The sequence below is a fragment of the Caretta caretta genome, chromosome 9 (assembly GCF_965140235.1).
Source record: "Caretta caretta isolate rCarCar2 chromosome 9, rCarCar1.hap1, whole genome shotgun sequence".
Taxonomy (NCBI): Eukaryota; Metazoa; Chordata; order Testudines; family Cheloniidae; genus Caretta; species Caretta caretta.
In genome coordinates, this window is record NC_134214.1 from 25,737,951 (window position 1) to 25,803,059 (window position 65,109).

The following is a 65,109-nucleotide window of genomic DNA, read 5'->3' on the forward strand; positions in this document are numbered from 1 at the left end:
ATCTGGGGATGATGCAAATGATGATGCAACATTACAACATATATATCACAATAGTGTAATGTGATAACTTTGTCTTAATGGACAATGCCCAAGAACAGTGGCAATACTTGATCTAGCCTCCAGTACATAGTCCCTACCTGTTTGTTGTGCTCCTGGATTTAGTGGCTCCTTAACTCAAGGCACTTGACAGTGCAGCACATGGCTTCTACTCTGTAGCAAGGTGCCTGGGTGCAGCAGGACTGTAGTGAAAATTCTTCGGCATCTATGTAACACCAACAGACCCTGATTGGTGGCGGGCGGGGTCAAACCTGGGACCCATGAAGCTTAATGCATGAGCCAAAAGCCACCTGGCCGTTAGCCAGGGCTGTAGCAGACTCATTCATCTCTAAGTAGTCTTGGTACCATTTAGAGGGGACAGAACACCATACCCAGGAGGTGTGTGGGTTACATCTACAGATGTTTTTACATCACACTTTTATTTGTGACATGACTAGTAAAAGGAGTGCAGTAGCCCCTGCATTTTACACTGTTCCCACATTTCTGGCTGGTAAGGTTGGACGCTGGTGTTGTCTGTAGGTTTCAGAGTTAACAGGGTGGGCAGAGGTGGATTCTAGGCTTTCCTTCTCAAAGGGAGAAAGGTTCTGAGTCACGGGCTGACTCCTCCCGCTTCACTGCATAGACAGGCACCAACCCAGCCTAGAAAAAGGCCCTGTGAGCTCATAGCGAAGCACAGCCAGGACGCTTCACGGACCGCGGAGAAGGGAAGGAAAGTGTGATTGAGCAAAGCCCCCACCCCCATGCGGGCGGCCGGGATTAGAACCCCGGTCTACGAGGGTACCAGGCGGCCACTCTAACCACTGCGACACGCTGGCACAGTTCGGGAGTCTGTTCCCCTCCCCCCGAATTTCCCAACACATCCCGCACAGCGCTCCCCGCTAGGTTTGGACCAGCAGCCCGCGCGCCGGGGAACGTGCTGATGCCTGCCACAGCGACACGCCAGCGCCCTCGGAGGCGTTGCGAGGTGGAACGGAAGTGAGGAAAGGGAGAGAGACGGTCGACTTCCGGTTCCGCCAGGCGCTGCCGCCGGCTTCTTGAGGGTGCTCCGCTCCCTGCGTCCTACCCCGTGCGGCGACCTGAGCGGAGCAGGATGAGCTTCGAGCACCGCAGGGACTGGAGCCGCGGAGGAGGAGGGGGCCCCCGGCCTTCCTCCTCCTCCGCGGGGGGACCCGAAGGCCGCGGGGGCCGGGGCCGGCATCCCAGCCACCTCAAGGGCCGCGACATCGGGCTGTGGTACGCGCGGAAGCAGGGCCAGAAAAGCAAAGAGCCTGACAGGCAGCAGGTAACGGCCGCGGCGCGTATCCGGCGCCTCTTGTCCGCCTCCTGGGCCCGGGGCTCAGCCCCCGCTGCCCCCCCCCCGGCTCCCCCTCTTCTCCCCCTGTCCCTCGCCCTTCCCCGCTGGACGGGCCGCCAGCCCCTGGCACGGTCCCCAGGCCCTGGGACGTTTCCCTGGCAGCGGGTGGGTGCAAAGCCCGGGTTCTGCTGCGCTGGACCCTGGGCCCATGGTCGGCTACTGTTGTGTGGTCTGTCGCTCTCTCCATGCACGTGCACACCCCCAACTTATTTGTCCCCCCCAGGGGGGGAGGGGCGCATGATGGTCTTAGCCACGGAGCCGGATAACTACTACCGTCAAATCCGCCCCGGTACCAGACTACGTGCATAAAGAAAGCTACCTAGGGTGCAGGACAGGAGACCGCTAGTAGGCTGTGCCGCTTGGGCTGTGGTCAGGCATGCAAATTTTAGCCAAGATTGTGAGAAACAAAACTTTGCTCTGAAGACAAGTGCTATGAAATGTTTGGGCATGCAGAGTAGACAGGATGTTAGTTTTTAAGGTTTTGCTCAAAAAACAACAACAAACAAAAGAACCCCACCCAACCTGCCCTACTACAGTAATCTGTAGAGAACACAACCCAGTTTAACGATGACATGCTGTATTGATAGGTTTCAGAGGGGTAGCTGTGTTAGGGCATGGCTACATTTGCAGATGTAGAGCGCTGTGAGTTAAACCCGCGTTCATAGAGCGCAGTAGGGAAAGCGCTGCAGTCTGTTGACACTGACAGCTGCAAGCACACTGGCATGGCCACATTTGCGGCACTTGCAGCGGCATTGGGAGCGGTGTATTATGGGCAGGTATCCCACAGAGCACCTCTTCCCATTCTGGTGCTGTGGCTTGTGGGAAGGGGGCGGGGAGTTCAGGGCATTCTGGGTCCTCTCCCAACGCCCCGTGATGCATCGGTTCACATCCCAGCAATCCTTGTGCTTCCATCCACATTTGGCACCATCTTTCAACGTTTTTTGTACTGCGCACTCTGTCTTCCCTTTCGGTCTGCGGGAATGGAGCCCGAACTGCTGAGGACTATGCTGATGAGTCTCGCCAGCACATCACTTTGGCAGTCGAGTTATTCCTTATGATCCAAAGTGACAGTGAGGGCTCAGACGATGATATCAACTCGAGTAGTGCATGTGATGCGAGTTTGCTTGTGGCATTCACGGACATGCTCACCACCTTGAAACGCCGTTTTTGGGCTCGGGGAAACAAGCACTGAGTGGTGGGATCACATCGTCATGCAAGTCTGGGATGACGAGCAGTGGCTGCAGAACTTTAGGATGAGAAAAGCTCACCCCCACCCTGCTGCACAAGGACACAAGACTGAGAGCTGCCCTGATGGTGGAGAAGCTGGCAACTCCAGACAGCTACCAATCGGTCCCTAACCAGTTTGGAGCGGGGAAGTCAACCGTTGGAATCGTGTTGATGCAAGTTTACAGGGCCATTAATTGCATCCTGCTCAGAAGACCCATGACTCTGGGTAATGTGCATGACATTGTGGCTGGCTTTGCACAAATGGGTTTCTGTAATTGTAGAGGGGCAATAGGTGGGACGCATATTCCAATTCTGGCACCAGCTCACGTAGCCTCCAAGTATGTTAATCGGAAGGGGTATTTCTCGATGGTTCTCCAGGTGCTTGTGGATCACCGTGGGCATTTCATTGACATTAACACAGGCTGGCCCGGAAAGGTGCATGATGCACACATCTTTCGGAACACTGGCCTGTTCAGGAAGCTGCAAGCCAGGACTTTTTTCCCAGACCAGAAGATCACCGTAGGGAATTCAAAAAGCCCATTGTGATCCTTGGAGACCCCGCTTACCCTTTAATCCCGTGGCTCATGAAACCCCACGCAGGGAGTCTTGACAGCAGCAAGGAGTGGTTCAACAACAGGCTGAGCCGATGCAGAATGACTGTGTGCTTTTGGCCATCTAAAGGGCCGCTGGTGCTCTCTGTAGGAGAAGCAGGACCTGGCCGATGACAGCATCCCTGCAGTTATATCCACATGGTGTACCCTCCGTAACGTTTGTGACAGAAAGGGTGGAAGATTCGCTCAGGTATGGAACTCGGAGGTTCAACACCTGGAGGCTGAATTTGAACAGCCAGAGAGCATTGCTATTAGAGGGGCCCAGTGTGGGGCTGCAAGGATTAGGGATTCCTTGAGGGAGCAATTTGAAGCTGAAAGCCACCAGTAATGTCTGATGCCCTGCACGGGAGTGAGGTGCAGTGGTTCCAATGTTAGTAGGAATCTGTGTTTGCTATACTGACTTGCAGTGTCTGTTTCTTTCCTGGGCTAAGGTATCTTTTACTTTATGCAGTAATAAAGAATGTTTTCAAAGCCAAAAAATCCATTTATTTAAAAGAAAATTATTTTATTGAAAAGAGACACAACTGCTTGGGAAACAAAAAGGGCAAGGGGGTGTGGAATGGTACAATCACCGATTTGCATATGTCCTGTCTGGAGTGCTGTGCAATGAGTGCTGCACTTCAGGATGGCTATACTGCATGGTGATGGGGGTTGAGCACAGTGGGTAAGGGTCATAGTTTTCAGGGCTGGGTGGTGAAGCTACAGGTGTTGGAGGCAGGTGTTGGTGGTGGTAAGAACCCGGATGTTGGGGAAAGTGGGTTGGAGGTGACATAGGGGCATAAAGGAAAGAATTTTGGGATAAGGGGGGTTTGGGGGGGTGGTAGTGCTCTGCCTGTATTGCTACGAGCGCCTGTGTCGAGTCCGCTTGGTGCTCCATGATGCTTAGCAGCCGCTCCGTGCTTTGGTGCCGGTGATCCACATTCTGCTGGCGGACCCTCCTTTCACTCTCCTGCACTTTTTGATTTTCATTACTTGAATGCTTAATTACTTCATGCAACATGTCTTCCTTGCTTCTACGTGGCCTCTTTCTGATTCAAGGTTGCATCTATAAAGGCAAAATGCAACACTTAACAAATGCAGCATTGTTCATACCAGACAGAGCAATGATTCCCCCGTACTTAAGGGCAAGCACAGTCTACACAATAGCATAATTTGCCCGTCCCAAAGCGAGCGCACATGACCCACAGGAGCCCCAAAATGGTGAGTAAGCACAGGGTCAAGCGTGACTGATTGTTTCACAGCTGTACTTTCCTCTGGGTTTCTGTGCCTTGAGGAGAGCCAACCGCAGCAGGGGCCCCCTTTACTGAACACCGTCCCCACATTTTCCACAGGAGTTCGTCCTGGAAGATAGCTCACTGCTGAAGGTGACCTGGGAAGCAAGGGAGGGTCTTCTACTGCAATGCGGCTTCCGCCCTGGCCCATACGCAGCTTGCCTGTATGCAGCAATGGTTCCCCCGCCCCTCATGGCACAGTGGCATGAACAAGTTAGCCTGACTGGGACAAGGACCACAGTGGCTCTCTCGAGAAACCTGCGCAAGCACATTGCTCAATTTCTGGATGAGGCCTTTGAAGAGATCACTGAGGCCGATTACTACGATGTGAGAGAGCACGTCATCGCCCTATTCCGCATCTAGACATGCATGCAGCCCAAACCCTCCTCGCCCCAAGAGCCGCACGAATAACTTCCTTCCCAAAATAAAAGCCGCTTACCGGGAACCTCCTCTAGTGTTTGTCCTTTACCAAGCACCGGCCGCTGCGACTGGCTACCTTCCTCCTGGCTTGAGAACAGCTCCTGGCTGCATGCATCTCGGGATTCCGGGGCATCTTCCTCCGTCTCAGCACCCTCGCTCCTGCTTTGCTGCTGCTCCTCCTGCCTTGTTGCACTGGGCTCTGAAGTGTCCATCGTGGTCCTCAGAGTGGAGGTGGGGTCGCCCCCAAGTATTGCGTCCAGCTCTTTGTAGAAACGGCAGGTCGCGGGGGCAGCACTGGAGCAGCGGTTTGCCTTGCGGGGTTTGTGGTATGCATTCCGCAGCTCCTTCGCTTTAATCCTGCACTGCAGTGCATCCCAGTCATTGCCCCTTTCCATCATGTCCCTTGATACCTGCCTGAAGGTATAGTAATTCCTACAGGTGGAGTGCAGCTGGGACTGGACAGCTTCCTCCCCTGAAACACTGATGAGATCTAGCAACTTGCCATTGCTCCATACTGGGGCTCGCCTGGCGCGTGGAGGCATGTTCACCTGGAAAGGTTCGCTGAGAGCACTCCATGCCCGGCTGAGCAAACAAGAAGAGATTTTTCAAAATTCCCAGAGAATTTAAAGGGCGGGTCTGACGGTTGGTCAGCTGAGGGCAGGGCAGTAGAGTTCAAAGTGATGACCAGAGTGGCTAGCACAGGCATTGTGGGACACTTCTGGAGGCTGATCAGAGCGCACTATAGGACCAGGACGTCCACACTGGCGCCGCGGCACTCCAGCGGGGACGCAGCAAACGTTATTCCACTCGCCAAGGTGGAGTACCAGCAGCGCTGTAGCCAGAGTCAGAGCGCTCTACATGCCTTGCCAGTGTAAATGGGTAGTGAGCTAGTGTGCCCGGGGCTCCTTTATTGCGCTATAACTCGCAAGTGCAGCCAAGGCCTTAGTCTGTATCAGCAAAAACAACAAGGAGTCCTTGTGGCACCTTAGAGATTAACAAATTTATTTGGGTATAAGCTTTCATGGGCTATAACCTTCATCAGATGCATAGAGTGGAAAATACAGTAGGCAGATATAAATATATACCACGTGAAAAGATGGGAGTTGCCTTACCAAGTGGGGGGTCAGTCCTAACAAGGCCAATTCAATTAGGGTATATGTGGCCCATTCCCAGCAGTTGACGAGCAGGTGTGAGTGTCAACAGAGGGAAAATTATTTTTTTTGTAGTGACCTAGCCACTCCCAGTCTTTATTCAAGCCTAATTTGATGGTGTCAAGTTTGCAAATTAATTCCAGTTCTGCAGTTTCTCATTGAAATCTGTTTTTGAAGTTTTTTTGGCTGAAGAATGGCCACTTTTAAGTCTGTTATTGAGTATCTGGGGAGATTGAAGTGCTCTCCTGCTGGTTTTGAATGTTACAATTCTTGATGTCTGATTTGTGTCCTTTTATTCTTTTGCGTAGAGACTGTCCGGTTTGTTCAATGTACGTGGCAGAGGGGCATTGCTAGTACATGATGGCATATATCACATTGGTAGATGTGCAGGTGAACGAGCCCCTGATGGTGTGGCTGATGTGGTTAGGTCCTATGATGGTGTCCCTTGGATAGATATGTGGACTGTGTTGGCAGTGGAGTTTGTTGCAGGGATTGGTTCCTGGGTTAGTGTTTCTGTTGTGTGATGTGTAGTTGCTGGTTAGTTTGCTTCAGGTTAAGGGGCTGTCTGATGTGTAGTTGCTGTCTGTCTGTTTGCTTCAGGTTGAGGGCCTGTCCTGTCTCCCAAGGTCTATGAAAGTGAGGGATCATCCTTCAGGATAGATTGTAGATCCTTGATGATGTGCTGGAGAGGTTTTAGTTGGGGGCTGAAGGTGATGGTTAATAGCGTTCTGTTACTTTCTTTGTTGGGCCTGTCCTGGAGTAGGTGACTTCTGGGTACCCTTCTGGCTCTGTCAATCTGTTTCTTCACTTCTCCAGGTGGGTATTGTAGTTTTAAGAACGCTTGATAGATATCCTGTTTGTGTGAGGGATTGGAGCAAATGCGGTTGTCTCTTAGGGCTTGGCTGTAGACAATGGATCATGTGATGTTGTCTGGATGAAAGCTGGAGGCATATAGGTAAGTATAGCGGTCAGTAGGTTTCTGGTATAGAATGGTGTTTATGTGACCATCACTTATTTGCACAGTAGTGTTCAGGAAGTGCATCTCTTGTGTGGACTGGTCCAGGCTGAGGTTGATGGTGGGATGGAAATTGTTGAGGTCCTGGTGGACTTCCTCAAGGGCCTCCCTCCCATGGGTCCAGATGATGAAGATGTCATCAATGTAGTGCAAATAGAATAGGGGCGCTAGGGGACAAGAGCTAAGGAAGCGTTGCTCTAAGTCAGCCATAAAAATGTTGATATACTGTGGGGCCATGAGGGTACCCATTGCAGTGCCGCTGACTTGAAGGTATAAATCGTCCCCAAATCTGAAATAGTTGTGGGTGAGGACAAAGTCACAAAGCTCACCCACCAGGTCTGCCGTGACGTTATCCGGGATACTGTTCCTGACGGCTTGTTGTCCATCTCTGTGTGGAATGTTGGTGTAGAGAGCTTCTATATCTATAGTGTAGACTGTGGATGTAAAAGTCTACATTTCACCTAATCAGGTGTTTCTGGAAGATCACCAATGGATTGTAATTTCCTCAGGAAGTCAGTGGTGTCTCGAAGATAGCTGGGAGTGCTGTAGCATAGGGCCTGAGGAGAGAGTCCACATAGCCAGACAATCGTGCAGTCAGGATGCAAGTGCCTGAGATGATGAGGAGTCCAGGATTCCCAGGTTTATGGATCTTGGGTGGCAGAACCCTGAACAGGGGTATTCTAGGGGTGTATCTGTGTAGATTTGTTCCTGTGCTGCCTCAGGGAGTTTCTTGAGCAGATGGTGCAGTTTCTTTTGGTACCCCTCAGTGGGATCAGAGGGTAATGCCCTGTAGAATGTGGTGTCAGAGAGTTGCCTAGGCTTCACGCTGTGTCTTATCCCTCTTTCAGCTATCCTTTCCAGAGCAAGCAAGCTCCAGAAAATGGTAAAGGAAGTACCCCTGTGTCTGAAAAGCTAAATGGTTAAAAGCAGGTAGCCTGGGAGAACGCTGTTCATGTTTGTGCTATTCCTCATCCCTGTTTTTAAAACTCCCCTGCAGAAAAGGGGGATCACTTTTTGCTTCTCTAGCAGTGACATAAGAGCTGTAGTGGGAAAAGTGAGGATTCTCAGGGGTTGTGTTTTTTCCGCTATGGGAAGTATTGCATGCAACAGTACAGGTATTTCTAATAGCATTTCTCTGTGGTATCTGTACACCTCCACAGGTGCAGAGAAGATAGGAGGCACAGAATGTAGAGGAAGAGAGAGAGAGATTCTTTTTAAAAAGCAACGAAAAATTTATTATTTTGGTTCTGTAATTAATAGCTAAACATCGAAAAGTCCTAAATACGTCAAAGCTTGTCTTAACCTGTTAAAATGGTCAGAAAAAAGTCTCCTTGGTGGCTATTAACAGGATTCACTGTAAGTAGGGGGTTTTGGTATGTCGAGGTGACTAAAAAGATTAGCATTCTAGGAGTGAGAATGTGATGTCTCAGTTTCTTAAACTTGGTTCTCCTTACATCTGTAATGCAAAGAATACCACTTAAAAAATCCTCCTTACAAATAATAATTTGTGCATGACTGACTGCAAGTATATAGATAAGTCAAAATCTGTGTGGTTGCTAAAATGTCTTGTAGGGCATGATGGAAAAGACCCACTCACCACCTACATTGTGGATAAACAAGTTTAATTTTGTAGTCCCATAAATTATACTACTGTTACAATTGCAGGAAAATGGAAAAACATTTTTGTGGTTAAACCAAGCCTGCAAATAAATTTTGAACATGACTATATGCTCTTAAACACTGGTGGAAAAGCTGTTTTTCTTTCCTCAAATTAGAGAGCTGTGGTGCGTATGGATGAACGCAGGGAAGAACAGATTGTTCAGTTGCTGAATACTGTCCAGACTAGAAATGAAAAAGAACAAGAATCTGTGTCATGGTGGTCCGGTGAGGAAGAAGGGTAAAAAATCAATCGCTTATGCTATGGGTTTCTTTTTTAGAAAATGGTGGCAAAAGATTTCGGTAGTAACTGCTAAAGTTAAAGGTGGTGTCATCATGTGGGTTAGATTAAATAAATAAAATTTTATAAATGCTGATTTTTTTTTAAGTAGTAACACATGAAGGAAATAATTAGTTTGAATTAAAATTGTTTTCAAACAATTTTCTAGGTTATGCTTGAGTTTTGGGTTTGAAATTTTTACCCACAACAGAAGACTAAATGTACTAACCATAAATAAGCCAATAGGCGAGAACCTTAATTTTTCGTTTTTATTTTGTTTACCTGGGCATTTATAAGTGTTTGTTACAAAAATTAAATGGTTGAAAATTGGTGCAAAAAATTAACTTCGGTTTTCTGGATAAATATCTGGTTTAGTGTTTGGGGGGACAGGAAGAAGCAACAAATAGTGGAAAAGATAAGAATATTGAAAGTAAAAGCAGTGTAATGCTGTGGTTTATTTAATGAACTGAATATCAACAGGATGTACACATATGCACACCTATGTGTCTGTGTGTATCTTCCGCAACATGGCCTTACTTAGTCTTGCATTTACACGTGGACTAATTTTAATATAACATAAACACATCTACCTAATGTAATGGATTGGATTTTCTTAAAGTAACTGGTATTTTCATGTACTTGTGAATTTGGGTGAAAATCAGTAAAAAATGAATAATAGTTCTTGTAAAATGTGGGAAAATTTGGACAAAAAATATCAAAGGGCCATACTAATAGGAAATATTGGGGGTAGAAGGTGGAGGAAGAGGGGGTATCTTCACCCAGCGAGTTCCACAGATTTTTACCTCTTTTTCATACCCAGCTGCTGGGAGGGAGGGGGCAGGATGCTGGACTTCCAAGGATGCTTGTGAACTCCATTTTTTGATACAGTTTCTCTCTGGTCTTATGCTAGCAAACTTTATAGCTGTAATTCACCATTAGTGGCAACAACTGTAGAAGCTGTAGTGTAGAGAAGACTCTTCTTTGCCACTGTAGTATTTATTCCTACTCAGTTTAGATGTAATAAGAATTCCTGACTCTCTTTACACTGCAGCTTGGATATTTTAAGAGTGTATTAAGTCCCTAAAGCCAGATTTTTAAGTGTGTTTTGGTGCCAAAACTACCTTTGAAATCAATGAGAGTTAGGTGTCTAAATACCTTTGGCCTGGCATACTCTTAAAACATCAAAGTTAATCTTGAGCATCAGACTGTGGCTAGTAAGTATGTGATAAATGTTGAGGCTCCCCTTGCTGTTGGAAGGGAAGAGTGCTCTCTTTCCCACCCCAAAGATTGTTGGGGAATGGGTGTGGTTCTGAAATTGTCTCTGCACCCCAAATGCCAGAGTACTATCTTACTCTGTTCTTCCCAGGCCTCCATTTTTTGAGTTCTCCTCCTGAATAGGTTCAGCCTCAGTTAATGTTTTCTAAGCTGAAGTGAAATAGGCACACTTCTTGACAATTTCATTTCTACAGACAGGATTCTCAATAGCAGTAATGAAACAAACCACCAGAATCTTGTTAATTTCACTCTGCCACAAGAAAAAAGTTATGGTCCTGTTCTTCCAGTCATATCCAATTATGAGAGGGGGCAATGAGAATAGTTAAGGCAGTAGTTCTGTCTGCAGACTCAGACACCATTACATTGGTTTACAGTCGGTATTCTCTGCTACATAAGTAGGAGAAACCTATTTTAGATACAGACTTAAAGGGACACAAGGTAACAATCCTATGTTGTAAACAAAAAGTCTATTACTTGTATTGTAATAAAACAGACACCATCTACTTAGCAGTCACTCTTCTATCTGAATTTTTTTACTTGCTACTGTGATAAATTTTATGCATTTGACAGCAATTTGTATCTAGTTTTCCACAGCTCGTATGGATCTTTTGCATTGTAATGGGGATAAAAAAAATTTTGAAGGAGGAAAAAGTGAATTGTAGAGCCACAAAAATTGTCAGAGTGCTGGCAAGCATAGTACCTGAAATAAATTTTAACTAACTTCAAAAAATTGACTATATCTCAAATTGGCAGTATTTTTAATACCAAAGATTAGTAAAATTGAGAGCTTTAAAAATCCTATTTACTTGTCACTATACTCTTATACCTCTTTTGCATTTCTCTCAGCTTGAATAAGGAAACTCAAAGCCTTTATTTGTGTTTAGTCAGTTTCACTTGCAGATGGCTTGTATGGCAGTGATTGGTTTCAAACACTGCAGTGGAATAGTTTGTTAAACTGTTTGAAAAAATATATAATTTTAATTATGGTAATACTGTATGTCTATTGGTATATGTAAAAACAACTTTACCAAATTATATTCTAGGACAATTTAAATTTGTACGTATCTTAAATTTTGCAGACATTTATAACGTCCCCATGCTCACCAGGGAAACTTTTGTACTTACCTCTGCTGAGTGGACTTTTTCAAGCTATGCCTGAGTTGATATGTGGAAATTGCATTATAATCAAATCTTTGTTTCTGATATAGTCCAGAGGTACCTGTAGAGAAACCAACCTTGGCGAAGACTTCTGTAAAGCAGAGACCAATTTTGGAGAAAACATTCGTAGATCGAGATTCAGAATATCTCTTTCAAGAAAATGAGCCAGATATTGATTTGAATGAGAAATTTAGAGAAGAGTTAAGAAAGAAGAAATTTGATCCTAGATACATTGAAATGCAGGTACTAGATAACGGTTAACTAGAAGCCACAACTTATGCTAATGTTTTTATTTATAATAGTTTTTTATTTTTATAAGCAAAAACTAGTTACCTTTTATACCCTTGTTAATGGAAAAGTGTCATCATGAAAATCTGTTTAGTGTCACTTACGTGAAAATACTTTTTTTGATACTGTCATAATGTTCCTTTATCCAATTTATCAGCTGTCCACCACTTCAATAAACACTTGTACATGGAAATTACCAATAGTATAACATTTGGAAAATATTAACACTCCTGTGACTACTTCTGAACATAAAAATTTATTTTGTATAATATTTTTCATATGAATTTCATCCTCAAATGCTAACATCTGAATGCAAGGCAGTGGACAGCATGATATGATTTATTTTTAAGTGAATGAATTAGATAATTCATCCATAATACCAGTAATCCACCTTTAGACCAGTTTTTGGCCTAGAAATCATTCTGGTTGCTCTGGTGGTGGTGAAAGAACCAACAATGTTGATGTGGACATACCAGTTGCTTTTGACACAGTTTATCATAAGGTGATGCTGATCTGCCTTCAAGATCTTATGTAGGAGGATGGACTCATATCAGCTAATTTCAATTATTCCTTTCTGGCCGAATCCAGAAGGTCATAATATGACTCTCAGGCAGGTGGGCAAACTTTTTGGCCTGAGGGCCACATCGGGGAATATAGATTCATAGATACTAAGGTCAGAAGGGACCATTATGATCATCTAGTCTGACCTTCTGCACAACACAGGCCACAGAATCTCACCCACCCACTCCTGAAAAACTCACCTATGTCTGAGCTATTGAAGTCCTCAAATCGTGGTTTAAAGACTTCAAATACAGAGAATCCTCCAGCAAGTGCTACAGAGGAAGGCAAAAAACCTCCAGGGCCTCTTCCAATCTGCCCTGGAGGAAAATTCCTTCCCGACCCCAAATATGGCGATCAGCTAAACCCTGAGCATATGGGCAAGGTTCACCAGCCAGATACTACAGAAAATTCTTCCCTGGGTAACTCAGATCCCATCCCATCACAGGCCATTAGGCCTATTTACCATGAATATTTAAAGATCAGTTAATTACCAAAATCATGTTATCCTATCATACCATCTCCTCCATAAACTTATCAAGTTTAATCTTAAAGCCAGATAGATCTTTTGCCCCCACTGCTTCCCTTGGAAGGCTATTCCAAAACTTCACTCCTCTGATGGTTAGAAACCTTTGTCTAATTTCAAGTCTAAACTTCCTGGTGACCAGTTTATATCCATTTGTTCTTGTGTCCACACTGGTACTGAGCTTAAATAATTCCTCTCCCTCTCTGGAATTTGTCGCTCTGATATGTTTATAGAGAGCAATCATATCTCCCCTCAGCCTTCTTTTAGTTAGGCTAAATAAGCCAAGCTCCTTGAGTCTCCTTTCATGAGACAGGTTTTCCATTCCTCGGATCATCCTAGTAGCCCTTCTGTGTACCTGTTCCAGTTTGAATTCATCCTTCTTAAACATGGGAGACCAAAACTGCACACAGTATTCCAGGTGAGGTCTCACCAGTGCCTTGTATAACGGTACTAAAACCTCCTTATCCCTACTGGAAATACCTCTTCTGATGCATCCCAAGACCGCATTAGCTTTTTTCACAGCCATATTACATTGGCGGCTCATAGTCATCCTATGATCAACCAATACTCCAAGGTCCTTCTCCTCGTCTGTTACTTCTAATTGATGCGTCCCCAGCTTATAACTAAAATTCTTGTTATTAATCCCTAAATGCACGACCTTACACTTCTCACTATTAAATTTCATCCTATTACTATTACTCCAGTTTACAAGGTCATCCAGATCCTCCTGTATGATATCCTGGTCCTTCTCTAAATTGGCAATACCTCCCAGCTTTGTATCATCTGCAAACTTTATTAACACACTCCCACTTTTTGTGCCGAGGTCAGTAATAAAAAGATTAAATAAGATTGGTCCCAAAACTGATCCTTGAGGAACTCCACTGGTAACCTCCCTCCAGCCTGACAGTTCACCTTTCAGTAGGACCCGTTGTAGTCTCCCCTTTAACCAATTCCTTATCCACCTTTCAGTGTTCATATTGGTCCCCATCTTTTCCAATTTAACTAATAATTCCCCATATGGCACAGTATCAAACACCTTACTGAAACAGAAATTGTAAGGTAGGCCATGAATGCTCACAAAACTGGGGTTGGGGTGCGGGAGGGGTGAAGGCTCTGGTTAGGGGTCTGGGCTCTGGGGTGGGGCTGGGGATGAGAGGTTTGGAGAGCGGGAGGGGAATCAGGGCAGGGGGTTTGGGCATGAGGAGAGGTTCAGGGGTGCAGATTCCGAGCAGCGCTTATCGCAAGCGGCTCCCAGAAGCAGTGGCATGTTCCTTCTCCGGCTCCTACTCAGAGGCATGGCCAGGTGGCTCTGCACACTGCCCAGTCTGCAGGCGCTGCCCCTGAAGCTCCCATTGGAGAGCTGGAGGGGGCCATTGGAGCACGTAGAAGCTGGAGCAGGGCCATGCTGTGGCAGGAGCCGCTTGGTGCAGACCCTGACCCAGCGCCCCAGCCGGAGCACTGGAGTGGGCCTGAGCCACGTGCTGGAGCGCCGGAGTGGGGCTGAGCTGCGTGGTGCAGCCCCGGACCCAGCGCCCTGGCTGGAGCGGGGCAAAATCCAGACCCTTTCCTCAGCAGGAGCTCGTGGGCCAGCTTAAAACAGCTCGCAGGCCGTAGTTTGCCCACTCCTGCTCTAAGGCCACAATCTTGCAAATGCTTACACACATACCTAAGTATGTGAATAGTCTCGCTGACTTCAATGGGACTACATACAAACTTAGAGTTAAGCATACACATAAGTGTTTGCAGGACCTAGGACTAAGCATGTACAACTTGTTATACAAGTAAGTTATCTTTTTTCAGATTAAACGTTTGTTGATCATAAACAAAACTGATTGTATTTTTTACCTCCAAAGCATAAGTGTATTTTAAAAATGAATATAACTTTGTTTTTTCCCCCAGAGATTCCGAGAGAAACTTCCTTCCTATGGGATAAGAAGGGTAAATGTGTTTATTTTTACTTTGAAATCCAGTGCACCTCTGCTATTTTGTTATAAATATAGAAAAATAAGGGTTTGTAATTCAGACGAAAAATATGATTACTGGACCCAGATTTATAACAGAAGGCCTCTGGTTTGAAATATTTTTTAGAGGAAATGTAAAGAATCTTACCACCTTCTAAAGACATCAGAACATGTGAGGCTTCATAATTACAGCTAATTTCTTTCCAGAAAAGATTTTGAGCACATTGACGTGCAATGTAGGGAAGATCACTCTACTTATGTTGAACCATACAGTTTTACAGCTAGGCAGCAGTCTCCATGGAAACCAGGAATGAGCACCAAGTATATTTAAAATACTATATAGCTTTTTCATCCTTCACTTTGCAGATTTAACTTTTAAAATGTTACATGCTGTTTGAAACTAAGGTGACTAATTGCCGTGCTTACTTGTAATTTTAATAAACATTTTATTTACTGTATTATATCTAAAATTGCCAGGTGTGGCTATTTTTATTGCTGGTCATGGTATGTATGTGAGACTTATGATTGAACATTGATTAAAATTTGTCTTTATTCCATTTTAGTCTCTAGATCACACAATTGTGGCTGCATGCTGTTTTATGCTACCTACGTGCAATGAGTGAATTATGGACCATTTTAGCCAAAGGGGGTTATTTTCATCTTAGGTTAAATAACTTGTATGTTACATATCAAGGTGAAAGTACTCCATGTGCTTTCTTTTGTAGGTTTGTTAGACCTTTAATGGACAGTATAACTTGTACTGTAAATGGACACTTTCAGGTCCATTTTGGTCCCTGATTTTAGTTGTCTCTTTCAAAAAAGGACAAAATCTAAGAAACAAATAGTTCCATTGCTCTTCCGATTCCAGTAACCTTTTTGTGGGGTTTTAAACATTCCCTTGCTGTGATTGCAGCACAAACACTGAAACATTGTGCTGAAATATGTGAGATGGAAAGTGCTGCTGAATACTATCGAGAAACAGACCAGTCTCTTTTCAGTGACTGAGCTGAACGAAATACAAAAGCCAAACAAACAGGAAAAGTGAAAAGTTAAGCTTTCATTTTCAATTATCTAGGGCTAGCTATATTTTCAAAGGGGTCTCAAACCCTGTTTGTTCATAAACCAAAGTTCTGGACTGTTCATTGTGCAACCCTATTTTCATAAATGATAGTATTCATTCTGTATACACAAGTAATTTGTGCATGGCCTTAGTCATATATTTAAAGTGCATGGCACACTTTGAACCTCTGGCCCTAAACTGTTAATAAAATGTGTGTCTAAATGTGTCCCTTTAAAGTACTGTGGCTTGTTCTTTTAAATTGAATTCAAAAGAATAGGGAATTATACAGTTTAAAAAGACTATTTGTCAACATAACATTATATTTTCCTTTTAAAATAGGAACTGATAACTATGATCAATAATAATCAGGTGACTGTGATAAGTGGTGAGACTGGTTGTGGAAAGACGACACAAGTTACTCAGTTCATTCTGGATGACTGTATAGAGAGAGGGAAAGGATCTGCTTGCAGGATTGTATGTACCCAACCTAGGAGGATCAGTGCTATCTCAGTAAGTGCAGTGCTGAAGAATTAATTGTTTCTTTGAATATTAATTTCCTTTTGCAATAGAGAAATTGTGGACAAATTATTTACTACTTGTATTGCAGTACTGCCCAAAGTTCCTAATCAGAACCAGGCCTCATTTTGCAATGCACTGTACAAGCATATAGGATGTGTCATTCCCTCAAAGAGTTTACAATTTTAAATTCCCAATTCTGCTAATAGTTGCACCCATAATTAATGTATTTGAGTCATGTTGAAGCATCTATCAAGTATGTATGTGCAGGATTGGAGTTCAGTGTTGCTCTTCTGAAGGAAGCAGCATTGAAGCTGAACTCTTCGGCAGGTCTGTGCAACCTGCAAGGGTAGTGGAAGTTCACCCAGAACTTACCTATAGACCTTTGTGGATCTTATTAATTGGGTATCCTGCTCAGCACTCTTACCTAATATGGGCATAGTTAAGGGTAAAGGAAAATGTGAAAGGGTCTGTACTTAGACTCTTGCTTTTTGGATACCTTATGTCTTGCTGTTCTTGAGCTGCCCAGAAAGTGTTTTCCTATTACTTTCCTGGACGAAGCAGCACAGCTTCAAAAATTAGTGTCTTCTATGCTTACAGCCTCATTTCTCAATCCTGTGTGATGGTCACAGAATAGTACAGCTAACCGTTGCTAAACAATTCGATCTCAAACTATTGATAAAGAAAATTAGAGGTGAGCGTTTCTCAGCTTGGTTTATCTCGTGAAGTTTGACTACTAGAATGTACAAAATGCATAGTTTCCATTAAGTACAAATATGAGGTGCTGGGTTGTAAAGAGGAGTTCCGCTACTGTAAAGAGTTGCATGTCATGCTATTAAGTTATAAGGGGGAGGATTGAAATACCTTTAGTTCCATCCTTTATAAAACAGCTCTACTGTCTTTTGAAATATATTTTGGGTTATACACCAGTTCCTGGATTGTGGCGAAGGAGTGCTGTATCCATCAGAGGAGGGTATTAAAGGTAGTTTTAGCATTATTATAAACTGACATGTAACTTCTTTATGGTAGACAGTTCCTACTGAAGAATACCTGTAAGTTCAGATAAGCCTTATTTATTTTTATTTTTTTTTAACATGATGCTATTTGGTTTGATTTTAAGGTGGCAGAGAGAGTTGCAGCTGAAAGGGCAGAAGTGTGTGGTAATGGCAAGAGTACAGGATACCAAATTCGTCTCCAGAGGTAAATGATAGTTTTCTTGGTGTTTGTATGCTGACTTGAATGTAAACTGACAAATCCAGTATAAATCAAACAGGAAAATTTGAAATACTATTTTAAGCATAGACAGAACATACTTAACTGCTTTCACCCAGAGGGGATTCCTGAGCAATTTTCCTGTAAATGGTTGGGAGGAAAAATAAGTACTTACTTGAAAGCTTGACTACAATGGTTGAACTTTGATGCCACTTAAATTGGTGAGAAGTCAATTTTTGTAGTATAGTCTACTTTCCTGTGACGGGGGAGCAAGTTTAAATCTGTAATTCTGTTAATTTAAAGGGGATTTTAATCCTTTATAGATAAACAAAATGAACGCCACATGGTGGAAGGATTACAAATAGCACAGTGTAAACAGGCTATCAATATGCACATCTTAAACTGTTAAAAGGTGAGTGAGATAAGAGATCTGGTTGAGGCAGAGAAGGAACAAAACAATGTTATGGTTCAAAGACTTAAAAATATCTTGTGTACTAATTCTGGTTACACTGGAAACCATTTGACTGGTCAAGTTGAAAATCACAGCTTGTGCAATCTGGAAACAGCCTTATTACAACAGACATATAGAAGGGAGTGTTAAAGTTAAAAATGTCAACTGTTTTAGGCCCTGATCCTGGGAACATTTATGCATATGTTTAATTTGACTACCATGTATAGTCTGATTCAAATCATGTAAGGTTAAGCATGTTGCGTCAGTGTTTGCAGGCTTAGGGCCCTAGTGTAGGTGCTGATGTATCTGGAATAATCCTTAAATGAAAAACTAAGCTGAAAAGCTAAAAATAGAGAATATGCTGTAATTTGATCTTCCAGTGTTGTTTTTGTGCACAGATGGTTTTTATTCAGGATGTACAATTATTCATGGAGCTAAATTATATTCTCATGTATAAACGCTGTTTAACAGAGAACAATATTTTGCCTTGTCTTTAGTCTAACAACAATTTGGGATGAGTAGGGAAAAGCTAATCCTGACAAATAATGGCTGTAAAGCCTGGTACTGTTAGATTGCAAATGATCCATTCCTCATCATAGGCATACTGTGGTCTAGCCCTGACTTAATCCCGTTTTGCACTAATTTAGTTCTAAATGAGCAGGCCTAGAGAATAAGTTGAATGATGTAGACTGTCATTATAGACACTTTAAAGTGCATTCTGCTTTGGAGCTTTCAAAGTACTTTGTAAAATATTAGAAAAGAGAATTCAAGAATTCTTAATGCATCTCTTTTCAGTCGGTTACCAAGGAAACAAGGTTCCATTTTGTATTGTACAACAGGAATCGTCCTTCAGTGGCTCCAATCAGACAAGTAAGTATTTATATTTAAAAAGAAACTAGTGAATACAACTATCAGTGTTTTAGTGAGCTGGCTTTTTAATGCTTCTGTGTTTTGTTTCCATTCTTTAGCACTTGTGTCTCTCTCTCTTTTTTTTTTTTTTTTTTTAAATGCCTTGCTTCTGCTAAACATAAATGTTATCAACTTTGCGTTCTTTTATTTTAGGCAGTTGTCCAGTGTTAGTCATGTTATTCTTGATGAAATCCATGAAAGAAATCTTCAATCAGATGTCTTAATGACTGTTATTAAAGATCTTCTAAATGTTCGACCAGACCTGAAAGTAATACTGATGAGTGCTACTTTGAATGCTGAGAAATTTTCAGAATATTTTGGTGGGTGATATGCTTGAATTGTAATATTGATAAGATATGTAACATACTTAATATTTGCTATATATTTTGGACTTGTACTTTTTAATAATGCGGTTTTAAAAAAAGAAAAGTGTGGGTTTGACTTAAATCAAAAACAATGATTATATCAATGTTAAGAGGCCTCAAAGTAGGGTGCAATCTTAGAGATTCCTTGATTTATCCCATCATGGTTCTGTATTGCTGCTTTTGTTTTCCTCCATGAGATGCCTTGCATTAACTCTACAGTTCTGAACACTATAAGTTGCCAAACGGAGGTTGGCATTATCTTTAATTTTTAAAACTCTCATTTAGCACCCATAGAGGGCATGAGTGAGTGATAGGCAGTGCAAATCTTCCTGTGGTATTCCAGCCAGTCTACAAGTGGTTCATCTGCCTTGGGTTTCAGTCACATTGGTTAGAACGTAGAGAAGTATGCACTGCTATTGCCTGTGGTGGTCTATTTAGTGACTTTCTGGGGGTGTTAACTTGATACTTTTCACAAGCATTAAGTGTACATGAAAATCAAACTTAATAGATATGCAGTTAAGTAGAAAGGAACTGTTTGACATTTTTTCTAACTATTTTTGATATAGAATATTGTTACAGTATTAAGTATATTTTATTAGTTTTCTAAGAATTAAGAAGTTGCACTCTTCCTCAATAGACAATTGTCCCATGATCCATATACCTGGATTCACCTTCCCTGTTGTGGAATATCTTTTGGAAGACACAATTGAAAAGTTAAGGTCAGTCTATTTCTGAAAGTAAAGATCCACATAACTGTTGGATACTACTAGGCAAATACGTAGAATGATGTTCACTTTTACTCAGCCTAGCAGTTTGGATTTTCCACAGTTGCAAGTCGCATCGCATCATGAATAAATTGATGTGTATTTCAGTCTTGTTTCAAATGACAACTGACATTTCTGAACTGATGGCAAACATCTTGTTTTTAAAAAAGCATTTTTGACCATGGAAAATTCAGTAGTTTTTTCTGTGTTTTCACAAATGGCATCATATTTTTAGCAAGATGCTGTCAGTAGTCAAAATCAAATTAAAAAAAAAAATCTCAACTTGAAGTCCTTTTGGTTTTTTATTTTTTTCCCCCTCCCAAACTAGGTCAGTTATTCATGTTAAAATGCTTGATCATCTTTGCATTTTCAGGTAGCTAGAGAAACTTCAATAATTCTTTTTCTGCCTATTTTTATGCTTTGTAGAAATGGAGCCCACTTTGTAGATAAGGCTTCTTCAGCTGTTTTTCTTTAAAGCATAATATTACAAGGTACAACTAAAATCTTGCACGATATTATCAGTGGGCTGAATCACCAATGTATTTGTTAGCCTTTAAGAAGTGTTTTTTAAATTTTTAAATTAAAATAAAATATTAAATTACCATAATAAATATGTACTTTAGATATACTCCAAAAGATACAGATTGCAGACCACGGTTGAAGAAGGGCTTTATGCAAGGACACATAAGCAGACCAGAAAAGGAAGAGAGAGAAGAAATCTATAGAGAACGATGGCCAGATTATCTAAGGCAGCTGCGAGGAAGGTAGGTCTTATTTGTTCATTTCTATGCTGTCCGGTATTACCAATTATCTATGTACTTCTACAGCTGAGAAACATGCAACTAATTAGTTTTTATAACATGATTGCCAGTTACATAAAGATGGCTATAACATTGTGAGTAGTGCAGTTCAATGCTCAGTGTAAGTGTGTTCTACATGAGTCAACATACTAGCATAATATCACACACGCGTGGTTAAATTAAAAGTTGCAGACTCCAAGTCTGATGTAGGGGAAGAAGTCGCAATCCGCCATTTACTATTGGCATGCACATGTATAGTCCACAATTCTTTCTATTCATCAAACTGTCAGGCTGCTTATACTCTGATCCCTAACTATGTCCCTGATGGCTTCCCTACTTGCTCTATCTTTCCCTTTGTAGTAGATATTGCTAGTAGTCTGGCCTCATCAACAAACCAGAACAGTAAACACTCCACAATGTTTTAAAAATATTTTTGACATCCTTTTCTTCAGACTATTCCTTCATAACCCTCTAAACAAACGGATTAAAAATAACATAAACCAAACCTTTGTTATACTTACCATTTTAACTGATATTCTTTGATTTTTTTCAGTCCTTTCCCTTTGGTTGCTTACACTGCTTTGCTCTCATGGACATTACACTGGTTATTTCAAGAGGCATGATATAATCCATCCTAGAAATCCATTTTTTGTGAATGGACAACCCAGCCAATCCTTCTCCCAGGACTGCACGAATTACATCCTGCTCACTTCCCTACCATACTAACCATTTTGTCCATTCTGAGGCCATACTCCAAAACTGGATTATATATGTGTGGCTCAATTGTTTGCCTACACTTGAACACACAATTACAAAGATTCTACCCATAAATGACCAGTTGGAAGCCTAAATGTCAATTTACAAGTTTTGCAAGTGGACCTCTTTTCGAAAGCATGTTTCTCTATGGGAGATTTTGTTTGAGCAAAATGCATTGGTCAGTTACGGTAAGAAAAACAAATTGTAGCAGCATTAATATCCCAGGCAGTTAAGCCTTCCTTGCCCACAGGCTTTTGAGGAGTAGTTTCCTGCAGGAGGGGGAATGGAAATAGGGTGACTGGGGAGCAAAAGTTATCTTAACCCCATCATGTCTCACCTGTTTTTCCTTCAATAGGGTCATGACAGGGATAAGGAAGGAAGATCTCCTTTTCAGGAACCCAGTAAACACCTTTTTTGCCCCACTTTTCAGAGCTTTACACTACAACATTCAAGCAATGGATAAATGATTTAAAAAAAAAAGTTGTGCAACATGTTCCCCACCACAGGGACATGTTGCTTCACTTGTCATCCCTGTCTTTTTCAAAGTTCACCACTTTCTCCTCTCAGACTTCTCTTCCTTCCCCTTTTTGCTGGAACTTCAGTGATTTTTAATGACTCATTTATAATGCATTCCAAGGTCTTCACTGATTGGATAACTGCTGGCTTGAAGAGTTAAGTCCCTGAGGCACTTAATTAGTTTGAATGGTGAAGCATGAAATATTTGGCTGCAGCAACTTTGTTAAACCAAATAATTAATTTAGCTTAATTTGGACATGTTATATTCAGAAACTTGACACTTCACTTTACTTATCAATGGAACTCAAAACATTTTGTATATGTTAAGTACATGGGCTAAATATTATGCAGTCTCACTTTGTACTAATTTTATGTCTGTCATAGTGTGACCTAACTGTCTCAAATTATTTAGAGCAAAGTATCATTGTCTTAAAGCTCTCACATTATTCCAGACTCTAAATCGAGGGCAAATGTGGTATAGATCTATGCAAGTCTAGGGTATAAACAAAAGAGAACTATATCATACAAGAATACTGCATTTTCTTTGCTGTCAAATTGCAATTGCCTTGTAATAGAAACACTTGAAATGAGTGAATGTTTTTTTTTTTCTTAAAACCTGTCATTATGTACACACTATAGGTATTCAGCAAGTACTATAGATGCATTGGAAATGATGGATGATGACAAGATTGATCTTGACCTTATAGCTGCACTTATCAGACACATTGTCCTAGAGGAAGAGGTGAGTTTCTCTATGATTTGCGTAACTTATTTTAATAAGTTAATTTTCTTTCTAGCTAAAATCACTTGACTCATGGTGTCTAACAGTTTTCAGAAAGCTCGATTTTAATTATAGATTTGAATTATTATGCTGAAACCAAAAATCTGCTACTAACAATCAATCCTATAAATGTTCTCAAGTCATACTGCTTAGCAAACTGTTTTTCCTCCCACTAGGAGCTACATATCTAAAGGAACAAAAGCCTTATATGGGCTTGTGCATGTTCCCATTGGATTTATATTTTTTACAAAATCACTCACTCCAAATAAAATATTTTAAGTTAAGATTCTTCTCTGGTTTCAGTAGTGTTACAATAAAAATATTAGGTGTGATCTATTTTAACAGCCATGGGAAAAGGATACAACGTTAGAACATGACACCACACTTCAGGAAATTCTGCACTGTGATCAGCAGTCACTAAAAATGTCAAAACATAGATGGAAATTATTTTGGGTTACATCACTACATTGAGACTGAGATTTTCAAAATCACCTGTAGGCTTTAGTGCATAATTTTCATTTAAGGCCCTGATTCAGGAATGCACTTAAGCACATGCCTTGTTGAAGTCAACAAGATTTAAGCATGTGCTTAAAGTAAGGAAGTGCATAAGTGCCTTCCTGAATAGGGGCCTTTGACAAGAGTTTGCATCTAAATCTTCGTAGCAGCTTTGAGAATCTCACCCTAAAAAATTCATGCTTCTCTTAGTGATACTGAACCATATTACATAGCCCTTATTACCTAGACAGGGAGCATTGTTTAGTGAATAAAGCACAGAGCTAGATGTCTGAGAATCTCCTACTAGTTCTGACATTGACACACCTTGTTTTTTCCCATCTGTTAAGTGGGAGTAATAGTTTAATTGGATATTAAGGCTTAATAAATTATTTGTGAAGTGTTTTGCAGTCCTTTGATGGAAGGTAGCATAAAATTTAAATGCATTTATTGCTAGTTGATATCTTTAAATTCATTGTTGTACTCAATGTGTACGTCAAAAGCGATATCAGTAGTGTAGTAATCAAAGAATGTAGTGAAGAATTTAATTGTGCAAAATCACATTAAAAACACTGCCTGGAAACTTCATGAACATAAAAGTAAATCACCAGCCTTCCACCTTCTTGCTCTTTGTTGACAAATGGGTAGAAAAATTAACTGTACTGTTTTGAGTTGTAATTTATTCCTTTAAGGTATCATGTACTGGGCAAATAGTTTAAATGATTTCAGCTGAGTAAATGCAGTGAAGCCTGTGAATTATTATAATTTAATGATGTCATATTAGTTCAGATGTTTACTAAACAAACAACTAGGAGGCTCTTGTCCTGGCTTGTTTTAAGGCTGTTAACTTGTAAACTATAAACTTAGTATTAATAGTTAATACAGCTTTTGTATTTTTTTTTTTTTTAGTTAGCCCTGGAATTACATTACCCCATTACACCTCTGTATGTGCCTAATTACACATCTAACCCAATCAGTTATGTTTTGTTTGCTTAAAAATTAATGGACTTGAATTCTTACTATTGCTTACTTCTGCAGCATCGTGCTTTTGCTGGTGCTAGAAGCAGGATACCAGACTAGATTGCCATTGGGTCTGATCCAGTGTGGTAATTGTTTTCTCTTTAAGTTAAGCTTATTTAGAATTCAAGTTTCATTCTGCTGGTTTTTATTTGAGAAAGTATGTCACGGAATATGCAGGAATACATTAGTGATTAAAATCCCTAATGAAATTCTGAGAAAAAGATATTTCAGTTACTTATATACATTGTCAAAAAGGTTCTACACTTGAGACAGTATAATGGATATCAAGCACTGCAATATGAGTTAATTATAGGAAGAAATAAGTGGACCATGGAATAATTCTGCCTTCTTTGGACAAGCAACGCATCTGTTGACTGTTACCTTATTTTAAAGGGATAGTCGGGTATCAAAAAAACAATATTTATAAATATCAGATTTCCTATGTTACAAATAACTTGTTAGATAATTAAAACCTGAGAAAAATAACTTTTTGCTGTTTGTGCTGCTTACTTTGCATTCTTTTGTTTGGAAAATTAAAATAGACTTGTTCATAGTTCTCTTATTTAGTTGCACTGTCAGTTTCTCAAACTAGTGCAGAGCTACAATATTGTGGATTGCAAACACTATAGAACCTTTTAAAATCAAATTTCTATTGGAATTTTTTTAAAATCCAGATAAAATGTATGCAGTCATTCCTGTTTTAAAAAAAAAAAAAGCTCATAAAATTTTGTGGAATATTTGATTCAGTAGTGCCTCAAGTTAAATGTCATCTATCCAAGATATTTACACAAATGTACAAATGTTTGAGTATTTAGTATGTAATTTAATCTCTTTTTCCATTCATGTATAGGATGGTGCAATACTGGTGTTTCTCCCAGGCTGGGACAATATTAGCACTTTACATGACCTCTTGATGTCACAAGTCATGTTTAAGTCAGGTAAAAAATAATTATAAGAATAGCATTTTGTTCTTTCTTAGTGACCATTTCTTCAGCAACTTTTCTGGTTCATCCGCTTCTCCATCTTTGTTGGCATCCCTCTATTCTTTTCCTAGCTCCCTCCTCTCTGTGCTCATTATATATACGATATCTTTGCGCTTTATGTATTGTCTTTCATCCAAAGATCTTGCCGATGACATTTATTCCCATGGTTGAGTTTCCATCTCCACGTTGATGACTCTCAAAGCCACATCTCCCTCCTTCTGTCCATTCTCATATACAGAACTCTCCTGGATGGTCCATCTCTATCCAAATATGAACTTTCCTTTTTTCCTTCCTCTTTGCTGTTGACAACTCCTTTAAAACTTATTTCTTCTACAAAGCTTTGTTATAATTCTGTCCCCAGTGATGCTTTTATTCCCTCCTGCCACTGAACTGTTTGCCCTGTGCTTTAGATACCAGTGGTTTGGGGAAGTGTTGCTTCTTCAAATAGCAATTGTTGAAGGGAACTAACAGTATGTTTATATTGCACTTAAAAACCCGTGGCTGGCTTGTCAGCTGATTTGAACTAAGGGGCTGTTTAATTGTGGTACAGATGTTCAGACTGGAGCCTGGGCTGTGGGACCTTCCCATCTCACAGGGTCCAAGCTCTAAGACCCTGTGAGATGAGTGTTCCAGAGCCTAGACTCCAGCCCAAGCCGGAACGTCTATACTGCAATTAAACAGCCCCTTAGTCCAAGTCAGCCAGCATGGGCCAGCCATGGTTTTCTAATTGCAGTGTAGACATAGCCTAAGTATTGAAGTGGACAGGTATATTAATAGGCTTAGAAGGATTAGATTTTTATCTATAAACATTGATTTCATAGTACACCCACAAACCAACCAAAAATATTTTCATCGATGACCAATGAAATTTACACACAGGAAAAGTCAGAAAAATGCTGCTTGAGGACTTATTAGAGTTTGATTTAAGGATATTTAATTTGTATATTTTGATGTGATGTTGACAATTTGATTTTTAATAGTTATAAAGCTTTAACTTTTTTTAATCTCATTGTCTACTCTCATTAAATAATTGTTTGACACCCCCCCAATAATTCCTGCATCTATGAAAAATTTTAATTTCTAAAAATTGAAAATATACTTTAAAACAAACATTGATATTATCCATTGAATTTATTTAAAAAAAATTAAAAGTGAATTTAGCCAAGCCTATATATAAAGCATTCACTTCTGGACTTGTAAGTTAAAACTGGTTTTCATCACAAGAATACAGGTGTACAAAGTACCATTGTATAAAAACACAAACATGGAGTATATTCCTACCTCCAGTGATAATTCCAAAGATGGTAATTTCCACAGCAACAAATTGTTGCCACATTTGATACTAGGTATAGATAAAACAGTAAAGATAGGTGATCTCTTAAACACCACTCTTGGTATATTGCAAATGCTTTCAATCAAGTATCTGCAGAACTGATACTAAATGATTTTTTGGTTTTTGCATATTTAGAAGCTCTCAAGTTATGCTAACTAGTCCCAAATACAGTACAGCAAGTTCTGTTCCACAGATCTTACCAGTTTCCTTTTTTTTCAAAATCTTAAAATTACCCTAAAGATACAGATGTTACAGCACAGATATGCTTAGAGGGCCACAATAAATGGATGCTATGATTTTTAGAATTAAACCAAGGACAATGGTTTAAAATATTTTCCTGTGGCTGACTGCCGCCTTTCTCTTCTTTTTGCTGACGACTTTGCTGTTGACCAACTGGAAGGCCATTGGCTCATATTTTCAATGCTGACAGTCAGCTTGTTGCTAAGCACTTCATCTGTCATTAACCAGCCAGTACTGCATTGCCAGCAGAAGCCACCTTTGTTCTCTGTAGTATTGCTTATATGTTAGTGTGGAACCTGAACAAAGCATCTGATAGAATATGGATTGAAGATGCAACTGATCACAAATTAACTCATTAGAAATGTGTTAACCTTTAAAAACTCCATGGAAACTGGTAATTTTTCCATAATGTATCAGTTAAATTAAACTGCATTATTTCATATAACTTTTTTAATCCCAAAATCAAATGGCCGAACACAAAAGTACAATTTTGTCACAATTGCGAAAGCTTGCAGAACTTAAGAAAAAGACTTTAAAATGAAAGGGTTACATCTGTATCTCAACAGAATGCTCTGTATGTTTGTTTCTATTTAAGTTTCACCGTATTGGGTGAGAACACACTTTTTGCCCTTGATCCTTTGTTCAAGGTTAACACTTGAGCAGAATTTTTAAGGCTGCTGTCATTAATGTAGTGCATATAGAACAGGCTTAACCCTCCTGTTTTGGAGTGTTTTGAATTACTGACCTTCTTATTAGTGAAATGTCACTAATTTTAGAAATGGAACATATTTCAGAATCGCAGAGTCCATTCAAAATAACTGAGTGGTCATTTGAATCAACGTGTTGTTTCTTGAATTGATGGTATATGAATCTGACTTGTTGTGCTAGATCCAAAATGGAAGACTGTTTATAGAGAGAAATGAGTTCTTTATCCGGAGAAACTGGGTGATTGCCATGTAGCTATGCTTGTCAAAAACCTCAGCATAGTTATAGCTAAACATTATTTTAATATGTTTGTTTGGCACAGGAATGTGTGTAGGTTTTTTTTAACTTTAATTGTAGATGCTCATATCCTGAACAACCTAACAGAGATATGACCTGTTCAGACTGGGACATAATTCTGTATTTAGTAAGTTTTTCATCCCCTTTCTCCAATGAAAATTTAGAGTAATGCAGGTTAGCTGGATATGGTGTGGTCAAAAGAAGCGTTAACTTAGGTATAATGTATTACCAAAGTACTGGAAAGTACATTTATACCTGTTTGAAGAAAGGTGACTAGGAATGAGAAACAGTAGATTTACAGCTCCTCCTTTTTTATCCTTTGTGTCCAGATGATTTAGTTTTGCAGTACAGCATTGAATTTTCCATGACATACCATTATGTTTACTGTTTTAACTTTCAGATAGATTCATTATTATACCTCTGCATTCACTGATGCCTACTGTTAATCAGACACAGGTATGTTTCATTACTTACAATATTCTTAACTTTTATTGTGTTAAACTATAGTAAACATTGGTAAATTATAATAAATGTCTTTTTGTTTTAAGTGAAATCTTATGAACACATAGATTTTGAGGATAAAAATGTTTTGCTATAGGTTCCTCCCCCGCCCCCCCCCCCCCATATATAGCTTAGGCATAATTTGAAATAAAGCTAAGTGAATGTTAAATTTCTCTTTGGCTTGTAGGAAATAGTCCATTTGTATTTTTATAGTGCTTATCTATCCAGATAGCACTGCTGCAGGTACCTTTGAACATGGTGTTGATTATTGCATTGTTTAGCGCACACGTGTATGTGTATAAAATACTCTTATTAAAGAAGATATTCATCACCATAATATACTTATGTTTAACTATATTTAGGGAATACATGTGAATTATTGAAGTTCTGTGACGGGGATACTTTCACAAACAATTTCCAACTCCGTTAGCTGCATGAAAGCAGTTGCTGGAAAACAGATAGGAGGGCAAGTGTAACTGTTCAGACCTGCAAAACACTCAGAATGACTTTGTGCTTTGTTTGGTTTTGATAAATAGTCTGTTTTACTTCTGTTAATTATATATCTTTTCAGGTTTTTAAAAAGACCCCTCCTGGAGTACGGAAAATTGTAATTGCTACCAACATTGCAGAGACTAGGTAAAACATATTTTTGTTTCTACGTAGGTAGCCACGTTTTAATCAAATAACACAATTCTTGCGAAATAAATGCTAAATCATAACATTAAAGCAAAAATGTAAATCTGTTAAATATTTCTGATAACATGCATTTGGTTATTCATAAATAGGTGGTACAGTGAATTAGGGATTTTTTCTTTATAAATATGCTAGACTAGATTGATTAAATCTTCAAACCTTTTTATTGGAAGCTGATTGCTCTGTGGAATGGTCATAAAGTGACTCAGTGAACAGATCTGTAGTATTATTAATCTGAGCTACTTACTACTCCTGACAAGCTTTTTACCTCTTTATTTGAATCCTGTTACCACTGCAGGGCCTGGTTGTCTCTTTTTTGCATTGCTCATCAACATGACTGTTGACTACATTCCACTGTAGAATATTGACAGTTCATGCTTCAGAAAATATACAAATTGACTGTAAGATCCCATGTTGAGTTTGCAGAGCTGACAGTTAAACCACATTTTCACTTGTAAACTGAGAAAATATAGAAGTTAAGACAATAAACATGAGCTTCCATAATGCCATCTTTAGATGCTTGAAGCTTTTTAAGTATTGGTCAGACTTTTCATATAAATTAAGCTAATGTACATTAGCCCCTTTTTACCATGCTTATGTTTTCTTAAGTTCTGTCCATTACTTTCTATATTTATTTAAAACTAGAGCACCCTTCTGTAAATCTTCCATACTTTCTTATAACATGTAATGTAAACTATGCCAGATAGCTTCAGCTATGAGTCCTGCTGAAGCATGGAGATCATCTGCAGGGGCTCATGTAAGTGTCGATTTCAGTTCATGGCAAAGCTTTAGAAATTCTTTTAGCATATGGCATGGCTTTGGAGAATTAATCTTACTGTTTTTGGTATATGAAATGCGTTTTTAAAAACACACACAAATCTTCCACTTATTTGCCCCTTTTAGAATGATTCTGTGTTCATGTGGCATCTACTAGTGAGTGATACCAAATATTATTATCACTACATTATACTTGCTGTTGTGCTTCAGCAGAGCAGGAGCTGCTTAGCCTTACTTCAGAGAAATGTGAAATGAATGTTTTTAAAATGTGTGCAGGATTGTCCCTCTATTCTCTTGACATGCAGCAAATAAGTTTCATTTGTTGTATTTGCAGAGCTCTTAAAATGACACCAATGAAATTTGTAAATATAATTAATCAATTAGTACAGCAAGTAGATAAAGTATATCCTGCACTCTGTAGAATAACTTTTCTATGCATACTGTAAAGATAAGAAAACCACTTATTTTTGACAGCATTACCATTGATGATGTGGTGTATGTCATAGATGGAGGAAAAATAAAAGAAACTCACTTTGATACACAGAACAACATTAGCACAATGGCAGCAGAGTGGGTTAGTAAAGCTAATGCCAAACAAAGGAAAGGTCGAGCAGGAAGGTAAGAGAAATGACTATCGATATCAGAAAATTTCTGTGGCAATAAACTCTAAAATGGAAACAAATGTGATCACATTAGACATTAAAGTTTTCAACTTTCAATCAATTACAGTAGTGTACCTTAAGACACTTTCAAGTGCTTTCTATTCTGTTTTTCACTTTCCATTATAAAGCATAAGCCAGTATGACTGTCTCATTCTTTTCCTGTGGAATGACTCTGGCATAGTTCTGGGTATGAGTTCTTATTTAACTTGACTGGCTTTTGAATATTTGAGTAGTAGTACTGAATTTTTTAAACTCCATGGTGCTAGTAGTCTTATGTTACCTCTTCATCTTCACACCTTGGGAGAATGAAGTATATTGAAGCAAACATTTGTCTGTAAACTTAAAAACTGCTTTACTAGTCAAACACTACATGGACCCCTTGTTGTCTAGCTCATAAGACCTTGTCTGTGCTGCTCCTTCATTACATGTTGCCACCATTGGTTTGTTGTTCTCTAGTGCTTCTGCTGTCTGAAACATTCCTCCTGTATCCTTCTGCCTTATTGGCTCTTCGTTGTATTTCAAAACTCTGACATTTCTTTTTTCACCCCATTTGAATACACCTTTTAACTTGTATACCTTTATTTTAATGCCTTGAAGTGTTTTGGGATATACTATGAATTTTGGAAATTTTTGATTTTGGGGGAATATACTATTAATTTTTGAGTGTTTGGGAGAAGCTGTCAATGTAGTTCTAAGTATTGTTGAAAGACAAAATATTTCTTACACATTTTGAATATTAGAGTCCAGCCGGGTCACTGTTATCATCTATACAATGGTCTACGTGCCAGCCTACTGGATGATTATCAATTACCGGAAATCCTAAGGACACCTTTGGAAGAACTTTGTTTACAAATCAAGGTAATTATCTGATATGGGTTAGTTGTTCTAATATATTAGAACCTTTGCATGCTGATAAGAGAGTGAAGGGTTTGGCATTAGGTACTGTGCTCAAAAACTTACTCTGAGCCTGAGGTTGTTCCTAAGCATAACTTGATATAACAGATTACAACTGTTTGACAGACTATTTGACAGCCCATACTTTTAAGTAATTTGTAATAGTCTCCTAAATACCTGATTTAATATTAAATAAAAGACGAACTCTATTAAAGTAAATCTGAATTATGCTGTTTCCATGAATTCATATTCCCACAAGCCAGAGAATTTTTTTCTTCCTGTTCATTAGCAGGTCATAAGACATGGCACCTCAGAGATGGGTGTCACATAGTTTACTAAAAACGATTAAAGCTGACTGAGTTCACATGCTTGCCGTTTTGTGTCATTACTTTTATTGAGTTTGTTTCTTTAGTAGTTTTGACATGGCAATTTTCAGGGAAATTGGCTGAACTATTTGCTGTCACTCACACATCCTCAAATATAAAGTCATGGAGATAATTTAAACAAAAACGATGACGTTCATGACTTGTAACAATTGTTGACACAAGTGCTGGACGTGTACCTCAGATGAGGAATGGAGTCCTAAACAAAACTTGTGACTGCACTAATACCTTTTCATTTTTTTCAGAATTTAAGTGATTGTAGGAAAATAAAGGAACACTTGATAAATCTGAGTTCACTAACCTAGTGAAATTCAAACTTAAAAGTTCTGATGTATTAGTAACTTTGCAAATTAGGGAGTAGCAGCTCAGAGGTCTGCAAATGTACAGTGAATTAGTGGTAACACATAATGTGCACTCGGAATCATATCTGTCAGCACTTGCATCTCTTTTATTTCAGATTCTAAGGCTTGGTGGAATTGCTTATTTTCTGAGTAGGCTAATGGATCCACCATCTCGTGAAGCTGTGATGTTGTCCATAAATCATCTAATGGAACTGGTAAACTAATACTTAAACATATGCTAGAGCACGTTATGGTTCATTGTGTTGACATATCGAACTACAGAAGTCACTCTAAGATCAGTACTGAGTAATATTGCTGAGTTACCTTATTATAAGATAATTCAGACCTTGCTGATTTTATGCATTTTGGTTATTGGAGCCAGTCAGCTTCTAGTGGCTCTATCTGCATCCAGGCTGTACTTTACTCACTGGAGGCACTACACTTTCTCTCATGCCATAAGAGGTATGCAGTGACTGGTACTAACCAGTGACCTGCCTTCCAGGGTCCTGTGTGACTGAGGTACAAAGGGGAAATAATTTTAATTTTATTTTAAATATTGAAAATGTTTACTGTACCAGATTAAAGTCACTCTCCAGGAACTTGACTTTCTAAATTATTCACATTTATGCAACCTTTCCTTGAGGTTTCCCAGCGGAGCTTTAATTCCCCTGACTCTGCTGCTTGAAAACTGTGCCATCTGCTTATGACTGTGTCTACCTAAGACATCCCAAAATAGCCAGATCGATGAAGTGTTTTGAGATTTTTCCATGGAAAATAAAAGTAATTGGGAGGAAGAATCTAATTGTGAACAGCCACTTGAATGGCAATAGGATCACAGGCATAAGTGGGGACTGAGGCCAATAAACTAAGATAGAAAAGTCACTTTGAAGTGTCAATCAGTTGTCAAGTGTAGCTTTGGTTTTCAGATGATAGGGTTTAGTGACACACTTGTGCTGATGATTTTTCAGTTGGTACTTTTTGTTACCTACGCATATCAATTGAAGCAGCCTGTTTAGTTGCAGTGCAGCATTTGGAAGGATCCACAACCTTATTCACAAGTTGAAGGGATTGTGAACAAGTTTAAGCAGAAGGAAAAACTCGGTGGCATAGTTGGTAGGGGCGTGGGAAGAGAACATTAGTAGCAAAAGGAGGGATAAACAGAGTCCAGAACAGAAAGGGGAAAAGATGTAGGAATGGTAACAAATGGAGTAAAAAAAACCAGAAGAGCACTGAGAAAAAAGAGCACTTTATAGTGTCTTCAAATCTATTGTTGTTGTCTCTTTTTTTCCATCTAGGGTAGTGCCTTCAACATACTCAAGAAGTACTTTGTCCAATAAACTTTTACTAACACCAATAAGCTTTTTAAAGCCTAAATAAAAGGATGATTGTTGTTAAAGTAGCCTTCTTGAAGACATTCCAGCGCTCCATGTTCTGTATTGCATAATACATAAATTAAACTCAAAAAAATTCAAGTTTGATTCTTGATTCTTCAGCTGTCATGTTTTCCCCTTCTTCACTAGGTACAATGCCTGTTTTCAAAAAATTCTTCTCCTACCCCCATATTCAAGAAGTGTGTTTCTTTTTCTAACAGAATGCTTTGGATAGACAAGAAGAACTGACTCCATTAGGTGTCCACTTGGCACGATTGCCAGTTGAGCCACATATTGGAAAAATGATCCTCTTTGGAGCTTTATTCTGTTGCTTAGATCCAGTACTCACAATTGCAGCCAGCCTCAGCTTCAAGGACCCCTTTGTGATTCCACTGGTAAAGTATCTAAAAAGAGAATTGCAAATATAATGAACAAATTCTTTACATTTTAAGACTTGGCAGGATATTAGTAAGAGGCAGTATAAATACTTCAGCTTAAAAATGTCAATCTAAAATTTAAGTTTTCCATAAGTGTGGCCCACCAATCTGTCACAATAGAGTGTTGTTGTTACCTATTGGAGGTAGCTTTAATTTGCATGCATAGAGTACTGCTATGTTTATCCTTACTATAAAAAAAAAAAAAATTGGGAGAAAAATAGCTTGCCAGAGTCATGGATGTGTGGTATATTCTAATTTTATGTTTTCTTTAAAGGGCAAAGAGAAAGTAGCAGATGCAAGAAGAAAAGAATTATCAAAGAATACTAAAAGTGACCATCTAACTGTTGTGAATGCTTTTGTGGTAAGTCCGTTTTAATTAAATGTTCAGTTGGCTTAGCCTTTGAAGTTGTGCTTTCAGTTTAACTGAAGAACTCTTGAAACGAAATACTTGATTCAAAATCAAATCTCATTCCCATACACTCACAAAGCATTTGTGTATGGCCTCTTCACACAACACAAAACCGTGTTTGCCCTGCTAGTGTTTCAGAACCTTGTTTCTGACATGATAGTAGTAGTAATAACCTAATTCCCTGTTGGTAGCATTAGGGAGAGGTGGGGAGAAAGGGTAACTTCATAGATATGTTGCAGATGTCTAAATAGCTATTAAATATAAAATGCTTTGTATTGAATACATGGATATCAAACCTTTTCTTTTTAGTTTTAGTCACTTCCACTCATCCTCCCTTAAAAATCAACAAAGTCCATAATTTTTCTCTCAGACTCTACAGGGGGCTGGGACTGACTGCACCAGTCTTGGGGAGATTCTTTCTTTAGCTTTTCCCATGTTTCAATGAGAACTAAGAAAATACTTGGCCTAAAAGTCCTGCTGCACTATTAGCTCCAGGCTACTGCTATTGTCATCAAGAACTGTTGTTTGCTGTTATAACTCCATTCACTGCTAAGATTAGAGCTCAAACTTAATTTTTAACAAATAAATATCCAATGCACAACTAGACTGATTAAACAAAAAATGAATCAAAATGTCATTTTACTTTTTCTATATACTATCTATTACCTTCACCTGGCAGATTATTTGCATTACATGAAAATCAAACATAAAAGGGTGCACTTCTGATCCCTTGGGGAAAAGTATAGCTATACTTTTTGCCCTTTTCTGTTTTTTACATATAGATGTTAGTAAATATGTGCCCTTTTGAACTGTAGTTGAAAGTATTTTGTATTTTCAGGGCTGGGAAGAGGTCCGGCGACGTGGTTTCAGAAGTGAAAAGGATTATTGCTGGGAATATTTTCTCTCTTCAAATACACTTCAGGTAGTCATCTTAGTAGTGTGGTGTGACAGGAAATGTTTACTTGTGGGGAAAAAAATGTTTGACAGAGCATCATTCTCCAAGAAGAGTTATGTTGTACCCTGTTATTGTACCCTAGATGCTGCTTAACATGAAAGGACAGTTTGCTGAACATCTCCTTGCGGCTGGGTTTGTGAGTAGTAAAAACCCCCGAGATCCCAAATCTAATACCAACTCAGGTAAACAGTGGAAAAAGACAGAGGATATTTGATCGTCTAATTCATGGTTTGTAGAATGCATTATTTACTTTGTTGTCTTCTACAGATAATGAGAAGTTACTCAAAGCAGTCATCTGTGCTGGTTTATATCCAAAAGTTGCAAAGATCCGTAAAAGCTTTAGCAAAAAGAGAAAAATGTAAGGCTTTAATCTCATGTTTGTATTCAAATTCTTTGCTGCACAGGTAGTTTTTAGGTGTTAACCAGTAACTTTGAAGTACTTAGATGCAATCTTCTGTGTAACTAATCATAAATGTGGGTTAATTTATGTGAGCTATGCAGTTAATTAAATCAGCAATTCTTACAGTTGGAGACCTGCAAATACATCCTTAAAAGGATGACCTGACAATGTTGCATAAACGTGTAATATCGCAAATATGGAAACAGCATGACTGTCAAAGAATCACACTATCAGTTTTTCTCTGCAATTACACTTGAGACATTACATCCTCTCCCATCCCCTTCGGTGGCTGGAAAGAAAGAGACCCCAGCAGCACTAGTCCACTTGCTTACCACTTCCTACAATCTACATGTTTCTCATATTAATAGCATGAGTAGTGCACCTTTGATCAACATTCCACTTTGATGAAGACCCAGTTCTTGTTGACACTCAGCCTGAACTGAACCTAGTCTGCTTGATTAGGTGCTGGAGATCATTAGTGACTGAGTCCCCAACCTTACCATTTTTCAAAGTCAAAACTAAAGTTAAACCAATCCTAAGAGCGTTTTCTGTAGCTTCCTCATTCAACTCAGTAGGATGGGGCAATACTGCATTTCTGCCACCAGGTTAAGCGAGGTGAATTTAAATGAGCAGCACTGGCCCAGTTGAAGGATTCTACTGCTGCCTAAAACAATTGTTTTGTTCTACAGACCACTTTGCAAGAAGTTCTCCTATTGACTGCCTCTCTTTCCAACACCCCAGTGCCCACTTTGTAAAACACTCCCTTCTGTGGGCCAGTAGCAAGCAAGGCTTTATGAACCACTTTTGGAAAATCACTGCCCTGAAGTAAGTGTACTCAATTCTGGAACTCTACGATAATGAGCTCCAGAAAGAAGAAAATAACTATGCAATGTGCATCTTGCAGTTGGTTTCTCCTCCTCTTGTTCCCTTGGGGACTCAAAAAGGGGATTTGATTTAGTGAGGATTCCTATAGGTTATCCATGCAATACCCTTTTACTTGATTACTGGGCTAATTATTGCTGTAAATAATATTTTGTTCTATTTTCCTACACTCTCTGAATCTCAAGTACCTGTTATAGAGAGAGCTCACATATGCAGGTGATTTGCAGGTGTTTTCCAAGAATTTTTTGGCAATTTGCATTGTATGCCAACCTTTCTAAGTAAACTCATAAGTGCTCCCTTTTGAGAGAGGCTGAAAATGTCATGAATGTTTTCCTGTTTGAAAGAAATAGAGGTTAGATATAAATGCCTAAAAACTGGGTGCTATATCTGGCTTCGCTAACAAGGGACAGTTTAACCTCTAATATGCATTCTTAACCAGGTACAGCTTTATGGGAAGAGGTAAAAACTGTTTTTGAATGTCACTTATTTTCAGAAATTTAGAACAATGCAGTGCAGAATTTGATGAAAAGGCTATCAATTTTTGGATAAAATACGGATGTACCTTTTCAGAATCTGTGAATATCTGTTTACCTCTAACTGGTGAAAAATCTTTTTTTATAAAGGGTGAAAGTTTGCACCAAGACAGATGGAACAGTTAACATTCATCCTAAATCTGTTAACGTGGAAGAGACAGAATTCCATTATAACTGGCTTGTGTATCACTTAAAGATGAGAACTAGCAGCGTAAGTGAACACTTTTACTACTTTCTGAACCTGTATGGTAATGTATTTTTGAAACTAAATAAGTAAACTTTTTAAAACATAAAGCCGCATTTTGCGTTTGGTACAACTTAATATTTGATATAATAAAGTGGTCAGGTAACTTCTGTTAAAATCAAGGCAATATTGCATTTTATAAATGTATATAACTAGCTTATTAATTGCACCTACTTAGTATCTTGACTACGAAAACATTGTCTTAAAAAATAGTATGTTTTCAAGAAGTGGGTTGCCATCTGGCGTGATGCCACCTGTTAAATCTTTTCATATTGAAACACTAAGTATCTTACATATTTTAATCTGCACTCCAGACAGCTATATTAGCTGCAATTACCACCTGTCATGAACTTGCACAAGGTAAACACCCTGAATCTTCAGGAAGCTTGGTAGCTAATATGAATCCATAGGTGGTGGTTGGCATGGCTGCTGCAAACTTCACACTGCTGACCATCTCTGCCATTAGTACTTCCCTCTGTGCCCATCTTTCTCTTCTCAATCCCTCCAGAACTCAGCTGCTGAGATGCCTTTTCCTGCTGGTGTGACAAATCAGCTGCTGCTCTCTTTAGCTTCTCTCCAATTTCTAACTTTCCAACCCCTACTTCACCTTTTCCCACATCTCCTTCTGCACTCCTTCTGACCATATTTCTGGTTTTGACAGCCCCCTTGGCTCTCTTTGCCCACATTAGAATTTCTTCCTCTGATGCCATCCCATTCTTCTGGAACAGTCTTCAACTTAATGTTTTGTCAATCTCCCTCTGTTTGCTTCTTGAGGATTGAGGGAAATTTCGAAGGGCCTGCCTTTGTCATGTAGAATTCTGCGTATAATATGCCCACTGTTGGGTTTTTTTTGTACTCTTTTGAACTTACATGCCTGCAGATTGTCAGTTCCCTGGGGTAGAGACCTGGGTTCAGTACACTGCATCTATAATGTAGTGCATTGTGTACTGATACCTTTGGATAAGTCTAATGGTAAAACAACTGCTTCTAATAAGATTGTTCCTTCACTTGATACCATTAAGTGCATCTGGAAAGGAAAGGGTTTTTTTTGCTCTAACTGGGACTCCCATGCAACTACCTTAACTAGGAGGATAAGTAATTGTTTGACTTCACCTAAGCTTTGTGCTAAGGGAAATTGTCAGCATTCATGAACACTTTCAGTCTTCACGTTAATAAAAAAAATATGATTATATAATCGTGTTAGAACTGAGTGATTCGCTGCAGGATTGAAATTAAGTTGATTTATTGATTCAGAAATGACTTTAAACCATCTTAGGTAATGTTTTTTATTTTTTATTAAGTAACATAGTAATGTCATTTTGGATGTATTAATATGCTTTCTAGTGTTACTGAATACTTTTGACTTGTTACAGATTTACCTGTATGATTGTACAGAGGTCTCTCCATACTGTCTTTTGTTCTTCGGCGGAGATATTTCCATCCAGAAGGATAAAGATCAGGATACTATTGCAGTGGATGAATGGATTGTCTTTGAGTCTCCAGCTAGGATAGGAAATCTAGTTAAGGTGATAGTCCATTTGCCTTTGTTTTATGCAGCTTTTCATAGTAATATCAAAAATAATAACTTGCTTAGACGGAAGGGCCCTTCATAAAACAGATCACAGTATACCTATTTACAAAAGAGTATATGGAGTTTCAGGGTTTTTAAACTTCCATCTAACTAGTCCTTTTTAATTTGACTTCCTGTTTTAAAAAAACAAGGCTTTGTATTAATTCTTTAAATGCATATTTACACAGGAGGTTCTTAGAACCATAAAGAACTGTCTTGTTCTAGTGGTTCTCAATAGGATCCTGTCCAACTGAAAGATATTACCTTATCCTCTCTCTCTCTCTCAAAATCATGTGTGACTCAGAGAGTAAGATGCATGTGGATGGCAATCAAAATGATATGATTGTTTTTTTGCACTGTTGTTGTAGCCGTGTTGGTCCCAGGATATGAGAGACAAGGTAGGTGAGAATATCTTTTATTGGACCAACTTCTGTTGATGGAAGAGGCAGAGATGAAAGCTTGTCTCTGCCTCTCCCACCAACGGAAGTTGGTCCAATAAAAGATACTCTCACCTACCTTGTGTTTCTCGTGATTTTAAATGTCATAACTATGACCTGCAGGGCTAATAAATAATGAAAAGCGAGAATCCTAGTTTCAACATAGAGCAGCTATGTTTCTGGTGGGATCTGACAGGGATCAGTTCTCTGCTCTACACTATTTAATTTTATCAGTGGTCAGGAGGGAGGTGGGGACATAAAATCAGTATTTATGTCATCTACAAGCTCTCTTGGTAAAGACTGGGGGAGTAGTAACTAATGAAGAGGATAGGTCATTGATACAGAGAGATTGGGATCACCTTGATAAGATGAACTCAAGTCATGTGTTTTAGTATAGTGAAATGTGATGTCATACATCTAGGAACAAAGAATGGTAGGCCATACTTACAAGATGGGGGACTCTATCCTGGGGATCAGTGACTCTGAAAAAGACTTGGGAGTCATGTTGGATAATGAGCTGAATGTGAGCTCCAACTGCAATGCTGTGGCTAGAAGGACTGACGAGATCCTGGGATATATAAATAGGGGGATCTCAAGTAAGAGTTAAAAATATTATATTGCCCTCTATATTTGACACTCCTGCAACTGCTAGTGGAATACTGTGTCCACTTCTTCTTGACTTGTGGACCCTACAATATTGAGAAATTGGAGAGGGTTCAGAGAAGAGCCACAAGAATGACTAAAGGAGTTTAAAAAGCCTTATTGTGAGACTTAAGGAGCTCAATCTATTTAGCTTATGAAAAAAAAGGTTAGTCTATAAATACCTACATGGGGAACAGAAATTTATAAGAGCACTCTTCAGTCTAGCAGGCAATGATATAACATGATCCAGTGGCCGGAAAGTGAAGGATAGACAAATCAGCCTAGAATTCAAGTGCAGTTTTTTAACAGTGAGAGTAATTAACCATTGTAACAATTTAACAAGGGTTGTGATGGATCCTCCATCACTGGAAACTTTAAAATCAAGATTAGATATCTTTCTAAAAGAAAAGCTATAATTCAAACAGGAATTATCTCAGGGAAGTCTTATGATCCGTGTTATGCAGGAGGTCAAACTATATGATCAAAATGATCACATCTGGCCTTAATCTATTAATCTGGTTTCCGATGGTAAAAGGTATTAATTTCTAACCCTAATGGTTAAAGATATGGACCTTTTAAAATTATTTATGGTCCCTTGGCTAACAGTGAATTTTGGCATTGATCCTCTGGTGGAAAGAGTAAGGTCTGGTCCTTGAACCATCTCTTAATCCCATTTCCAAGTATTTTAAAAATTGAAGTAGTCATGAGGGCCAAGAGTGCAGAAGTATGAAAAGAGAAAATATTTTGCACTTTAATAACTTAAATGGACAAATCAGTTTTTATGTAGAAAAATACTGACCTAGTTTCTAGCATTTTTTGTCAGACTTCCAAAACAGCATTAACTTGAAATCTAATTTGTTTTTTTTAATTTACCATGTCTGCCCTTGAGTTTTCCTGTCACTTTAGTTTTTCCAATCACTTTTTCCTGTTTTTGTTTTTTTTTTAAGTTTCTCACCCTTGGTCGGGGTGGGGGAACCCCACGCAAATAGGGTGAAGTTGTCTAAAGAGGAGAACTCTGAAACTAATTAGATACAAAATGCCATCAAATGCACAAAGTAAAGTGAGTGGAGGGTGATTTTTTTTTTTACTCAGTAGTTCAGTCCTAATGTTGGAGATTACTTGTAACTATATAAAAAGAAAAATCACAATTTATTAAGTTGATTGAATTCTTAACCTGAAAATAGTGGCAATTAATGGAAATGCTGGCCTTTTAATGGCCAGTAGAACAAGATATTCAGAGATCCACATATATTTATACTTCTCTAAAGAGGACGTAGCTCAGAAACATCACCCCGGAGTCCATTATTAAGAAAAGAACCTGCTAATTACTTAAAATTGTTCTGTGCAGTTTTGTTGTAGCCATGTGGGTCCCAGGATATTAGGGAGAGAGAGAAGGTGGGTAAGGTAATATTTTTTCATTGGATCAGCTTCTGTAGGTGACAGAGACACAAGCTTTTGAGCTTACACAGAGTTCTTGTTCAGGTTCAAGCTCAAAAGCTTGTGTCTCTGTCACCTACAGAAGTTGATCCAGTAAAAGATATTACCTCACCCACTTAGTCTCTTTGCTTACTTTAAAAGCAGATTTTGATCTTTTAAGTGACAATGTTGAAATTAGTTGGATGTTATGGTTGTCATGAGGGGTATGATGGCTATTTATAGCAGGATAAAAGATACTTGTACAACTGAAAGTCCACATGATTTTTAATAACTTGCATAGTAGTGTTAAACAATAATTTTCGAGATTGTATCTATTTTTATTCCAACAAACTTTCTTATTACAGGATTTAAGAAGAGAACTGGATGACCTTCTACAAGAAAAAATTGAAAACCCACACCCTGTGGACTGGAATGACACTAAATCCAGGGACACTGCAGTGCTGACAGCCATTATAGACCTAATCACAACACAGGAGAATGAAAGTCCCAGAAACTATGCCCCTCGATTTCAGAATGAACGTTACAGTTGACGCTATTATGTTGGTGTTTGAGAAGATGACACTTTCACTAGTTTCCTTTTATTTTATAGCTTTTTGTCTAGCTAGATGAAAGACTTTCTAGGGCAACTCAGTAATTCCACTCATATTGAAGAGCAGTTAATTTCAGTAGTTTATAATGGCTGTAGGTGCATGACATCCAGTGTTTAATGTAGCTTTTTAAATGACAGTGCAATGATGTTGGCGTCCATTAGTGTATGTGGTTTATTTTGTCCTGTCTATACTTGGCTTCTTTATAACTGTAACTCTTTCAAGGAAAAGGTGTGTAAAATTCAAAATATTGTGTTATATTGTACTATCTAATTCGTCAGATATTCCTGCTGTCCATGGAAAATGTCACATTAAGGTTTTTTTGGGGAAAAGTAATCAGGTCTAGTAGTCAAAAGGGGTTCAAACCAAGCAGCATCTTTCTTTCAGAATTTTCAACTGAAAGTAACTATATTCATATTTAAATGTAAACTACAGCCAACTTCTAGACAAAGCAGCTGTTAAAGTGTACAGTGGAAAGAATCAAATTCTCCCTCTTTCATCCCAATTATTCCATCACTCTTGCTTTTCCTGTTGTACCCAGTGATCAGTATAGACTGAAATTTCAGAATAAGGCAGTGACTTATGGTAGATAAAAATCATGGCAGGAATACACTGTGCAGGATTAGTTATTGTCTAAATTTTCCTTTAGAAAATGGAGTAAATGTAAGGCATACATAATGTTGCATTAAATGTTTTTTGTTAAAGCTACACTTGTTATATCACTAGTTCTGTTTCATGTTTGATTGCAATATGGTATTTGGAATTCCTTTTGTGAATCCTCTCTGAATATACATGTACATTTGCCTTCTTTAGGATTTGGCACATCCTTACGTGTTGGATTAGGGAATTCGTAGCCTTACCTTGAAGAAAATTGACCTAAAACAGTGTATCAGTCTTCGGTCTCAGTTCATTTTTTTTCTTTTTTTTTTTTAAATGCAAATCCTATACAACATATCCTTACCTAGTGGGATGTAAGGATTTGCATTAACTCTAACATGACCGATAAACATGGAAAGCTTTTTGTATGGTTGCCATCATGAAACAAATCTAACTTCTTGGAAACCTTACTCTTTCCATTTACACTATATCCAAAAAGTGCTCAAATTAAGCTTTGGGTGTCCTGTCATCCATTTAAAAATATGCATTACAACAATTAGCTCACTACAATAGATACACAAGATAAGGAAGACTTTAAAAAGAGAAAAAAAAGTGTAGGGGGAGGCAAGAGTGTCCGCCCTCACTATTCAACCTCACATATCACCCCTCTGCTGGTTGGACCCCTGAAGGTTGATAAACTGGGTGTGACAGGTTGTGTCACAGAAACCCCCTTGGGACTGCCACCTAATGTGCTGGGACTACCTCTGAGCCCGTTTTCCCTGGCAGCTTGGGACTTCAGTACCTTACCTGGTTGTGCCAGACACGCTAGCCTGCTACAAACACAGACCCAGGTCTGAACCACGTCCCCCAGAAGCTGCAGGATTAACTGAAAACAGCTTAAGAAGAGCTCCTGTCTCCAACACCCAGATACCTAGTTCCCAATGGGATCCAAACCCCAAATAAATACGTTATACTCTGTATAAAGCTTGTACAGGGTAAACTCATGAATTGTTTGCAGTCTATAACACTAATAGAGAGATAAGCACAGCTGTTTGCTCCCCCAGGTATTAATTACTTGCTCTGGGTCAATTAATAAGCAAAAAGTGATTTTATTAAGTATAAAAAGTAGGATTTAAGTGGTTCCAAGTAATAGACAGACAGAACAAAGTAAATTACCAAGCAAAATAAAATAACACATGCAAGTCTAAGCCTAATACAGTAAGAAACTAAATGCAGGTAAATCTCACCCTCAGAGATGTTCCAATAAGCTTCTTTTACAGACTAGGCTTCCTCCTAGTCTGGTCCAACAATCACTCACGCCCCTGTAGTTACTGTCCTTTGTTCCAGTTTCTTTCAGGCATCTCTTTGGGGTGGAGAGGCTATCTCTTGAGCCAGCTAAAGACAAAACGGAGGGGTTTCCAGGGGCTTATATAGTCTCTCTCTTGTGAGTGGAAACCCCTCTCTCTCCCTGTGTAGAATCATAGCTACAAGATGGAGTTTTGGAGTTACATGGGCAAGTCGTTTGTCCATGCATGACTCAGTTCTCTACAGGCCAATGCCATTGCCCACGTGTTAGTTTGAACGTTCCCAGGAAAGCTCAGATGTGGATTGGTGTCTTTCAATGTTCATTGTTAATTAAGTACTCCCAATTACTTGAATAACCCCTTCACGCTATGTTGACCAAATCTGTCTTAAGTGCTTCCTACAGCAAACACTTTAAATACAAACATAGAGCCAACGCTCATAACTTCAGATATAAAAATTATGCATGCATACGAATAGGATGAATACATTCAGTAGAACGTAACCTTTTCAAAGATACGTTACATGGCATATGTAGCATAAAACATATTCCAGTTATGTCATATTTACATTTATAAGCATATTTCTATAAAGCATTAAGGGGTGCAACATCACACTGGGCCTACAGACCAGTGGAAAGAGGGAACTGAAGAGAATGCCCTGCCAGCTTCCCTCCTCTCATATCACTGGTGCTCCACCTCAAGTGCCTCTCTCTGCAGGCTTGTGCGGCGGATTAAAATTTTAAGGAGAGGTGTGGCAGTTTGAAGTTCTCTACTCAGTGAGCCATTAGAAAAATGCAACACTATGATAATAAGTTACAGATCCAGATAAAGCAAGTATACATGTTCCCAGCCCAGATACTCTTAAAAGTAGGATTTAGTGGGTATCCAGAGCTGCTCTGCTTTGGGAAATGCATGTAATACATGGGTGGATTCTTCTGGCTACTGGTTTTGTTTCATCCCACATGCACAGTGGCATTTGGTTTCCAGGTCCTTATGTTTAGAAAAAAAATTCTTTAGTTCCGGGCCAGCTGGAAACTTGTTTGAAAACTAGTGCATTCACTGCAAGATTTTAAGCACAGCATGGTATTCTTCTGATTGTATTCCTGGACTATACGTAGAAGAAGAAGATCAGTCTCCAGCCACATGAATTGTACAATGTGTAAATTCAGTGTTTATGAACAAATACACAATCTATTTTTTCCCCCATGAACTACTTTCTCTATATTCTACTCAAGTTGTATCCATTGTCACTTACTGAATGTAACATTCTGGAAGTACTCCTAGGCTGGTCCACTAGTATAGCTAAGAACGTAAGATGAAGCTGTTTCAAAACTCAGGTCTGAGTTTTGTTGTTTTGTTTAAAGCGGGGGCTTTTTTTTTTTTTTTTTTAAGACTTGCATGTAGCACTAGTTTTATATCTGAATTACTGTTTTCCCATTCAATTTGATTTACGTTAAAATTGCCTTTTAATTTTACTTGGTTATGTGTACATTTTAATGTATTGTACAGTGAATCAGCTATTCACTGAGACAGTACACACTAATATATACCACAAATGCTTTAAAATCTTAAACTGCTTGATGAATTTCTGAATCTAACTCTTTCCCATGTTGTTGGGAATAAATCTCAGCCATCCCTGCCTATTCTGGGTTGCATTTTGCTAGGGCTAGCCGGAAAACAAAAATTCTGTTTCACAAAAAAATTCAAGGTTTGTTGAAAACTTTTTTTCTCTTGGAACAAAAAGGAGAACTTTTTAATTTTGTTGTGAAAAATCACAAGAGACCCCAGTAACTATGGCACTCACCTACGATATGAGAGACATAGGTTCAAATCCCTGTTCTGCCTAACTCAGAGGAGGGACTTGAAGCTGGGTGTTTCACATCCCACATGAGTACCCTAACCACTCAGCTATGGGCTATTCTGCAGCCTCTCTCTCTGGTTTTCACCATAATTTCCACCCTGAACCTGAGAATTTTCCCTGATGCAAGTTCTTCCAAAACTGACACTTTTCCACAAAATTTCTGTTTTGACTAATCAGCATTTTTGACATTTTTTTGGTCAAAATTTCCAACCTGCTCTACACTTTGCATGTCCTCTATATTGTTAAATCCCAAATGGTTTCCCTTGAAGTACTGTTCAGTGGAGGGATTCTTTCAACTGGACCCATTTACATGTTCCACCAGCTACCCAATGGCATGCCTGCTTGTGGCAGACCCTCTGGTTTTATTCTTAACACGTTCTAGATATTTCTATTTTTTCTAGATAACTTTGGAGATCAGTTGTTGAACTTTCTGGTGAATCTCAGCATTTGTTATAAATTCATTCCTTTTCATATCTACTATCTTCCTCAAGGAATTAGACATCCGTCCATGCCTTTGGTGTATTTCCAGTTTTCACACCCATATGTTAAAGTAGAAATAAAATTTGAGTTGATTTGTAGTTTTGTCTTTAAATTGCAGATTTTTGATGACCAAATCTTGTTTAATCTTGTGAATTCAGCTGCCATCTTGCCAAGTTGTGACATTCTTTCCTTCTGGATATCCCCATGGACTTGCATGTTACTGCCAAGGTATATGAATTGCTTTCCTTTGCCTTCTAACATACTGTTTGAGTTGGCAGTTACTGAAATTCTCATTAATTTGCTTTTTCATAATTTCATATTTATTTCACAATACTGGAGAGTTTTTTGGTATTTGCTTGTATGTTAGTTGAGCTGTCACTTAGAGCTATGTTAGCAAAATCGAAATCTCCTAGTGTACTGTTATGTGATGCCTATGTTGTATCTGTCTCTTCTATTTCTGATAATAAAGTCAACAGTAATACAAAACAAGAGAGGTGCATCCTCATTTGATATTGGTGTGTATGTTAAACCATTTGCTCAAGTCTGCATTTGCTTTAACTGCAAGCTGCGTCTTGATTTTTTTTAAAAAGCCTTAATGTTTTTTTTTTATTGGCATACCATAACACTTCAAAATGTTGCAAAGTGAATCACAATGGAGGCTGTAAAATGTTTTCTTAAACTGTATGATGAATGGGTTTTGCCACTTGATGTGCTCTTCAGTGATTATTCCTAAAATGAAAATCTGGTCAGCCCATGACCTTCCTGTCAAAATCTAGCCTGCTCTTCCCTTAGCTATCCCTCAACTTCTTTCTTTATCCTGTTTAAGATGATACTGCAGAAGACTTTGCTGATCACTAAAAAGGAATGTAATACCTCACCAGTTACTGCAGTCACTTAGGTCACCTTTCTTTGGTATTTTGACTATAAAGCTATTTTTCAATTGTTCTGGAAGCTTTTTCCAGTTGTATACTGTAAAAAGTTCAGTGATTTTTATCACTGGTCTCATCACAAGCTTTCACTTCCTTGGTGACTTGGTCTTCACCTGCAGCTCTTGTCCCAGGTTTTAACTTTTATTGCATCTTCAATTTGTTTGTGATGTACAGTATCTGGTACTAGGTGTTAAAATTCTTCGTCAGTCAAAAATTTCCTACAGTGTTCTGTTTAGCACTTTTGAAAAGTGCACTGCCCATCGTTCTTTGTTTTTTGTTCAGGTCTTTCCTTGTTTATCCCTAACCAGGTCCTCCAGCTGGTATAAACTTGCCAGATAGAAACGTATTGGCTGATAAACTGTTCTTCTGCCACCTTATTCAGCAACTGCTTCAGCTTCTTTGGCAATATTATCCATGTACTTCCTTTTTATCTCTTCTCACACGTCTTTGTCCTTGGTTTTTATACAACTTTTGCTGATTTTTTGAGTTGATATTTGCTTTGGCATTTTTCCTTTCTTACACGTAGTTTCATGTGTCCTCACTTATCCAGACTACAGGTTTGCTTCTCTGGAAACTAACTACAGTTGTGGTGGTATCTATGATAGTGTCAAACAGAAAGGACCATGACATATCAATGTTGACTTCTTATAGTAGATCTAAGGGCTTGTATCCACTTACCAGGGGATCGATGCACGGCGTTCGATCCACCAGGGGTTGATTTAGCAGGTCTGGTGAAGACTCGCTAAATCGATCACCGAACGTTCTCCTGTTGACTCTGGTACTCCACCAGAATGAAAAGCATAAGGTAAGTTGATGGGAGAGTTTCTCCCGTTGACCCAGCATGGTGTAGACACCGCAATAAGTCGACCTAAGGAATTGCATAACTTAAGTCAACTTAGCCCCATGATGTAGACCTGCCCTAAATCTTGTATCACCTGAAATCTGTTCTTCAATTCAGTTTGAAATTGCTGCTCTAATGTCTAGTTTGTTTTTCATTTGCTGACAATTTTCTTGGTACTTTTTGGGTTGGTTTGTTTTTTTCTCAAGTTTGATCTTCGGTCTTTCCACACGCAAATTGTGGTGCCTTCAGATATATGCTCTGACCTTCTGGAGAGTTGATCTAAATTTCCTTCCAATACCATGGCTAGCCTGATTCCTAGTGACTTCATCTGGGGAATTCCAAGTTACTTAATAGGTATCTTTGTGTGAAAATAGTTTTCCACCAATTATGAGGCCTGAAAGCAGGCACAGTTATACCAGTTGTAATAAACAAAACGGGGTGGGGGGAGGTAGCTCCCTTTTATGGACACCCAGCCAGCCAGTTAGCTATAAAATCCCTTTTAGTAGTTGTTCTCTACTTGCTTTACCTATAAAGGGTTACAAAGTCCATAGGTAAAAGGAAGGGAGTGGGCACCTGACCAAAAGCCAAGGGAAGGGCTAGAACTTTTTAAAATTGAAACAAGACTGCCCTTTTGTCTGTCTGGGTTATTCTCCCGGAGAGCAGGGACAGGGCTGAAACTATGCTGTAAGAACTTGCGCCAGGTATGAAAAATCATCCAATCATACCTAGAAACTACTCATTTGAAACCCCAAATATGTAAGCAGATCAGAAAATGTCTAGGAAGACGCGATTAGGTTTATCTCTCTTATTTCTGTAAGGCTTGTGGATTCCTCTGTACTAACCCCCAAATGCTTTTGTTTTACTTGTAACCATTAAGCTGGACCTCATGAAAACCATTTATTGTATTTGCTCTTTTTAAATCTAGCAATAGCCTAAGTTCCAGATGTATTTTTTCTTTTTGTTTTTAATAAAATTTACCTTTTTTAAGAACAAGATTGGGTTTTTTGTGTGTCCTAAGAGGTTTGTGCACAAGTTGTTGAATTAGCTGGTGGCAACAGCTAATTTCCTTTGTTTTTCTTTCTCAGCTCTTCCCGGGGGGCGGGGCAGTGAAAGGGCTTGAGGGTACCCCAGAGGGAGGAATTCCCAAACGGGAATTTCCTGGGTCCCAAAAAGGGTTGGTTTTTTTTTTTTGCACTTGGGTGGTGGCAGCATCTACCCATTCAAGGTCAGAGAAAAGCTGTAACCTTGTGAGTTTAATACCAGCCTGGAGTAGCCAGTATTAATTTTTTAGAATCCTTGCGGGCCCCCACCTTCTGCACTCAAAGTGCCAGAGTAAGGAATCAGCCTTGACACCAGTCTTTAACTTTTCTTATTTTGGGAACCAAAGCCAGTCTTGCCCATTCCTTTTTCTCTGTTATCCCCAACCTTGGCACTGAAGTTCCCCAATACTAAGCAGATGTCATGATTAAGAATATTGTCAGAATTCATAGGCAAATGCAGAATGGATCTCAACGTTGATCTCATCATTGGAGTGTAACGTAGAATTGTCATTTTGTTTGAAACCTAGCTTGGAGCAGTTGGCTCTGAGTCTATAAGCAATTTCTCTGCTTTGGAAGTCATTTAGTGCTACTCCCTTTGAGTGATAATCATTTTGCCTCCCCAAATATATTATGGCTTTATTTTTATTTTTGAATTGCTTTTTCTCAGGTCTTGGCCATTGACATTCACTTGCTCACAGGATTTTAAGATTATATATGTCTTATTTCTTTCTTCTGCTGCTCGTCTTTTGTTGATAGCCATTATTCTAATAGTCCAGAAACCTACTTCCATAGATTTTTACCTTTACTAATGAACTTCTTAATCTGGACTTCCTGATGACTTTCACTAAGGCTTGTCATTCCTGCCGAGAAGGACTTCATTATTTTTGCATGCTGTTTGATGGAATGGCTACCTTGTTGAGTTTCTGTAACTTAAATATATTCATTACTATGTATTAGCTCACACATGGTAACATCACTCCTTAAAATCTAAAGGCCACACTACAGATCTACTGAGTAAAAAGGTGCAATTTTCACCATCGCTTATCAGAGTAGTTCCACTTTAAAGCATTTGAAACATTTTCTGAATATCTCTGTAGCTAAGTCTGTTTTTATTTGCTAGATTCATGGTTTCATTCAGTAGGAGACTCATTATACAATATGAGTACAACGTAAGAACATGGAAAGTAACCTAAGCGAAAAGTACTGTATAAGAGTGAGGCATTATAATTGTTATAAACTGCTAGACTCTCTAATCAATGAGAGTACACAATTTGTGCTCCTGAATCAGTTTTAAAATGGTTTGTGATGGTATTTTTTTAAATACCTAGGTGACTAATCCCATGCTTCTGAAGATAACAGACACTAGTGACGAAGGGAGATGATGCAGACTTTTCCTTTATGCAGTGCTCTTCAGTTCTTTACCATTGTGCTCAACCTACAATTCTGCTTTCTCACTCCACTTTATCCTTGCTACTTCTGTGGGTTTGGTTTTTTGGGGGTTTTACTTTCTCCCATTCTCAGCAATGTGTTTTCCTTGATGATGCCCTATGTTCTTGGAACAGACTCTCATTTCCTATCTGCCAACATTCCTCCTTCAAATCTTTCCTTAAAACACTTTTTATCTATATAATCCTTGTGTTGTCATCCCTGGTCCTGTTCTGAACCTTTGTTCCCTGTACTCTGAGTTTGATATTCACCCCTACAGAGTTTACAGTCTGAGGTTTTTAGGTGTTTTTCAAAGTGCTATGGACCCTAAATCACTTGGTAACTAACCCACATCCTATGCAAGGTGAACATATGACAGATTTTTCTATGAGCATGAAAGTGATAAATTTATCCATGAATGTGAGTGACAAACCAGGATAAGTAATGTATGTGCAATTTATAGCAACTTGCAATACCACTGTGGAAATCACAAAACTCCTGTGATTGTGAAAATGTCTTGTGTAATGGGATGGAAGAGACATGCTCACCTCCAGTGTGTATGTCAAACTTCCACATTCCAATACTACCACCCCTGTAGTATCGTCTATGATTTGTAAGCTTAAACACCAGGTGTTTGTACAGCACCTAGCAGGAAAGGCTCCTAGAAGCTATAACATGTGAAAGAGGCTTGGTTCTAGGAAATAAGGTGTACCTCGCAGTTGACAACCTTCCATTGACTGCGCCCATGTAACAGGGCTACTCATCTTCACCTGCATGAAGGCGGGATGGTCTGTCAGCACACTAGGATTCAGTTCAGGATCCTCCATCTCCTGCAGCTGGGCTTAAAGGACTCAATCCGCTGAGGGACTGGCGCAAGGGAGAGGCTGGAAGAGGGACAGTGTATTAAAAAAAATAATAATATACAACAAACAAAACAACCCAGCCTAGAACACCAGGAAGGCAGCTCCAGAGGGCGCGGGATGAGTTGCTTTAGCATCTGCGCCCTGGCCCTGGCCCTTTTTAACCTGGCCTGAGCGGGGCGCAGGCTGGCTGCCGTGAGAGGGGCCGGGCTGGAGGGGCGGGTGTAGCGATGCCCTGCGCCCCGGTGTTGGGAACCAGCCGTCGCCGCCCGCGCTGGCAGGAGCCGTTGCGGAGGAAGCGGTTGAAGGCGCCTCCTGAACGGCCCTCGCTTCTTTCCCGCCTCTTTCCGCGCGGGGGGCGGGGTCATGGCGGCGGCAGGGCCGTTGCGGGCGGGCTGTTCCACGCTGCTGCTGCTGCTGCTGCGGTCCCTCCTGCCTAGCGCGGGCCGTGATGGGACTGCGGGGCTTCCCCGCTACCAGGTGACGGTGCCTCGGCGGCTGGCGCCTCCTGGGGGCCGGGAGGCCGAGGGGCGGGTGTCCTACCAGCTGCACATGGGTGGGAGACTTCTGGTTGCTCACCTGCAGCAGAAGGGCCTGTTCCTGGCCGGCCACCTCCCTGTGTTCACCTACGAGGGGGGTGAGCTGGTGAGGAGCCAGCCCTTCATCCCAAGCCACTGCTACTACGAGGGCTACGTGGAGGGTGCCCCAGAGTCACTGGTGGTGCTGAGCACCTGCTCTGGGGGGCTGCGGGGACTGCTGCACATCGAGGGGACGAGCTACGGGATCGAGCCCATCAAGGCCTCCTCCACCTGCCAGCACCTTCTCTATCGGATGGGGGAAGTGAAGGGCACACCTGCCTCATGTGGGGTGACCACTGAGGAGCTGCAACACCAAGGAACCAAGATCCAGGTCACCGGGCCCGCTGTGGCAGCGGGACGTCACAGATGGACACATGCCACGTATATTGAGTTCTGTGTGGTGGTGGAGAAAGAGCAGTTCATCCTTTTTAGAAGGAATGAAAGCCTCCTGACCAGCCAGGTCCTCGAAGTGATCAATATGGTGGACTCATTTTATCGTGCTTTGGGGGCTCATGTCATCCTAGTTGGACTAGAGATCTGGACAGAAAACAACCTCATCACATTACCCGATACTATAGGCAATGCCCTTCCTGAATTTAACCGCTGGAGGAATGATGTGCTCTATCGTCGCCTGCAGCATGATGCTGGACAGCTATTTATGGCTAAAATATACAGAGGGCATGTTGGGCGGGCATATGTAGGAGGCATCTGCCTTGTGACGGATGCAGCATCCATTGTCACGTGGCGTTTTGCTTCTGTGCCATTTTTTTCAGTCACTGTTGCACATGAGTTGGGTCATAATCTTGGCATGTATCATGACTATGATAAATGTCTTTGTAACAGAACTGTTGGCTGCATCATGGCTGCTGTGCATGTAACTACTGATCAGTTCAGTGACTGCAGTCGTGAAGTATATTTTAATCTCCTCCGTGAAGGCGCTGGATTCTGCCTATATAACATCCCAGCACCCAGCAAAATATTTAGGATGAAGCGCTGTGGTAACAAGGTGGTGGAAGGGGAAGAGGAATGTGACTGTGGCTCGGAACTGGAATGCAAAAAAGACTTGTGTTGTCAGTCCACGTGCAAACTGAAACCAGGTATGGCTTGTGCTTTTGGAAAGTGCTGTAAAAAGTGTCAAATTCTTGCTGAAGGAAAACTATGCAGAGCAGCTGTTGATGAGTGTGACCTTCCTGAGTATTGCAATGGGACTTCAAAGTGGTGCCAAGATAATGTGTATGTACAAGATGGAACTCCATGCAGTGACATGGGCTACTGTTATCGGGGAAGCTGCCATAACCACAAGAAACAGTGTGCAGATATCTTTGGAAGGGGTGCACAAAAAGCTCCTCTAAGTTGCTTCAGTAACCTGAACACTCGAGGTGACCGGTTTGGCAACTGTGGTGGTGGTGAAACTGGAGCAAATTACAAAAAATGTAAAATCAGTGATGTCTTGTGTGGAAGGATTCAGTGTAAAAATGTAGAAAAAATACCTCCTTTGAAGGAACATAGTACTGTCGTACAAACTCCCCTGGGTCATATCTGGTGTTGGGGTATAGACCATCATGCTGGGACTGATGTAATTGATACAGGGGCAGTGAAAGATGGCACATTTTGTGGTAATGGAAAAATTTGCCTTAATAGGACATGTGCAAGTGTGCCAAATTTGAATTTCAATTGTGACGCTAAGAAAAAATGCAACGGTAGGGGAGTATGCACCAATACTAAAAATTGCCACTGTAACTATGGGTGGGCCCCTCCAGATTGTAAATTCCCAGGATATGGAGGAAGCATTGACAGTGGACCTGTTCCAGTGTCTAAGCCTATGGTAAGTATATGGAGCAGTAGTCTGGGTAATGTTATCTGGGTAGTAATTGGCATCGGTATTGTTCTCCTTGTTTCTCAAATTTTTAGGATACTTACAAAAACTGGATGGATAAAAGTGTTTGGAAGGCTAGATGCCACACAGAGAAAACAAACTGCTGCTGCTTCTGCTGGTGATAGACAGAGCCTCCATAAGAACGGCAGTATTAGTTCAAAAAAGTAAAAGAGCCAACATTTTTTCTAGAAGGGCAACAGATGTTTTGCAGGTCAAAGGATCAGAGTTTATCAAAGCAGTTATTGAAAGAATCTGCATCTGAGTCTATGCTGAGGTAGTGATGGCTTGGCACTGCCTGATCCCGAATATAATGTAACAATGTATTATAGTTAAATATAGCATTTTGAGTGTGAGAGTCTCCCTTTTTTTTTTAAAGAAAAAAAGTAAATAAAAAATTGGTTTTTATTTTTTTAAAATAGGAAAGTAATGGAAAACATTTTGCATTCCTCAGAAAGAGATCTTGTGAGTGATGATATTTCCCCAAATGCCCAGCCATTTAGTCATTGTATAAGTTGATTCTGTAGTAATAGTCTACAATGTAGTGTTTTATAGAGCTATATTGCAGACATATCAGAGCTGCACACAGAAAATGGGCAGTTTCTCTTCCAGCCAGCTTCCTAGTTGTATTGTGCACTTAGTGGAGGTTGGGTCATCCTTCATCTTGGAGGTACTGATGTAATTTGGGGCTCTCTGGGATTTTGTAGTGGCCTAGACTCCATTGTAAATCATTAATTCTCCTTGGAAAGTTGTAGAATGTACTGGGGCCTAAAAGAGACAACAGGATTCCTTTAAGAAGGGGGAATAGAGCTGCTGAAAACCAGCCAATGAAGAAAGAAGAGCACCCCTATGAAAAACCAAGCCTGCCTTCTTCCACCCTGCTACCACTCTATGACATGTGCCCCCAAACTAGCAGCATACCCTTCCTCTGTGCTGGTGACGTGTAACTTCCAGTTGTTGTGAATGATTTTAAATTACAATATTTTCAATAAATAGTTTAAATCAGCTTTTTCTTGTACCCACATTGGTGCATAGACATATTAAAACCAGATTTTAAATGACAAATTACTCAAAAAATTGTATAAGCATTAGGGCTGTTTGTTAAACAATAGAATACCAATTGAAATTTAATAAATATTTGTGGATGTTTTTCTACATTTTCAAATATATTGATTTATGCTACAGTACAGAATACAAACTGTACAGTGCTCACTTTATATTATTTTTATTACAAATATTTGCACTGTAAAAATGATAAACAAAAGAAATAGTATTTTTCAGTTCACCTCATGCAAGTACTGTAGTGCAATCTCTTTATTGTGGAAGTAAGCTTTCGTGAGCTACAGCTCACTTCATGATGACGTGAGCTGTAGCTCACGAAAGCTTATGGTCAAATAAATTGGTTAGTCTCTAAGGTGCCACAAGTACTCCTTTTCTTTTTGCGAATACAGACCAACATGGCTGTTACTCTGAAACCTTTATTGTGGAAGTGTAATTTACAAATGTAGATTTTTTTGTTTGTTTGTTACGTAACTGCATGCAAAAACAAAACGATGTAAAACTTTAGTGCCTACAAGTCCACTCAGTCCTACTTCTTATTCAGACAATTGCTAAGACAAAAAAGTTTGTTTATATTTAGGGGAGATAATGCTGCCTGCTTTCTTTTTTCTGAAATTGAGAACAGGCATTAGCATGGCACTTTGTAGCTGGCATTGCAAGGTATTTATGTGCCAGACATGCTAAACATTCATATGCCCCTTCATGCTTCAACCACCATCCTGGAAGACACGCTTCCATGCTGATGACTCTCGTTAAAAAAAATTCATTAATTCAATTTGTGACTGAACACCTTGGGGGAGAATTGTATGTCTCCTGTTCTGTTTTGCCCACATTCTGCCATATATTTCATGATATAGCAGTCTCGGATGATAACCCAGCACATGTACATTTTAAGAATCCTTTCACAGCAGATTTGACAAAATGCAAAGAAGGTATCAATGTGAGATTTCTAAAAATAGCTACAGCACTGGACCCAGCATTTAAGAATCTGAAGTGCCTTCCAAAATCTGAGAGAGACAAGGTGTGGAGCTTTCTTTCAGAAGTCTTAAAGGAGCAACACTCTGATGCGGAAACTACAGAATCCAAACCACCAAAAAAGAAAATCAACTTTCTGCTAGTGGCATCTGACTCAGATGATGAAAATGAACATGCGTTGGTCCGCTCTGCTTTGGATCGTTATCTGGCAGAACCCGTCATCAGCATGGACAAACATCCTCTGGAATAGTGGTTGAACCACGAAGGGACATATGAATCTTTAGCACATCTGGCATGTAAATATCTTGCGATGCCAGTTACAACAGTGCCACACCAACGACTGTTCTCACTTTCAGATGACATTGTAAACAAAAAGCGGGCAGCATTATCTCCTGCAAATGTAACCAAACTTGTTTGTCTGGCTGAAGTAGGACTGGGTGGACTTGTAGGCTCTAAAGTTTTACATTGTTTTATTTTTGAATGCAGTTTATTTTTTTGTACGAAAGTCTACATTTATAAATTCAACTTTCATGATAGAGATTGTAGAGATTGCACTGGAGTACTTGTATTAGGTGAATTGAAATATACTATTTCTTTTGTTTTTTACAGTGCAAATATTTGTATTAAAACTAAAGTGTGTGCTGTACACTTTGTATTCTGCGTTGTAACTGAAATCAATATATTTGAAAATGTAGAAAACATCCAAAAATATTTAAATAAATGGTATTCTATTGTTTAGCAGTGCAATTAATAACATGATTAATCATGATTAATTTTTTAATTGTGCGATTAGTTGCGATTAATATTTTTAATCACTTGACAGCTCTAATATACATATAATACAAAGTTCTGTTACAATGCAGAGAAAAAAGTTTTAGAATGAAATAATTCTTAAAAGTTCTGATAGTTTTTAAAAAACTGAGACTCATACAGTTAAGAAATTGCATCTCTGTTCTTTGTTTCTTCCATGAAGTAAATTTCCTGACACATTTTAAAAAACACTGCTTCTTTTAGGGGACAGTTTTTAAAAGGCAGAGTACAGTTATCCTCTTTTGCATCTCATAAAATAGATCTTTACGTATTATTTAAACAAAAGCAAATTTAAAATGCAACAGAAAGCTTTTAACTCAGCTGAATTTTTAAAGGCAAATAGAGGTGTATTTCACATGAGCTTCCATTATAAAGCAAAATTACCACTGGCATTTGCAAAACATCACACTAAAGACACGGTCTTAACATCACAAACTGTTCTAGTAATTTACTTTAAAATTAGGATCAACAATGTAAAGGTTTATGTGGTGAGTGTGAGATACAGTGTATACCTATTTTTTGTGTGTGTACATATAAATAAAATACAGTACTGGGAGAGTATGCATTTCAGAAGACTATGCAGTCCTCATGATGGACTATACAGATATCAACTAAGGGAAATATTCAACACTGTTCTGTTCATGATCTTATCTGGAAGCAAATTTGAAAGACTTTTCTGCAAAGGCATGTTTTGTGATCTTTCAGCAAGTCAACTACATACAGTGGGGATTAAATCATGGAAATGAGAGTGAAGGCCCCCAATGTTGCATTCTAATCATTACTTTAAAAATGTCAGCACACTTGTTTGTGCTTTTTGTCCCGATAGCATAAAAATACAAAAAGCATTGTTATTAGCTGTCGTTTTTATTTGTACAGTAATAGAAAAAGAGAGAGAGAGAGAAACAGTGAGGTGGCAAAATTTGCAGATGATACAAAACTGCTCCAGATAAAGTCCAAAACAGATTAGGAAGAGTTACAAAGGGCTCTCACAAAACTGGGTGACTGGGCAACAAAATGGCAGATGAAATACAATGTTGATAAATGCAAAGTAATGCACATTGGAAAACATAATCCCAACTGTACATATAAAATGATGGGGTCTATATTACCTGTTACCACTCAAGAAAGAGATCTTGGAGTCATTGTGGATAGTTCTCTGAAAACATCTTCAGGCATTGTGGAGGCAGGCAAATTGCAACAATCCGACACTAGAGAATATGGTTTGGACCAAACACAATGGAGAACTGGATCCAAGCTGTTGTCAGTTGTGCAAAAATTGTTACCTGTGGATGTGTCAAAGGGTGCATATAACAACACTGTAGCTACAGAAATGCCACATTCGCATGCACTGGGGCCTGTAAATACATGGGGTGCGTTGGCACTTGTAGGAACTGTTCAATTATGCTTGTCTTAACAGTGTGCAGGATATATAGTAACTGCTTGTAGTGGAATAAAAACTGGAAATTTAATAGTTTTTCAAATTTAACTTAAAGGTTGAACACCAATTTAAAAGTCAAATATCCAAAATTCAGCTTGGTAAGTATTTTTTTCAGATTCAGACCATTGTAATTATGAAAGATAACGTCTTTACCTACTTGTTTACTCAAAAATGTCTTCTACCTCTTATTCTCTAGAAAATGTGCCCAGTCTGCTTGAGAACTAGTGCCCTAACAATTCCTCCGTGGTGTTTACAGCTTTTAAATACTTGTAGATGGTTATGATGGCACCCTGAGTTGTCATTTAGCCATGCTGTACGTATGCAGTTCTTCTAGTTTCTTCTTCTTCTTCTTCGTCTAACTCAAACTTTCCAAGGACTAGAGCTGTACAAGGAACTTAGAAGTAAATCTGGATGTAACTATTGAACACTGCACATATAAGTATCTTAAAGTGCTCTAGATCTTGTTTAAAGGCACAGTATTAACTCTATGGAAAATATTTGGAGTGCTGCTAAATAGCTGTGCGTGAGCAATAGGAATGGCTTCTGCATCTTGCCATGTTTCACAATGGATGTAGCACATGATCACACTTTGACCAGTGCGTATTGCTGTTTGACTAACTGCCACAAACTGGCTAACAAGCACAGGCTTCACCTAGCTCTGTCTGTTGTGTGAGGTTGCAGTCTGTGCGTTGAAAAATGAAAGCCTATCTCATTATAAAGGCCAGAGGTGAAATTGTGTGCTTCTGCCTCTTATGTCTACACTTAAGCACGCCAGCATAGCCATTTGCTGCAGCAATGGGAGGAGTTCTCCTGTCACTGTAGTTAATCCATTTTCCCAAGAGGTGGCAGCTAGGTTGCTGGAACAACTTAGCACTGTCTACACGGGGGGATAGATCAGAGTAACTACGTCGCTCAGGAGTGTGGATTTTTCATACCCCCTAAGCAACCTAGCTCTGTTGACTTGGCCTTAGAACTGAAGCACAGAATTCACAAGTGTAGAGGGCTAGGCGCCTAAGGTGACTTAAATCTATCTTTGTGTCCTTCCAATGTTGGGCTGCTCCTTGCTCTGTAGGTCAGTCTAAGTTACTGCAGCCAGTCCAACAGCCTCCACAGTGCCATAGCCCTGCTCATGGCACATTCTTGTAGACTAGGATTTGCAAGAAGGTCATCAGAGGACAGTCTTATGGCTGTCGTTTGCAGTGCCGGAATCAGTGGAATCTTTTCTCAACTGGAACCAGGTTTCATGCTGCTCCAGCCCTTTTACTCAGCATACAGGAGCTGGAGCAGGGGTGAAAATCTCATCCCTCCTGAAGATTAAAGTATAATGTCTCAATCGTAATTTTTTAATAATATGTTCAGAATAATATTGCTGTTTCTCATGGGTGTTCTTATTCAACTATATGTGGATCATTTCCATGTAGGGCTCCATTCTATTTTCACAAAAATAAAGCCTGTTTATTCTTCATTAATAATGCTTGTCTAATTTAGCTCAATAGAAGGATTAGAGGTCAAAGCAGGAGATTTGAAAAGCTAGATTCCCGGGATAGACATGTTCAAATTCCCATCTTAAAAAAAATAAAGAGCAGAAACAGAAGGGTCCAGAAATGAGCAACAAAAATGATTAGTAGTCTGGGTAAATTTGTTATCAGGAGCGAATGAAAAGGATAGAACTGAATGAAAAGGATAGAACTTAGCTAGAAGACATATACAAAGGGATATGATGGAGGCAAATAATTAATGGCACTGAGAGTAAGTCAGGGACTCTTATTTACACTCTCATAGAACAAGACCAAGGTAACATTTAATAAAAGTGAGAGGTATCCACTTTTTAAAATGAACTACAAGAAAATCACTCCACCTCACTCTCTTGCTGTCTGTTTTGTCACAACACAGGCTGTAAATATGGAACTCATTGCCACAAACTAAAAGTTCAAGTGTTTGGTGGGATTCTAAAATGATGAGGCATTTCTATTGATAATTATATCCACAATTATGTAATAATGTAATATCCCGTATGGGGATAAACCGTCAGCATGTTAAACAAACACTAATGGTCTGGGAGCAGGAAAAATTTTTCCCTAATGGGCCAATTATTCCATAACTATCTGGTGTGGGGTTTCTGTCTATGAAGCAGCTGCTATTGGCCACTGTCAGGGACCAGGTACTAGACTAGATGGGCCACTGATTTCTTCTGCTATGGCAATATTTATGTTGCTAAATTTAGCCTGAATTAAGAGAATTTTTTTTTCAAAAACTCTGTTATTGATGTTATGCTAACTGCCGTGGGTAGGGAATAAAAAGAGGGGATACTTGTGATACATGAATAAGATGGCTAGTCTTCAAAGCAGTGTTCATTATGCTGTTGTGGTTTTTTATGCACGCTCTCATCCTTCATTCTGTTTATTGCTAATGATTAATGGCTTGGACATGCCCACCCCAGCTTTCAAAGTCAATGGTGAATTTGCATCGTTAAAGGCTGTAATCTGAAGCAATTTTTTAAAGGTGTTTAGGCAGTGCTACACTCAGCATTGCAACACTTAACTAATTTAGGGGGCCTAAATCTCATTTTCAAAAGGGATTTAGGCACATCAGAGCCTACAATGCAATGACGATCAATGGGATTTTTAGATCCTCTGGCCCTATCTTGGGAGTGGGAATTAGCTCACGTGGTAATGCACTTGCTTTACGGGGCGAGGTAATAGGATTTCGCTCCCTGGTCTCCAGGTACTTCCCTGGTCCCTGTTGGCCAATCAGCCAGCCAGCTTGCCCTTCCTGTAGCAGGCAGACAAAAGAGCATACCCACCCTCTGGGTAGCTACAGAATGGTCAGCATATGGCGCAAATGCCCTTGATGTTCTGAGTACGTTTGGCCAGCCCTCCCACACCGCCGGCGACCCATTTTGGAAGGAGCACCAGGCTCCCATTGGAACTATGCAGCCTGTGGCATGACATGAATGGATCAGGGCCTGTCACACAGCAGGACAATTAGCTCAAATGCTCGCCCACGAGAGGTAGCGGGTGGCAGTGGGTGTCAGGCAGGGAAGGATGCGGCAGTGGGCCACATGGAAGATTAGTATGGGGCAGGGTCAATGAAGGTAAGTCTGGAGGCAGTTGCATCACCAATGCTGAGTATCATGTCAGTGGGGGGAGGGGCGGGGGGAGGTCATTGCGAGCAAGGCTAAAAGTAATGGGGCTCAGGCGGGGGGGGGAAGAGGGGGTCAATGAGGCTGAGTATCAAGGCAATGAGGTAACAAAGTCAGGAGCGCAACACTGAGAGTACTAAGGGGGGGGTCATAGATGGTGTTTGGGGGCAGGTGGGTGAGGAGAGGGGACCATAAGGACCTGTCAGGAGGAAGTGGGGTTCATGAGGCCAGTAGCAAGGTAATGTGGGGGGGCTGGGAGGGGGGTCAGACGCAGGCACATGGAGCAATGCTGAGGGGGCATAAGGCATTACGCTGAGGTCAAGTTTGGAGACAGTCAGGGTCACGAAGCCAATGTCTGGTGGAAATGGGGTCATAGAGGTGAAGTATTAAGTCGGGCGGGGGGGGCACACAAGGCCCTGGAAGGCAAGCCATAAGGGACAGGGCAGGGTCATTGATGACAATTTTGGAGGTAGTTGGCATCTCAGTGGACTCAAGATTGGAGGGGGTAGTGGGGGGGGGTCACATAGGTGTCAATGTCCCTATCAGGGCAGTTGGGGGAGGGGTCACAGGCATGCACACTTGCGGGGGGAGGGGGTCACTGATGATGCTTTTAGCAGCAGACGTGGTCACGGTGTGTGTGTGTGTGTGTGTGTGTGTCAGTGTCTGGTTGTAATGGCGGGGACAAGGTGGCTGAGTGTCAAGGCAGTTTTCAGAGTAACAGCCGTGTTAGTCTGTATTCGCAAAAAGAAAAGGAGTACTTGTGGCACCTTAGAGACTAACCAATTTATTTGAGCATGAGCTTTCGTGAGCTACAGCTCACTTCATCGGATGCATACCGTGGAAACTGCAGCAGACTTTATATACACACAGAGAATATGAAACAATACCTCCTCCCACCCCACTGTCCTGCTGGTAATAGCTTATCTAAAGTGATCATCAGGTTGGGCCATTTCCAGCACAAATCCAGGTTTTCTCACCCTCCACACAAATTCACTCTCCTGCTGGTGATAGCCCATCCAAAGTGACAACTCTTTACACAATGTGCATGATAATCAAGTTGGGCCATTTCCTGCACAAATCCAGGTTCTCTCACCCCCTCACCCCCCCTCCCAAAAACCACACACACAAACTCACTATCCTGCTGGTAATAGCTCATCCAAAGTGACCACTCTCCCTACAATGTGCATGATAATCAAGGTGGGCCATTTCCAGCACAAATCCAGGTTTTCTCACCCCCCCCCCACCCCCATACACACACAAACTCACTCTCCTGCTGGCAATAGTGTGGCTCGAGGGTCAAGCTGTCACTGATGACTTGGCATCAGCTGAGGGGTGTGTGAATAAGTGAATGTATGACAGAAGTAAGTGGATTATGTGTGTGTGTCGGGGGGGGGGGGTCAATGAGTATCAACTTTGTAGAGTCACACAGCCTTGGAGAGCAAACCTGGTGCATCGGGGTTGGGGGTGGGGGTGGGGGTGGATTGATGATAATTTTGGAGATAGGAGCTCAATAAATCAGTATCTGGTGGTAGTGGGGTCATGGGGGAGGGTCACTAAGATTGAGTAATACAGTAACTCCTTACTTAACGTAGTTATGTTCCTGAAAAATGTGACTTTAAGCAAAATGATGTTAAGCGAATCCAATTTCCCCATCAGAATTAATGTAAATGGGGGGGAGGGGGCGGGGTGGCAGGGGTGTAGGTTCCAGGAAATTTTTTTTTTGCCAGACTAAAGACTATATTTTTTACACACACACACGGACGGCCGGACAGACGGTATAGGTTTTAAACAAACAATTTAATACTGTACACAGCAATGATGCTTGTGAAGCTTGGTTGAGGTGGAGGAGTAAAGGGTGGGATATGTCCCAGGAAATGCCTTACTGCTAAATGATGATCTAGCAATTGGCTGAGCCCTCAAGAGTTAATGTAGCCTCACGTGCTACAAGATAGAAGGAATGGAGGGAGGTGCGACAGCACGGCAGCCTATGTGTGTGTGAGAGAGAGATGTGCATTTCCCCTTTAAGTACGCAGACCCACTCTTAAGTACACTGCCTTGTTAAATTAATCAGCAAGCTGAAACCACAGCTGCTGCCAGGAAGCTCCCTCCATCCTGAGCCTTGTCATGTGTCCCGCTGCTCTATGGAGCTGGGGTAAGCACGGTGCAGGAGCAAAGGGGAGGAGGACACCCTGACATTAGATGCCCTCCTCCCACGCCCACAGCAAGCAATGGGCTCAGGGCATTCCAAGGCAGAGCGCAGGAGCAGCACATGGCAGTCGGGGGAGGGACAGCTGAACTGCCTGTAATTGGTAGCCTGCTGGATGGCTGCTGCACAGGGAACTTACTTAGGGGAGTGGGGAGCTGATTGCGGGGAGGGAGGGGCTGCCGGCCCACCCTGGTTCCAAGCCGCTACCAGCTAGCTGCAACGGGCTGCTCTTCCTGCACGCAGTGGACAAAGCAGGTGGCTTCCAAACAACATGATAAGGGAACATTGTGCAACTTTAAACGAGCATGTTCCCTAACTGATCAGCAGTGTAATAACAAAACAACGTTAACCGGGACAACTTTAAGTGAAGAGTGTCTGTGGAGGTCCCAGGGAGCAACAATGGGAACAGTGTGGTTCATGAAGGGGTCATTGATAAGTTTGGAGGTAGCTGGTGTCACAGATGGATCAATGAGGCAATGTCTGGGGGGGCGGGGGGAGAAGAAGGGGGAGAATCATGCAGGGGTCAATGAGGCAGAGTAGCAAGGCAGTGGGGTCCTGAGGAGCAGCATTGCAGATAGTGAGGTTCAAGATGGGGTCACTGATGGGGTGTCAAGATGGGAGTGAATGGAGGAAGTGTGTAGGGGGGGTCAAGGATGCTGCATATCAGGACAGTGGGGTCACAAATGAACACTTACTGATGAGTATTTTGGCAGCAGATGAGGAGGGGTTAATAAGTGAATGTATGGAGGTAGTGGAGTCAGGGGTCAATGACATCGAGTATCAAGCCACAGAGTAATGGAGAGCAAGCCTGGATAGTAGTAGGACAGTGGCTCTCAAACTAGGGACACCCCTTGTTCAGGGAAAGCCCCTGATGGACCAGTTTGTTTACCTGCCGCGTCCCCAGAAACAGCCAATCGCGGCTCCCACTGGTTGTGTAACGACACTGCAGGCCAATGGGGGCTGCGGGAAGGGCAGCCAGCACATCCCTCAGCCCGCCCCGCTTCCCACAGCTCCCATTAGCCTGGAGTGGTGAACCAGGGCCAGTGGGAGCCGTGATTGGCCAAACCGGCAGACTCGGCAGCTTAACTAACTGGCCCGGCCCACCCCGGGCTTTCACTGAACAAGCGGCACCTCTAGTTTGAGAACCATTGTAGTAGGAGGTAACCACTGTTAATTTTGGAAGTAGTCAGGATCTTGGAGGGGTCCAGAAAAGAGTGTCTGTAGGTAGGGGGCCAATGAGGCAGATTATCCAGTTTGTGGGGTCACATGTGGGAGCTATACTGGGGGAAGTCAGGGTCATGCAGAAGTCACAGATGATCAGTTTGGGGTCACCAAGGCAGGGAATATTTCTAGATAGTGGGGTCATGCAGCCATCAATGAGACTGAAAATGAAGGGAAATAAATATATGCCATGCTCTTTAGGCACCAAGAAGTAGGCTGAAGCATTCACGAGCTTTGGTCAGTGTGTAGATAGAGTCAAGACATCCTGAAGAAACACTACTTCTCCCATTCTCCTGTCATAGTTGGTG

General features: G+C 40.4%; 2 protein-coding genes across 3 annotated transcripts; both read left to right on the plus strand.

The window, feature by feature from the left end:
• The first annotated feature begins 1,042 nt into the window (after nt 1-1,042).
• On the plus strand, nt 1,043-42,870 carry DHX36 (DEAH-box helicase 36). 2 transcript variants are annotated; one of them, XM_048863585.2, is made up of 25 exons: nt 1,043-1,339; nt 8,882-9,003; nt 11,526-11,718; nt 14,747-14,785; nt 16,208-16,378; nt 17,505-17,584; nt 18,843-18,917; nt 19,110-19,276; nt 19,959-20,040; nt 20,709-20,849; nt 22,797-22,899; nt 25,301-25,388; nt 28,409-28,464; nt 29,081-29,145; nt 30,454-30,597; nt 31,382-31,499; nt 32,376-32,474; nt 33,851-34,024; nt 34,341-34,427; nt 35,314-35,397; nt 35,513-35,612; nt 35,698-35,788; nt 37,336-37,456; nt 38,863-39,015; nt 41,920-42,870. In XM_048863585.2, the coding sequence occupies exons 1-25, from the start codon at nt 1,148-1,150 to the stop codon at nt 42,103-42,105; spliced, it is 2,931 nt and encodes a 976-aa protein (XP_048719542.2). In that variant the 5' UTR covers nt 1,043-1,147; the 3' UTR covers nt 42,106-42,870. The 2 variants fall into 2 exon arrangements, with proteins under 2 accessions (XP_048719542.2, XP_048719543.2); XM_048863586.2 differs by lacking the exon at nt 1,043-1,339 and having other exon boundaries at nt 8,882-8,990.
• An 8,995-nt stretch (nt 42,871-51,865) lies between these two features.
• On the plus strand, nt 51,866-54,896 carry LOC125642361 (disintegrin and metalloproteinase domain-containing protein 21-like). The gene has a single exon (XM_048863587.2). The coding sequence runs from the start codon at nt 51,866-51,868 to the stop codon at nt 54,119-54,121; it is 2,256 nt and encodes a 751-aa protein (XP_048719544.2). The 3' UTR covers nt 54,122-54,896.
• Nucleotides 54,897-65,109: the final 10,213 nt, after the last annotated feature.

What these genes read in the sequence shown, in the direction of transcription:
- LOC125642361 (XM_048863587.2), top strand. Translation starts at nt 51,866, where the DNA reads ATGGCGGCGGCAGGGCCGTTGCGGGCGGGCTGTTCCACGCTGCTGCTG.
- DHX36 (XM_048863585.2), top strand. Translation starts at nt 1,148, where the DNA reads ATGAGCTTCGAGCACCGCAGGGACTGGAGCCGCGGAGGAGGAGGGGGC. An exon ending in ACAAGTCATGTTTAAGTCAG is followed by an intron (nt 25,389 to 28,408) that starts GTAAAAAATAAT and finishes TTTAACTTTCAG; the next exon opens with ATAGATTCATTATTATACCT. An exon ending in CAAATCTAATACCAACTCAG is followed by an intron (nt 35,613 to 35,697) that starts GTAAACAGTGGA and finishes TGTCTTCTACAG; the next exon opens with ATAATGAGAAGTTACTCAAA.